The following is a 72,089-nucleotide window of genomic DNA, read 5'->3' on the forward strand; positions in this document are numbered from 1 at the left end:
TCGGCAAGCCCAAGAGGCTCAGTGGTTTAGACCACAGCGCCACCCGTGTCCCTTAGAAGGCAAGGTAGATGAACCTTTACTTTGATACAGCAAGGCTGGTCTAACAGTCCAATCCTAACCATGTCAACTCAGAAGTAACTCCTTCTACACTCAGTGGGGCTCACTCCCAGGTCAGTGGGTTTAGGATTACAGCATTTTGTTTTTATGTCTCTTGAGCCTATTGCCAAAATGTGGGATCGTGCAGGGGCAGATTTTGACATCTCGAATTCCAGAGGCATTCTGTACGACGCCAAAATCTGGCGTCCTCACCTCTCTCCTGTTGGACTCCATAGTTGAGGCACCTGCTGCGGCAACCCCAGAAGTTCTGCTCTGGGTGCGACCAAACTGGTTACACTCCCCAGATCCACCTTTGGATTATGACTTGGGACATAGGGTGGGGTTGGATAATCTGACGGTACCCATTTTTGCTGTGTGATTCCATGAGCAGCAAGCCAGTGTTAACTGCGAAGTTCTATTTTTGTCACTTGAAGGTTAAAGAAGTGTTCTTCAATTTTCAGTTAGGGTTCACAGCCCAAATATACTGCCTCCCCTCCCCTCACAAAATCAACAATAGCAAAATCCTCCATCCCAGTCTGTTTGACAAAAGAGGTTAGGTCAGGAGAGTTTATAGCATCACTTTTGCTTTCCTGTGTCTTGCATCTTCCTTGTATCTCTGCCATGTGCCTCATGGAAAAACAGGGGTTGACACTGTCAGCAAATTGACGCATGTTCTTGTATTTATATCTCCTTGCTTTCCTGCATCTGTTGTCTGTTATCTCGGGTGGAAGGGTCTTAACAAAATAATAAACGGCATTGCACACGTCCATGCTTTTGACAAAAGCATCTGATGTTCTTTTCTTCCCTTCCTTTTTTTAAAGATGATTTTCTTGCAGAAGCCGGTAAAGTGAAACAGAAATATTACCAAATTAAAAATGCTGTAATGCTCTAAAATGCTTATAGAAATGGGAAAGCTAACTGCATACAAAAGATGATAGACAAACCAAAAACTCAGACCAGAATGGCAATGTTTCGAAGAACTCATGGACAAACACTGTTCAAGAAAGAATATGTTGATATGCTTAGATTAAAGAAGTAAAGTAGAAAATATTAATTAGGGATGTCCTAATGAGATCAAAATTTAAAATTTAAAAATTGCCATGATAGTATCAAATCTATAAGATAAGGAAGTTGAGATGTTGTGGAGGGGGGGTCAAAGGGTGTGGTGGTGGGAAGATATGGGGGTGGGAAGGATTTATGTGTATGTAAATAGTAGCCTTATTTTTGTATGTCTTTGCACTGGTAGGGTGCATTTCTTTTTCTTTTTCTGTATTATTAAAATTTAATAAAAAATAAAAATGCTAAATAACATATTAATAGAAGTATGACAAATATTTAAAACCAAATAAATACTGAAATGAATAAATTTATTGGATAGAATGCTATCTACTGGGTCCTTTTGATTCTGCAAAAGGGTACAGGACAGGCATGGAAGAAATAGACAACTTTTAAACTTGACTGTTTTTTGACCCTGTGCTATGGCAGGGAGGGTGAGGGTCTGTAGCAGGGATGAGGAACATTTATCCTGCCTGACCACATTCTGTTCTGAGCAACCTTCCAGGGTCCATGTGCCTCGGGCTGGGGTGGAGGCAAAAGAGGGCAGAGCAATGAAAGCAAATAGGAACTTTGTGATAAAACTTAGTGATAAAGAGGGTTACAGATTCCTCTTTACCCTCCATCAAGGAAAACAAAAAGTATTATCAGAAATCAATGCCATGGAGGCAAAAATACTCCAGTAAGGTATATTGGAAATAAATGGGGAGATAGCAGACCTTCCAAGTGTCCCTATTTTCCAGGCAGTGCTTTAGGCAAGTCAATTGGAAAAATTGTGGTCTTTTGGCATTTTGCCAGAAAAAGCTCAACAACGTTAGGGGTGTCCTGGTAGTTACTTTTTGAAAGATGGCAACCCTAAATTATCTGACCGTAAGCCATTTGAAGGCAGCAACGTACAGGGAAGTCTTTTATGTTTAATGTTTGTATTTATGTTGAAAGCTGCCCAGAGTGGCTGGGACAACCGGCCAGACGGGTGGGGTATAAATAATAAAATTATTATTATTATTGAATAGGACATCCTTATTTTCATCAGAGAAATGTTGAAGGGTATGAGATACGCGGAATTCAACAATTATCTCATTGAAGCCTTATTTAGGTCCAGTGTAGGGGCTTGAATATGCTTAATAGTAACGGCAATATTCTGGACCTTCTAGGCCGCAACATTTAAGGGGTTAATTTTATATGAGAATATATTATGTCATACAATGGCTAGAGAAATGAAGCTGGGTTTTCTTTTGGGCTAGTCACCTGTCAGGGAACTGACATCTGGTGGAGGAATTCCACCGCCTGTTCCCGGACAAACCCAAACCACTAGCGAGATTCTGGGAGGAGCAATTTGGAACCACAGACAATGAAGAGGATTTTGTGGGGTTTTCTGTCTCCGAAGGGGAGGGAGAAGAGGTTTCAGAGGAAGAAGAATCAGACTGGGAGGCCCACCCCGAGGGAAGGGATCAGAGCGGGTGGGAAGCGGGTTTTGAATCCTCAGAGGATGGCGACAGCTCCTTCCGTGGGTTCCCCGCATCGTCAGCCGAAGAAAGGGACGAAGTTGGGTCAACAGGTCGGGCTGGGGGTGGAGGGGGTCCTGGGGGGGAGGTGGATGTCAGGGAACTGACATCGTAGCTAGAGGCGGAGGGAAGGCTCTCAAATGATGCTGGAGAAGGGCCCAGCAGGGAGAGAGGCAGCTCCGCAGATGGGGAAGCAAATCAGCGCAACACCAGGGATATAGAGGGGCTGATGGGGGAATCGGCGAGAGGGCTCCAGGATTCTTCACCGGACACCAGCGGGGAGAGCACGGATCCTCCGCTACCCACGCCCACCCTGCGCAGAAGACTTCCGCGCAGAGAGAGTAGGAGGAGACTGGGTGTCAAACAACTTTTATGATGGAAAAGATTTAAGAAACGCCCACTGACGGATTCTGCTAGCGACTGAGGCAGCCACAAATTGAAGGGCTGTCAAGACAGAAAGCTTTAACAAGGCAACATAACCAGGAGAGGCGGCAACTTACGCACGAGCAACCCCATACCCATTACATCACCCTTAAAACTGATGTGGGGGGGGGAGGGGAGGATTTTGTTTTGCCTTCTGTGATTTTGCAGGAAATAATTTGTTTTTGTATGACCATGGCATTATGTACATGCCCCTAGGTAGTACTGTAAACACAGCGGCATGGAAAGTGCTTTGAAGAGATGTGGGTGTAGGCAAGGAAACAGAAGTACCAGGCTGGCATCTGATTGGCCACGAGGAAAACAGGATGCTGGACTAGATTGGCCATTGATCCAGCAAGCCTCCTGTGATTATCCTATGACCAAACCAGAGCAAATGAAAAGCATTTGCGTTCATGTTAAACAAAACATCCCTTTCGTTTTGCACAGTTACCAGGGCTCTGGATGAAATTGTAATCGCAGAAGGGAAGCAAGGGATTAAATTCCGTTTTAGCTTTGCTGGCACTCAGTCATAGATCCTTTCTGTCCCACCCACGGTGGATTGTCTGAAAGAATGCACAGCAATTCTGCATTTAAATGGCAAGCATAAAATCTGTAGTTTTCCATACTTTACAATGTATTTCCCATAAATTACATAGTCATATTGATGTAAAGCATATATATTTGGTGTGCACTTCTTACGCACCAAAACCACATCGCAAAATGAGAAGAAGTGTGTGAGTTGTCTTGGGGTTTGCATTTTGATCCACAAACAAGTTCAGGAGTGTCAGATTAAGTAAGACTGCTGTAAAAAGCAGACTGATCAAATCTCTTCACCATACCTTAGTCTTCACTGGACAGTCCAGCCAGCATTGGTGGTTAGTGATGCGACCACTGAACTGTGCATGTATGAACTAACAACACAACACAGAGATGCAGCCTTAATAAAGGCAAAGGCAAAGGATAAGGATCCCTGGAAGGTTAAGGTGACTATGGGGTTGCAGCGCTCATCACGCTTTTCAGGCCGAGGGAGCCAGTGTTTGTCCACAGACAGCTTTCTGGGTCATGTGGCCAGCATGACTTAACCGCTTTTAGTGCAACGGAACACCATGATGGAAAGCAGAGCACACGGAAATGCTGTTTACCTTCCCACTGTAGCAGTACCTATTTATCTACTTGCGCCAGTGTGCTTTCGAACTGCTAGGTTGGCAGAAGCTGGGACAGAGCAATGGGAGCTCACTCCGTCACGGGGATTCAAACCGCCAACCTTCTGAACAGCAAGCCCAAGAGGGTCAGTGGTTTAGACCACAGCACCACCCAGGGTTATCACAGACCCCCTTATTACAGGGTTGGGCACCATGAAGTAACAGCAGAAAGACTTGAAGGTAGAGCTACAGCTGTGAAAGAGGAGCAGAGGAGGAAGCACACAGAGTGAGGAAGAGGCACCATGAAAATGAAGTTCTCCTCTTGGGGTATTGCTGCTCCCTTCAGTATTCAACAGAGTCCTTAACACATCTTATTTGCAGTGTTATTCACTCCCACCACAAACCCTTGGAGACTTCCTACTTGCTAAAACTCTTTCATTTCAGGGACATCATTTAAAGACAAAAGAAGTGAAGAGAAAAGCTTTCTTCTGAAGATGAACCAGAGACTACAGTGGTACCTAGGGTTACATACGCTTCAGGTTACAGACTCCGCTAACCCAGAAATAGTACCTCGGGTTAAGAACTTTGCTTCAGGATGAGAACAGAAATTGTGCTCTGGCGGCGCAGCAGCAGCAGGAGGCCCCATTAGCTAAAGTGGTGCTTCAGGTTAAGAACAGTTTCAGGTTAAGAATGGACCTCCGGAACAAATTAAGTACTTAACTCGAGGTACCACTGTATTTAAAAGGGCTTTTTGCTATGTGCCCCAACAGTCCCTTTGATAGGACTGATTCCATCAGAACTTTTCCCCATATTTGTGTCTGTGTTTATGTGACTTTTTAGAAGTCTCTGCCGAGCACATGGCTTTTCCATGCTGATATGTGTCATAGGAGAGATAGAAAATGGCACTATTTTCTCCTTTAGAAGCAATCATGGTGTAATTTCTTACTATGACAAGCTATACCTTTCAGTGGTGGTTTAGAGATAGTTATTCCATATATCGTATTTTCTTCTCCCAATACTGTTCATCTGCCATCTGGCAAAACATTGGAGGGGAGAGATAGCTGAGATTCAAAGGGGCTGCATGAGCAGAAATCACTTGTTGTGAAAGGCAGGGCCCCCAATTTTGGGCAGCCCTCTACCCCCTGAAGTCTCCTCTGCCTCCCCACTACTCCTGAGGGTTGCAATATCCTCAAAACAACCTGAGGTGTAGTGTTGTGTGAGGCTCTGGAGCGGGGAGAAATTCAGTGCCCTGCCTTAAAGAAGTGAAAGGGCTTTTATATATCCAGTGCTATCATTGGATCCAAGCGATTGGCAGTATAATACAGTAGACCTGCAACTGATGTGTGATTTATTACGCAATTGCAGCTTTGCAAAGGCAATAGGAAAATCAGCAAGCAAGCGAACAAACAAGCAAATGGAGAGCAAGCAGTTGGAAGGAGCTGTCTGAGATCTTGTGATCTCACCCCACAAGATCTCGCACGACTTTTTCCGAGAATCAGGTTTAGCAAAGCAGCACACTTTAAAAGCTCATGCTGTGATAGGCTTTTGCTGCAGTGGAAAGAGTTTTTAAGCCCCCACCCTCCCACCCAGCTTTCCAGACTTCCAGAGGCCTTGCGTGACCTTCCCAGAGTGTGGTAAGGTAGGGATATTGGGGGTGGGGTGGCGCTGTGGTCTAAACCACCCCCATTGTTCTGCCTGGACACTGAGGTCCAGTGCCGAGGGCATTCTGGCAGTTCCCTCAATGCAAAAAGCAAAGTTACAGGGAACCAGGCAGAGGGCCTTCTTGGTAGTGGCGCCCACCCCGTGGAATGCCCTTCCACCAGATGTCAAAGAAATAAACAACTATCTGACATTTAGAAGACATCTGAAGGCAGCCCTATTTAGGGAAGCTTTTAATATTTGATGAATTATTGTATTTTAATATTTTGCTGAAAGCCACCCAGAATAGTTGGGGAAACCCAGACAGATGGGCGGGGTATAAAAAAATTACTACTACTACTACTACTACTACTACTACTACTACTACTATTAACCACTGAGCCTCTTGCTCTTGCCAATCAGAAGGTTGGCGGTTCAAAGCTGTCTGTGGACAAACACTGGCTCCCTTGGCCTGAAAGCAAAATAAGCACTGCAACCCCATAGTCGCCTTTGACTGGACTTAACCATCCAGGGGTCCTTTACCTTTTTTTTTTAAGGTAGAGATAGTACTGTGGGACGGTTTCAGTGTCCTTGAGGACTTTGTGAGATTTTGCCTTTGCATGTGAAGCCATGGAACATTACCCCCATGTAAGTTGTGGGCCTGCTGTATATGAAATGGCTGTTATAAAGGTAAGATTTATTTATTATTGAATCCTCACAACAACCCTTTGAGGAAGGTTAAGCTGAGATAGTGAGCTGTGACTGACAAGCGAGTTATTTGGACACTGGGAGACAGAAATTTCTGTGGTTCTAACAAGCTGCTGTTTTCCCCATCCCTGAATTTCTCTCTCAGTTTCTTTTCTGTGCAATCTCTGCAATTTGAGGTCAGGTACTCTCTGTAATTTATTCTCTGCAAATTCTACTACACAGTAAGTGGTTGTTAAATAATAAAGGTAAAGGTACCCCTGCCCGAACGGGCCAGTCTTGACAGACTCTGGGGTTTGTGCGCCCATCTCACATCTATTGGCCGGGGGCCAGCGCTGTCCGGGGACACTTCCGGGTCACGTGGCCAGCGTGACAACGCTGCTCTGGCGAGCCAGAGCCGCACACGGAACGCCGTTTACCTTCCCGCTGGTAAGCGGTACCTATTTATCTACTTGCCCCCGGGGGTGCTTTCGAACTGCTAGGTGGGCAGGCGCTGGGACCGAGCAGCGGGAGCGCACCCCGCCGCGGGGATTCGAACCGCCGACCTATCGATCGGCAAGCCCTAGGCGTTGAGGCTTTAGCCCACAGCGCCACCCGCGTCCCTGTTAAATAATAGCCTCCCACAAAAAAAACCTGGCAAATGCAAAATGTGGAAATTTTGCCAAGAAGCAGCCTAAGGTACACATTAAGAATTCACATATAGTTAACTTACAGTACAATGATACACATGTCCACTCAGAAGTAAGGATGGCTGTTATCTGTCAAAGTTAATTTCTCATTTTTTGTTTTGTTTTTGCAATCTTAAGTCCAGTTCTTAATGTTTTCAATTAAGTTTGTTATTTTGTTAATGAAAAAAGTCTTCATGAAAATTCATCAGCATTTTAGTGTGAATTGTTCTTCATGCACACATCTTTTATGAAACTTCATCTAATATAAACATTTTTGCAAAGCAAAATGTAATGAATTTTTAGAATTTTGTTTTCACTCATATGCATTTATATGCACACTCTACTCTGGCCTGTACATTTTTCTACGCATTACTTGACTAGAGAACTGCACTGCAAAATTCAGATATGCAATTTGCAAAGAAATTGCAAATTTCAGTTCACTTATTGTTTTGGAAGGTGTGAATTAGGTGGGGTCAAGTATAAAGGCTAACTGAATTGAATTTCCCCCCTATCCCCACTCTTTGTGTTTTGTGGGGCTTACTCCCAGGTAAGTGAATACAGGATTGTAGTACTCTTGAAATAAATCTTGCTATGGATTTTGAACTGAGAACTGCATTGGGACATTTGGGAAATATAAATATTAGTGACTAACAAAAATGTGACTCACAAATTTATAATCAAGGTGCAGATCAGGCTTAACTTTATAACAGACTTTACAAAGACTGAACCCTTCAAGCATCTTAAATGATAACAGATGTGGACCACTCCTTTCAATGCAAAAACAACAACAACAAAACAGCCTGGTGACCCAGTCTTGAGACCTTTAGGACTCATAATAGAAGCCGCATCAACATATCAGATGGAGGTCACTACATCTTTCCAGTGAAATATATTCTCTGCTGAAACCAGTTCATGAATGACACAAGACATCATGATAAAAACAAACTGAGAAATTATTTAAGACTCCTGACCAGAACTTAGTTTTCTTTGTCACTTTCTGCCCAGAAATCTATTTCTCCTACCCAAGAAAAATGAGCAATACAACGCTTTTCCTTCAGTGAGTGAATATTATGGTGATATATAATGACACTGGGCTGTATTGATAGAAGGGGAGTTATAATGGAGGAAAATGGTACTCTTTCAGCCTGGAGCAAGTTTAATATCACCATTATTATTAAATAATGTTGGATATTTTCTTTTATGCAGTGCCTCCATTTCTTCTGTCCCAAGTCTCTCAGCTCAGAAATGGCTGGGCCATTAAACTGTGCCTGTCATCTCAATACTTCCAGGAACCTCACAAGCAGGACATGAATGCAGTGCTCCTCTGCTGTTTGTCCCAACATATGATATTCAAAGATAGGCCATTTCTAAACATGGATGCTCTAGTTACTCATCAAAGTGATATTTTTTACCTCCATTCTCTATGAACTTGTCTAGTTCCTTTTTCATCCAAGTCAGTGGCCATCCCTGTATCTGAAGGGATGAAGCCTGTCAAATTTCAGAACGATAGTTGCAATGGTTCTCCCAGAAGGAAAGACTTTACTATTTTGGGATAAGCACAAGAGGAATTGTAGGGGCAGGGTGGTAGAAAAAAAGAGTGGATTCTCAGGAAAGCCATTTCTGACCTGGGAGGAGAGGGGGTTGCGGGCAGAAATCTCTCCCACACCACACACGCAGGGCTGGCCCTTGCCCCCGCGTGATCAGGGAATCCCCGGGCGTGCCGGCAACCCGGCCCGCCAATCAGCGGACCGGGGAGGCGTGGCCTAGCCTATTTAAGACTAGGGACGCTCGGGGACCGCCCTCTTTTGCCCCTTTCCAGCCGAGCGGTTTTTTCCCATCCCACCCACCCCTTAGGTTTAGCTAGCTTTGACCTTGCTATGGACTTTGTTTGGTCGCCACAAGGGGCCTGGTAGGAATTTTTCCAAGTTGGCACACTTCGAGCCTTTTGGTTTTTTCACCTACCTCATAGCAAACGTCACAACTTATTCGGTGTTGGCGGTTAGGCATTGGCAGGGGTCAATTGTTAGGCAAATGATGGGGGGAAGGAAACGCCATCACCTTCCCCAAAAGAAAGGGTAGTCCGGTAGAGGACTCCGGGGGGCGTTGCCTTGTCCGAAACCTAGGGAGGTAAGGGCCCTCGGCAAGCCCCAGAGCGGTGACACCCGTGGGATCCTAGTTGGCGTACTTCAACAGGATCCCCACGGCTTGTGGACAACCCTCCCAGTCTCCATGCCGGGTAGTCGATAGGAGCCAATGCCTAAGGCCAATACCTTCCAATTCTGTAATCAATAAAGTTGTGGCCTTTTAATGCCCATTAACCTTAAATACTGTGTCCAGTGTCCTCATTTGACATGGGGGAGGGGACTTGCCACGCAAATGCCTACTCCCAGCAAAGCCCAAGTTATGCCCAATGATCATTGGTAGTAGTGAGGCTCCTGCTTTTTTTAAAAAAAAAAATATTATTCAATGTTTGGAATTGTTAGCATAAAGATTGGAAAGAAAACTGCCAATTTCATAATGCTATTATACAAATCTATGGTGAAACCACACTTGGAATACTGTGCACAGTTCTGGACAAATCATAAGAACATGAGATCAGGGTCAGGTCAATAGCTCATCTCGTCCAGGATCCTGTTCTCACAGTGGCCAACCAGATCAGGGAAGTTTTTTAGTGTGTGGTGTTGTTTTACTATTTGTTGTTGTTGTTGGGAGCTGCCCAGAGTGGCTGGGGCAACTAGATGGGTCTTATTATTATTAAATTTAATTTAATATTAAAAGTAGGAGATTCTAGCACAAGAGACCTCTCCCCTCCTGTGGTTTCCAGCAATTAGTTTTCAGAAGCGTTGCTGTGTCTCAATCTTCACCCCCAAAATGAATATACGCTTGATCAAAGAACAATGCTCCTTCGAGCTGGGATGTCCATCCTCAAGAGGGAAACAAGATGGAGCCATGTGGGCCTGGGGAGATGAGGATCTGGCTGGCAGGGCTGCTAGGAAGTCACAAGGATATAGCCAATGAGGTCTCAAGGCTGTGACAAGTTCTGGTTTCCTCCCTTGCAAAGATGCTGTGAGCACTTTAAAGCTCAGAGGAAGATGAGGGGGAAAGTTGGGAAATAATGGGAGAGGAAGGGAGGCAGAGCCAGAGCATTCCAGACCCACCATTTCCCAGAACCCGGAAAGCCTTAAAAGTAGAAGAGCAAAGAGCTCAGCAGTGGCGGAGGAAGGGTGTGTGTGGTCCTCCCTGGGTGTCATCAATGAGGAGGGGTGACAACATGACAAAAAATATGAGTTTATAAGTAAAAGACAAGAATAAGGGGAAAATTTCATAAAACCAAGGGCTAGGATTTGCTGAAATAAGTTTGGAAATTGGGATGTAGAAAGGGGAGGTATGGGGAAGTCGCTGAAGAAAGGTTTAAGAAAAAAGGATATGAAATTATGCATGTTTGTTTGTGTGTTTGTTTGTTAGTATTGTGTATTGTTTGTGTTTATAAAAACTGTGAAAAACTAATAAAAATTTTATAAAAAAGGGAAAAAAACAAAAAATATGAGTTTTAAAAAATAATTTTAAACAATTGGAGTCACGAAACTTTTTAGTTCAGTCAACAAATGTAACGAAACACGGCTGGCACTGGGCACCACACCATGGGGGACGGCACTCCCGCGGGGCCTGCAGCGTGCCCGAGCCACACATCTCTCCTGGGAGTGACGTGGTGGCTTGGGCACCTGAAGGCTCCGTGCTGCCTGAAACGGCAGCGTGGGACTTGTGTCTCCCACCAGCTCTCCCTCAGCTGCCCTATAGCTGAGGGGGAGGCGGCGAAGAGGCTCCACACAGCTTGCCCTGCCCCCGGCTGCAGGATGTGTGTGCCGTACCAGGCACCCGAGAGTTAGTTACACCGCAAGAGCTCGGAATCAGATGGCCCTAAGTGGCAACTGTAAGGGTGTGTGTGTGTGTGTGTGTGTGTGTGTGTGCTGTTGATGAATAAGGAAGTGGGGGGAAAGGGAGGGTGAAGATTTACTCAGGACAATGCCATTACAGTGGTACCTTGGGTTACAGACGCTTCAGGTTACAGACGCTTCAGGTTACAGACTCCGCTAACCCAGAAATAGTACCTCGGGTTAAGAACTTTGCTTCAGGATGAGAACAGAAATCGTGCAGCGGCGGGAGGCCCCATTAGCTAAAGTGGTGCTTCAGGTTAAGAACAGTTTCAGGTTAAGAACGGACCTCCGGAACGAATTAAGTTCTTAACCCGAGGTACCACTGTATTCCAAGAAGCTGCATTCTCAAGCCTCTCTCTGTCAACATTGAATAAAAAGCAGATGGTAAGGACTTTTCCTTGTCTTATCTGTTCCTGGCAACCTGCCATCTGATACCATTTCCTAAAAGGTAACATCAAAAGGCTGCCAGGCCTCCTTCACGCTACCCAAGAATACCCCTTTCATCATGGCTGGTCTCTCCTGCTACTTTTTTTTTTTTTTTAGCTATTAATATATTTATGTGCCTTCTCGCAATAAGAAACCAAGAAACCGATTTCCAGCTTTCTGAATAAAAATGACTTTCTAGCAACAATGGGACTCCTGGGAAATACAGTGGCCTCCTTCTGATTATGCTTGTGCTGAAAGAGCTCCAAACATATCCAGATTGTTATGATGATAAGATGATACGAAATGTACCAAAAATGCAAATATTTAAGTGGAATCGAGATCTTACCATGTCTGCTTAAATGCATCAGGCAGGGGATGAGGCAGTGACAGAGTGAATCAAAATATGCTGCAGCTTATGTTAGCACAAGACGTTAAATAGAACATGAAGTGCAGTTACATTTTTATTCCAAGAATTAGGAAGTCTTTATCGCCACTTCTCTTATTTTATTGCTCTGATGCCTGATAGCAGAGGGGTGGAGGAATTGGGAACGGGTGGCGGTGCATAGCTAAATATAACAGTCTGTCTGTGGATTGCATCAATGGGATGTGTCAATTCATATGTAAATGGAGATAATAAAAGGCACAGGTGAGCGAGTGTGTGAAACAGGCTAACAACCAGCTTGTCACAAGTTCCCGAAACCTCTAGAAGCTGCTGAGTATTCTTCTTCTAGAATACTCATCGCAAAGTATTGGAAGACACAAGATCTATCCACCTTGGAAGAATGGCAGATGAAAGTGATAGACTACATGGAACTGGCGGAAATGTCTGGCAGAATCCAAGACCGGGGAGAAGAGTTGGTGGAAGAAGATTGGAAGAAATTTAAAGACTATTTACAGAAATATTGTAAAATTAATGAATGTTAAAATGATGTTGGATTGAAATGAAACGGCTTTAGCAATAAGGTTAAAAAGAATATGTAAAAATGGATTGATAACTAGATGAAAATACGAAGTTATAATATGTTAAGATATAGAATTAAGATAAAAACAAAGAGGGAAGGGATTTTCTGAATTAACCATGGGAACTGGAATACAAAAAAGGGAGGTGTGAGGAGGTCAGGAAACAAGTAAATGAAATATAAGACATGAAAATATTGATTTGTTTTTAATTGTTGTTTTTTTTTACTTTTCATGTATTTTGTCTTTGTATTTTTGTATCTTTTTTCTTTTTTATTATTGTTATTTTTTATTTTTTATTCTGTAACTTTTTACTGTCTGTAAAATTTCAATAAATATCATTATATATAAAAAAAAGAAACCTCTAGAAGCTGCTGTTTTCCCACCCCATGGAAAGAGAGTAATTTTGGCAATATACCTAGAGGAAAAGACTGTATCACAAAATTTATTCACCAAGTGTCAACCACAGACATCTATTTAGTATTCTTACATTTTAGGAGTGCATCAGTCCAGGTCAAATTGTTGGCGTTGTTGGCATGCTTGGTTCTCTGCGGTGGTTGAAGGCAAGGAGGAGGGCTCTGTACTGCTTACCCAATCTTAAATGAATGCACTTATTATAATGTACGCATAGACACATAGCTAGTCAACATGATCTCAAGTCTCTCTGCACTTTTCTGGAGGAGAGTCTTCCTGGGCCCGCCAGCAGCTGCTTGTTCTGATCTAATGATGTTGCTTCTGCAAATATTACAAGATTTGGAAACCCCCCAAATGCAGTGATAATATAATGAATGGGATTGTGGTGCCTTTTTGTGATCAGGTGAAAATCATGGAGGTGCTGCTGGGTCCAGCCTTGATATTTGAGGAGTAGGCTAGGATAGAAACCAGAAGTAACCCAGCCAACTAGAAACCCAAAGTGGTGAGAAGGTTCTCCAGAACCGAGACTGCAGTGGCTTTCAAATCTGTGCTCTGGGGGAACCATAGACTTCCCCAAAAACTACAAGGGTTTTGTCAGAAGCTTTATTGAGAGGTAGTTTGCTTCCTCTGGCATAAACAACTGTCCACAGGGCAGTTGTTCTAGGGTTCATTTTCAATTTACATGAAGCTATGGTGAGGCCAAATCGAGAGTTTACCTCAGAATGCTTCCATGAATGATAGAACATTGGAAGGAGTCTTGTGTTGAGTCAGCTGTTTGGTACAACTAGCTTGGCATTGTGACTTGCAGTGGCTTATCAGGGTTTCTGAGAGGGTTCTCTCTCAGACCTACCTAGAGATTCCAGGACCTCCTGTATGCAAAACCAGATGCTCTAACACTGAGTAAAGGTAAAAAGTAAAGGACCCCATGATGGTTAAGTCCAGTCAAAGGCGACTATGGGCTTGCGGCACTCATCTCACTTTCAGGCTGAGGGAGCCGGCGTTTGTTCACAGACAGCTTTCCTGGTCATGTGGCCAACATGACTAAACTGCTTCTGGTGCAATGGGACACCATGACAGAAACCAAAGCACACAGAAATGCCATTTACCTTCTCGCTGCAGCAGTACCTATTTATCTACTTGAACTAGCATGCTTTTGAACAGCTAGGTTGGCAGGAGCTGGGACAGAGCAACAGGATCTCACCCCATCACGGGGATTCAAACCACTGACCTTTTGATTGGCAAGAGCAAGAGGCTCCGTGGTTTAGACCACAGCGCCACCTGTGTCCCTCGTGGGGATTCCAACCTCCGACCCTTCATCTATAATGCACAGGACTGAATGCTCACTGCATTTTCAATTACAGCAGAAACCCAGGGTGAAATGGTATGAAAAGGGTCTCCTGGAGGCCAGAAGTTTGCAAACCACTGCTAAAAAGAGAAGCACCCTCTGCCTCGGGCCACAGAACTCCCTTATTCCAACTATCAGTAGACACAGGAACTGTGAGTCAGGCTAGGTGGCTGGGGCTTCAAGATCAGTGAGTGTCAGAACATATTTACCTTTTGCCAGTCACTGTAGTTTAAGGGAAAATGTTATGAAAGCCCTGTCAAAGGCTGGTGGGCCTGGGACTTAGTAATGCTTGTCATTCAGTCCTTTTAGTGTTTCTAACATGACAATCAGAGGAAGAAATGCCTGAAAGATTTTGGGATAGAACACAAATTGAAGGTGTTTCTTTCTTTACCTTTTAATCTGAGGGCAGGAGAGACACAAAAGGACTTCAATTCCAGTTGGGGTGCATTCAATCCAGGAATATTTTCATGAAATCTAATAGTGTTAAATGCAAGATGTGACAGCTCAATTAATTTGTATTTGAATATAGTGGTGCCTTCACATTTACCTCGGGAAAGGGATACATGAATCAACTTAGGTTTTTCTCAGTTTCTCATTTTTCCCCAATCTTAAATTCAGTTCTCCACATTTCTGCATTTTATAAAAAAATCCCTCATAAAGACTTGTCAGCCATTTAGCAAATTTCTCCTAATAAACAAATGTTAGCATGCAATTTTGACTGATATATACATTTTTGCAAACAATTTCCCCCAGTATAATGCAATCTTTGTATGCCTTGCTCACTTAGATATATGTATTTATGCACACTTCCTCTTAATAAGTGCATTTTGGTTGGGTTGGAAAACTACATTGCAAAACTCTGAGTAGTACGAATGCCAAAGGATAGCTGTCTTTAGGCTTCACATATTCTGTGATAATCTTTACATTTTTTGTCTGATTTTGGAGCCTTGATGTTTCTTGAAGTCTTAGTCATGCCTTTGGTGATCTGTCCCTTTAGTCTGACCTGAATTGTTGCAAGCTATGAATAAAGCTTTCTTTCTTATGCACACCTAAGAGTCTGTCATTGCATTGGGAGGCAAGACAGGACTCTTTAAGTCCTACTGGACTTTCATTGGCAGCGAGGAAGTGAAGACAGAAGACACTTTTGAGCTCCAATTTGCATTTTAAAAGCCCCCACCATTTCCCTGCCATTGTTTCCAATGAGATGGAAATATTTTCATCAGCTTCTCCCTGATTCTGAGAATCTTGTTGCCTTTCTGCATTATTTATTGCATTTTATCCAAGATGTCTACTAGTTTTTGATGCCTTTTTTCTTTATATTTTGCCCCTAAGTCCTCTTCACTCCCCCTCTGAGTTCCATTTCCATTTTTTCCATTTTTCTTACTTCCATCTCCACTTTGTTTCTCTTGTCTGCTTGCCATAATTGCTTCTGTTGATTAAGCTCTGGTTAATCACTGGACACTTCAATCTGATAGGTGCTCCCCTTCCCTTACCCAATTTATTTTGGTTTGGTTTGCCTCATGGGTCTATTGGCATCTAGCCAACTCAATTGTGACACCAAATCGCTATGTCTTGTGCCTTAAAGTCACACTAATTTCCTTACAGTTTAATGTGAATATCTCTTGGCTTGACTTTTACCTGCTCCTGTTTGCTTTGTAGTATTTATTGTTGTTTTTCCCTTTCAAGTTCTTTTGCTTCAATTAAATCTAGTATCCAATCTGGTATCAGGTTTCAGGTCTGGAGACCAGAAGTACAGTAAGAGCAATTAATTATACAGTGGTACCTCAGGTTACAGACGATTCAGGTTACATACACTTCAGGTTACAGACTCCACTAACCCAGAAATAGTACCTTGGGTTAAGAACTTTGCTTCAGGATGAGAACAGAAATCGTGCTCCAGCGGCATGGCAGCAGCAGAAGGACCCATTAGCCAAAGTGGTGCTTCAGGTTAAGAACAGTTTCAGGTTAAGAACGGACCTCCGGAACGAATTACCGTAAGTACTTAACCCGAGGTACCACTGTATTCAGTTATTTACTCCATGATTTCCAAATATTTTTCTGTCCTGGATATTGATCCATTCCTTTTTCCTTCTACTGTTTGAATGAAAGAGGTCCAATCATTTCTAGTTATCCATTTTTGTCTTCACAAGTCCTTTGCTTTGAGTTCTTTTCCAGCCGATAAGTTTGGTGTCTGGCCCAGGGCTGGCGTCTAGCCCAGAAATTAAGTAGTAGTGTTGATTATTTCACTACTCCAGATTACATTCCTGCTTGAAAAGTTCTTAAGGACTGATCTGTATTCTTTGCTTCATAATACTTGTTCTTCAGAGTGAGAAATCTGTCTTTTAAAAGATTTTCTCTGGGAGCTCTGAGTTTCTGCTGTTTACTGCATGGCCAGCAGGACACCCCCCCCCCACTTGTTACTAGCTGTGTGTGATGCCCGATTATCGTCTTCCAAACTCCTCTATTCCGAACTTAAAAATGGAAAGCGTAATGCTGGTGGTCAACAAAAGAGGATTAAAGACTCTCTCAAGGCAAATCTAGTAGTATAAACACTAGTTTATAAATCTAGTAGTATAAACACTAACAATTGGGAAACACTTGCCTGTGAGCGCTCCAATTGGAGAACAGCCTTTACCAAAGGTGTCATGGGCTTTGAAGACACTTGAACTCAGGACACAAGGGAGAAACATACTAAGAGGAAGGCATGCTTGGCAAACCCTCACCGTGATCAACTCCCGCCTAGAAACCTATGTCCCCACTGTGGAAGGATGTGTAGATCCAGAACTGGCCTCTACAGTCACTTACAGGCTCATTGTTAAAACCGTGTTTATGGAAGACCATCTTACTTGGCTATGAGTGATTGCCAAAGGAGGAGGAGGAGGAGGAGGAGGAGGAGGAGGAGGAGGAGGAGGAGGAGGAGAAGAAGAAGAAGAAGAAGAAGAAGAAGAAGAAGAAGAAGAAGAAGAAGAAGAAGAAGAAGAAGAAGAAGAAGAAATGCCTAATAAAGGTTTGGCCTAATAAAGTAAGTTCCTAGATGTGGTGTTCTGGGAGAGGGGCGTGCATTGAATAGTACAAATCTGAATGGCATTATACCAAGTTAATACGCACACATGCTCATCATCAGCACATACAAACCAACATTATGAACCAGAAGACCACTCTCAGAAAAGCAAAGTTATTTTCTGAGAGATCTCTGGGAAAGCTCATGAGCATCAAGAAAATTCTTAACTGAGTCAAGGAGAGATCACACAGCCATATCCTGGGGCAGTGCCAGCAAATCCCCATTCCCTGTGTGGGGATGGAGCAGAGATTTGATTGGCCCACTATTCACAGCAGACCAATCTGACCTGACACTCTCAAACTTTCTTGTGGATTGGAACCCAACACCTAGTTGGATTATCCACTTCTCAGTATTATGCACTTTTGGTGTGCAAAAAGTGTGCAAAGAATATACATTTTTACAGATAAGATGCATACTTTACTAGTGATTGCATCGAAAAGGCTGTATTTTACATAAAGGTCCTGGGGGGGGGGATGCACACAAAATTTGTATATACAATGGATGCAATGGATGCAATGGACTCATGACTGAGTGCCAGTCATACCAAAGCAGTGCAAAATTTGCTGGTCAGCCTATTCCTATGTCCATGTCATTCCTGATTTAGCCATTTCCTCCTTTCTCTTTCTTTCTTGACTATTTTTTCATGATAGTCCAAACAGTGTTTTCAAACGTAGGATCTATTGATAGAGGTCAGACATCTCATTTTCTGGTTGGAAAACAAGGTCAGCTCCTTTGTCAAACTTGGCTCAAATGTATATACAAATCTAAGGCAGAGCAAGAGAAGATTTGCCTTTATTTATGGCAATACCCATGTCCTATAATGTTCTTCAGGTCTGATTTAATGCAAGTGCCATTTCCAACTTTGACTTCCCAGTTATTGGCCATCAATCAAGAAAATGGATGTGTACTGATCTGTTGTTTTCTCTCGTGAGGCCAGAGATTATATCGCTTTGCTTTGCAATAAATGAATAAATAGCTTGAGGCCTACAGAGAAAATGTTGTTCCAATTTTTTTATAGAACTTTTCTGCAACTCCATGGATCCATTGGTTATCATATTGGCCCACATACTGGTCCTTATTTCTTGCTGTATACATAAAAATGTAAGCTGTCGCCAAACAGCCCCCACTGGTGGATTTGTCATGCCATTTCAAAATCCAAGATTTGCATGTTGTCAGAGCACAGCTCCCACTGGAGGACTGATAACACATCAGAATCATGGATTTGCATGAAGCCATGACAGGAGAGGGGAACAAAAGAGAAGGCAGGTTGTAAAATGGTGGTTTTAAATGACAGGGGAGTTTTGAATAAAGCAGTAATGGAGGAACGCAGAGGAGCTGTGAGTACGTGGGCAATGTTGGAGGGTGGTGAAGGAGATGTTAGATGGTTGGGGAGCAACCCAAGCAAGGGCAGGAGACCCTGCTAATTATTATAGAAAAAATAATTTTTTGCTTTATGATTCTGGGGTCTGTACAGTGAAGAGTGAGTGTTAGAGCAAATAGCTATATAATAGGAAGGGTGTTGCAAGCTGAAACAGAATGCTTACAAGTTGTCATTCTGTCCCTTTATCATGGGAATTTTTTTTCACCAGAACTGCACCAATTTAGCGTTTACTCACTCTGAAACTCACCTACAGGTGGTACCTAACACCAAGAAAACTAGCGCTAATACGCTCAGGAACCTCACCAAAATGCTGGAGAGGGTGCACCTCCACAGGCACATACGTTCACATGTGGTGGGAGTGCCCCAAATCCAACTATTCTGGACAACAGCTATACGAGAAATATGTAAAATAACTAAGAAAGTATTAGGAATAACCCCAGAAATGGCCCTACTAAACATCTTCCAAAACAACAATGCCCACTTACATCACAAAGAACTCATAACCCACCTACTCTCAGCAGCCAGAAGCATCATAGCCAGACACTGGAGAGACCTGTCAGGAGTAAGCAGGGACCAATGGTACCAAACAGTATGGGAAACAGCCTTACTAGAAAAATTAACCAATAAACTAAAACTGACATGGGGATAAATAGAAGAAGACGCCTTCACCCCGGTATGGCTCCCCTTCATCACATACACAGCCCAACACGACAATAACAAAAATCCACCAACAGCATACAAATCAATATGACTAACCTGATCCAAAACACCCATCCACCCCACTCACACATGAAAACAATGATCACCACAGCCAATCACAAATGAACAACCACACCCTAGGCCAACCCCAACCTCTCTCACCACCAAAGGAACACAAGTGAATAGCAAAGAACCTGTACAAGTGATGCTGACACAAAACCCACATATATTAAGTAAAATAGAAACATCGCCTCCCGACCCCACCTCCTCTCACCTCTCCCCCTCCACCTCTCTCCCCCTTTTCTTCCTAATGCCTCAACAAACAAAACTGATCTGTAAAAAATGTTGCTTGAGAAAAGAGAGAGAGACATTGCACATACTTTTGTAGACCAAGAAAATCTTTAATAAAAAATACCACAAATATTTTCATTGCTCAAAAAATTCCTCCCCACTTTTCAGCTCTCCGTTCTCTCCTGCATATAGAATCATAGAATCATAGAATCATAGAATCATAGAATCATAGAGTTGGAAGAGACCACAAGGGCCATCAAGTCCAACCCCCTGCCAAGCAGGAAACACCATCAGAGCACTCCTGACATATGGTTGTCAAGCCTCTGCTTAAAGACCTCCAAAGTAGGAGACTCCACCACACTCCTTGGCAGCAAATTCCACTGTCACACAGCTCTTACTGTCAGGAAGTTCTTCCTAATGTTTAGGTGGAATCTTCTTTCTTGTAGTTTGGATCCATTGCTCCGTGTCCGCTTCTCCGGAGCAGCAGAAAACAACCTTTCTCCCTCCTCTATGTGACATCCTTTTATATATTTGAACATGGCTATCATATCACCCCTTAACCTCCTCTTCTCCAGGCTAAACATGCCCAGCTCCCTTAGCCGTTCCTCATAAGGCATCGTTTCCAGGCCCTTGACCATTTTGGTTGCCCTCCTCTGGACACGTTCCAGTTTGTCAGTGTCCTTCTTGAATTGTGGTGCCCAGAACTGGACACAGTACTCCAGGTGTGGTCTGACCAGAGCAGAATACAGTGGCACTATTACTTCCCTTGATCTAGATGCTATACTCCTATTGATGCAGCCCAGAATTGCATTGGCTTTTTTAGCTGCCGCGTCACACTGTTGGCTCATGTCAAGTTTGTGGTCAACCAAGACTCCTAGATCCTTTTCACATGTACTGCTCTCAAGCCAGGTGTCACCCATCTTGTATTTGTGCCTCTCATTTTTTTTGCCCAAGTGCAATACTTTACATTTCTCCCTGTTAAAATTCATCTTGTTTGTTTTGGCCCAGTTCTCTAATCTGTCAAGGTCGTTTTGAAGTGTGATCCTGTCCTCTGGGGTGTTAGCCACCCCTCCCAGTTTGGTGTCATCTGCAAATTTGATCAGGATGCCCTTGAGTCCATCATCCAAGTCGTTGATAAAGATGTTGAATAAGACCGGGCCCAAGACAGAACCCTGTGGCACCCCACTAGTCACTCTTCTCCAGGATGAAGAGGAACCATTGATGAGCACCCTTTGGGTTCGGTCAGTCAGCCAGTTACAAATCCACTGAGTGGTAGCATAGTCAAGACCGCATTTTACCAGCTTCTTTACAAGAATATCATGGGGCACCTTGTCAAATGCCTTGCTGAAATCAAGGTAGGCTACATCCACTGCGTTCCCTTCATCTACCAGGCTTGTAATTCTGTCAAAAAACGAGATCAGGTTAGTCTGACATGACTTATTTTTCAGAAATCCATGCTGACTATTGGTGATCACAGCATTCCTTTCTAGGTGCTCACAGACTGTTTGCTTAATGATCTGCTCCAGAATCTTCCCTGCTATTGATGTCAGACTGACTGGGCGGTAATTATTTGGGTCCTCTCTTTTCCCCTTTTTGAGAATAGGGACAACATTTGCCCTCCTCCAGTCTGCCGGGACTTCACCTGTTCTCCAGGAATTCTCAAAGATGACTGCCAGTGGTTCTGAGATCACATCTGCCAGTTCTTTTAATACTCTTGGATGCAGTTCATCTGGCCCTGGAGACTTGAATACATCTAAACTAGCCAAATATTCTTGTACTATTGTATGCAGCACTGTTCCCATTCTGCTGCTGCTCATCTTCCACCAAAATCTACATTATTCATCTCACTGCCTGCTGTGACAAAATGACACGACATACAAAGTTTGCCTATTTAATTACATGAAATGATATAAATTAGATTTGGTGGTTCTCATTCATTCTGCCTGCACAAGCATTCCTGCTTGCCAGATGCTCCCCCTCTGCCCGCCATGTGCTGTTGAAGGAGGGAGGGGAGTCAATTCTGGGGAGCATGGGGCATGCAGTGGAGGAGAAGGGAGAACCCCATTTTGTGCAAGCAAAAGTCCTTGCACAGGGTTTCTTCTGACAGGGCTGTTTAGATGAATCTGGCCTATTGTAATTCCATTATTCTGCTATGTTCATGTCAGTGCAAAGGAAATGCAATGCATATAGGCGGTGGGGGGGTGGGAGGAGCATAATCAATTACATATCATTTGTGGACTGAAATCAACAGCAGCAATGAATACCAGTCATATTCACTGGATTGATTTCTGTTTCAGACACCAGACGAATAAACAAATACTGGCAATTCCTGCTCCCATTTCCACCCCCTTTTTTTTGCTGAATTAACTTGCATCCCTATGATCAGCTCGATTCTTAAGACAGCTTTCTCTGCAGAATTGTCTGATGATCCCAGCCATATTTGGACCAGGTTTTGATTAACCCATTTTCTCAAGTTGTCTAGGAAACAAGCAAATGAAAGGAAATTTGGGAAGGGAGGCATCAATATCTGCTTGGTGGACTCAGTCTGGCTTTGTAGGTCAAAGAGAAGCTGTGCAGAGTGGTGTTATGAAGATAAGATGCCATGTCTCAATTATTGATGAAATACAGGTATGAAACCTCAAGGTTGCTTCTTCTGAGCTGCAACGCATTATTAGCATCAGCACCCTTTAAAATATACATACAGAATGCATATAGGAAACCTCTTTTTTCTTCCCATGGCAGATGCCTGCTGAGATTCTGCAATTTAAAGTTCCCAAGAAGCAAGTTGGATTCGGGAGGCAGATTTATAGCTCTCATCTCCCCCTGCCAATCCCTTGCCATATCTTCTTTATTATTCAATTAAAGCACTTTATACAAGGGCATTTGCGTGGTGAAAGGGGGAAGATGCAATCAGAGACATTTAACCACCACCTGATCTGCTTATGAATAAAGGATGACAAACTTTTGTTTACAAGCCTCATTAATTAAAGCGTACAACAAGCTGATATTAAAAAAGCTGCAATATTAAAAGAGATAGATACATAATACATATACAAATCCTTATGATTAAAAATGCAATAATGCCAAGACACTTTAGGGTTTGGGGGGGTTTTCTTTGTCTTGAAGTGACAAATGTATGCAAATATTGGAATAGATGTCCTCGCGTGCGTCTGTGTGCACGTACACACATACAATGATGGCAATTGTGGGTCAGAGTTATACAGTGGTGCCTCGCAAGATGAAATTAATCCGTTCCACGAGTCTCTTTGTCTAGTGGTTTTTTTGTCTTGCGAAGCAACCCTATTAGCGGCTTAGCGGATTAGCGCTATTAGCGGTTTAGCGGCTATTAAAGGCTTAGCGGATTAGCGGCTAAAAGGCTATTAGCGGCTTAGCCGCTTAGAAAAAGGGGGGGAGCAAAAAAAAATCGGAACACTCACAAGACGTTTTCGTCTTGCAAAGCAAGCCCATAGGGAAAATCATCTTGCGAAGCAGCTCAAAAACGAAAAACCCTTTCGTCTAGCGGGTTTTCCGTCTTGCAAGGCATTCGTCTTGCGGGGCACCACTGTATTTTAGGAGGAACTGCCTGCTTCCATCAGAGCCTGAAAGAAGGTCCTTCTGCCTGGAACATTTAGACCTTTGTCTGAATTCCAGGCCAAAATGCTGAATTTGCTAATGACAAATGAAGGCAAGTGAACTGCATGACAGCACACAGGGATTTTCAATGCCCTTCAAGACACAGCGCTCTCTAGGGGCTTCCAGCACATGCAAAGATCAGGATGTGATCTGAGCTTGCGAACCACCTTTCTCTTGTGATGCCCTCCAGAAAATCCAGTGCTGATCACATACCCAAACACTACTCCTCACAAAGGACATATTGGGTTGGGTGTGTCTTCATTTCTCCTCAACCTGGATGTTTCAGTGTGATGCAAATCTATTTAAATGTGGAAAAACTCAAGAGGGAGATGGTGTCTTCTGCTTTGTTCTAGGTTTGCAAAACATCTGAAGCCAGTTTTAATCTCTTGCTTTCCTTGGCATCAGGTGAAATCTTTTGCTTTGTCTCTCATGCTGTAAGGGACTGTGCTGAGGAGGGCTACAATGGAGAGGCATGGAGGGAGCTGCCTCCTCCCCCTGACCCTGAATGTCCCCAGGAGCAGGAGGACAGTATAGATTTAGAACAGTGGTTTGCAGAGGGGCATAGTTCAGAAGGGAAAAGCTGGGAAGGACTGGATTAAGAGCAGCTAGGAGAAGAAACACTGGAAGAGAGAGGGTTAATAGATTCACAGTTGTTGGATAGCATTCCCCTTCCCCCCTCCCCACAATCTAGGAGAGCTGAGAAAGTTGCCGAACAGAAAGCATAGTGACTACAAGCTCAGGTTACCAGATGTGGATTGGGGGTGTAACCTTAATTGGAAGCACCGCCATTCTTAGAGGGAGACGTTTGTTATCCCTCGCTGTGATTATTAAAGAATTGTAACTGGTAAGAAGACTCCATTCACTTTGTTCTGCTTATCTATTGCCCAGGGGTGGAGGAAACCAATTCCCTCAAGCCTGACACATGCTTACTTTCCCACTTTAAGGGGGGCATGTAGGTATTGTGTGTTTATGCTCAGAGTAAATGACCCCTGGATGGCAACTATAGGGTGCGGTGCTCATCTTGCTTCAGGCCGAGGGAACCGGTGTTTGTCCAGAGACAGCATTTCTGGGTCATGTGGCCAGCATGACTAAACCGCTAATCAAGGATCTGAAAACAAAGCCAGATGAGGAATGGTTGAAGGAGCTGGGTATGTTTAGCCTGGAGAAGAAGAGACTGAGAGAAGATATGGTAAAGGTAAAGGTACCCCTGACTGTTAGGTCCAGTCGCAAATGGCTCTGGGGTTGCGCGATCATCTCGCTCTATAGGCCAAGGGAGTTGGCGTTTGTCTGCAGACAGCTTCCAGGTCATGTGGCCAGCATGACTAAGCCGCTTCTGGCGAACCAGAGCAGCACACGGAAATGCTGTATACCTTCCTGCCAGAGCAGTACCCATTTATCTACTTGCACTTTGACATGCTTTCAAACTGTTAGGTGGGCAGGAGCTGGGACCGAGAAACGGGAGCTCACTCCGTCGCAGGGATTCAAACCACTGACCTTCTGATCGGCAAGCCCTAAGCTCTATGGTTTAGACCACAGCGCCACCTGTGTCCCTTCCGGAGATATGGTAGCCATCTTCAAATATCTCAAGGGCTGTCACATGGAAGTTAGACCGATCTTGCTTTCTCCTGCTCCGGAGGGTAGAACTCCAACTAAGTTACAAGAAAGGTGATTTCGACTAAACCTATGGAAAAAATTTTTGTAAGAGCTGTTGGGCAGTGGAATGGTCTCCCTTGGGAGGCAGTGGACTCTCCTTCATTGGAGGATTTTAAGCAGAGGTTGGATGGCCATCTGTCATGGATGCTTTAGCTGAGATTCCTGCATTGAGGGACCTCGGGGTCCCTTCCAACTCTACAATTCAAAGATTCTATGACTGGCAGCAATTTCCCAGGGTTTCAGACAGGATTATCTCTCAGCTGGGGATGGAACCTGGGACCTTTTGTATTCAAAGCAGGAGAGGAGAGATTGTTCTATTTGGCAAGCAGAAAGCTTACAACTGATGGAACCATCATAACACACGATGTTGAACTCCCTGGTCCTGAATGGGGTAAGTGTGCCCCTGAAGGACCAGGTGTGCAGCCTGGGAGTCATTTTGGACTCACAGCTGTCCATGGAAGCGCAGGTCAATTCTGTTTCCAGGGCAGCTGTCTACCAGCTCCATCTGGTACGCAGGCTGAGATCTTACCTGGACTCTCTCACCAGAGTGGTGCATGCTCTGGTTGTCTCCCACTTGGACTACTGCAATGTGCTCTACGTGGGGCTACCTTGGAAGGTGACCTGGAAACTGCAATTAATCCAGAATGTGGCAGCTAGACTGGTGACTGGGAGCAGCCACCGAGACCACATAACACCAGTCTTGAAAGACCTACATTGGCTCCCAGTACGTTTCTAAGCACAATTCAAAGTGTTGGTGCTGACCTTTAAAGCACTAAACAGCCTTGGTCCAGTATATCTGAAGGAGCGTCTCCACCCCCATCGTTCTACCCGGACACTGAGGTCCAGCGCCAAGGACCTTCTGGTAGTTCCCTCACTGCAAGAAGCCAAGTTACAGGGAACCAGGCAGAGGGCCTTCTCGGTAGTGGCACCCTCCCTGTGGAACACCCTCCCACCAGATGTCAAAGAGAACAACAACTACCAGACTTTTAGAAGACATCTGAAGGCAGCCCTGTTTAGGGAAGCTTTTAATGTTTGATGCATTACTGCATTTTAACATTTTGTTGGAAGCCACCTAGAGTGGCTGGGGAAGCCCAGCCAGATGGGCGGGGTATAAATAATAAATTATTATTAGTATTCCTCCCTATACTTTGGGGATCTGGCTGCTGACAAGAGTAAATCCAGCAAGAAACTTCTAAGGATTCATAGCATGTGAATCCTGCAAAATGAGGGTTAGAGAATTTTCATTGTTCACCTACTTTCCCCTCAAATACAATGCAATAAATTATTTGGATTTACTGTAGGGAATGGGCAATAAAAAGATCATCTAAGATATATAATGATTTTCTTTAAACTGCCAATAAAAATTAATTATATTGAAGGCAAAGTATTTAAAAGCCAGATTAAAAAAAAAAGAGCACTTTCATAAATTTAATGAGTCAGCCATTGATGTGATTAACACATTCCACCTCCAAGGCCTGAGGTTATTAAATGTATGTGCACAAGCAAGAAATGAGTTAATCACTGGGAATTATCTGGAAATCCTTCAAACGGTAGGTGTCATCAAGTGTCACAACAGTGCTGCTGTATATAGAAATTGAACCTCTTAATTTACAGGTGCGCTGGGTGGTTTTCCGTGAAGGAAGATGGTTTAAGGCCCATTTTCTACAAGCAGCCATACCAAGTGGTAAATTTGGGGTGTTAGCATCTAAAATGCATATGTAAGAGCCATAGAACTGTGTGATGTCATATGCCTGTGGCAGTTATGGCAGTTGATACAGTTATGCCAGTTATGCTTAACAGTTTGAGCAGCAGGTATTGTTCTGTTGTGCTGCTGTCTGCCTCAGAGTCAGTCTATAAAATTTAGTCTGTCTTAGAAGCAAAACTATGTAAGATGTTTTAGCAACTTAAGTATCACCTACCTGCATTGTTAGGAATGCACTGTTAGGGATTGTTAGGGTGGCACTGTGGGTTAAACCACAGAGCCTAGGACTTGCCAATCAGAAGGTCGGCGGTTTGAATCCCCGCGATGGGGTGAGCTCCCATTGTTTGGTCCCTGATCCTGCCAACCTAGCAGTTCGAAAGCACGTCAAAGTGCAAGTAGTTAAATAGGTACTGCTCTGGCGGGAAGGTAAACGGTGTTTCCATGTGCTGCTCTGGTTCGCCAGAAGCGGCTTAGTCATGCTGGCCACGTGACCCGGAAGCTGTACGCCGGCTCCCTCGGCCAGTAAAGCGAGATGAGTGCCGCAACCCCGGAGTCGGACACGACCACCTTATGGTCAGGGGTCCCTTTACCTTTTTTACCTGCATTGTATATTTAAACTGCAACTGCAAGTGCACTAAGCAAAAGTTCTTTGTTGCAGTGGTACCTTGGTTCTCAAACTTAATCAGTTCCGGAAGTCCGTTCCAAAACCAAAGCGTTACAAAACCAAGGTGTGCTTGCCCATAGAAAGTAATGCAAAATGGATTAATCCATTCCAGACTTTTAAAAACAACCCTTAAAACAGCAATTTAACATGAATTTTACTATCTAACAAGACCATTGATCCATAAAATGAAAGCAATAAACAATGTACTGCAGTCATGCAATCAATCAATCAATCAATCAATCAAGAAAACAATCAGTAGCTGAACTGGATTCCACAGAGTCACAAAAAAGAGCCGCAAAAACAGAAACACAAATTAAATAGCAAAAACAGACAGACCTCAATGTAACACTCAAATCAGAAGTGTGGCACTCAAATCTGAAGCAATCAAAAGGGAGTACGTTTGGCTTCTGAAAGAAGTTCGCAAACCAGAACACTAACTTCCGGGTTTGCTGTGTTTGGGTTCCAAGTTGTTTGAGAACCAAGGTACCACTGTATTTAAACTTCAAAAGAGAATGTCTTATGTAGTTTTTATGGGAGGGAAAGGAGAACTAATTAAAGGGTCAAACGACCCAGGACTGACTTCTGCATACTCTGCAAATGGGAACTAGAGTCCGGCTGAATCTACACATATATTAAAAATGCTGTGAAAATGCTTTTTTAAAAAAAGTTTTCAAATATATATGGAATTTGCCATTAGCTCATCTAGTGTCACATTTTTATAGTGCATTTGAAACACCCTTAAAATATTATATTTGCAGCTGTATAGCTGAGTCCTCTAATTCCACAATAAAATCTTGACTGTACCTCTTAAAACTTCAGGTACTTTCATTTTCACTTTTTACTTAATGTTGGACACTGTTTTATGCTGACATGCATATGCAGTTGTCTAAAATGTCATGTTAATAATCACTTTCTGTTACTTTTCACGCTTTTGTCTTATTGTACACCACCCTGATGTTTTGCAAGTATGTGTGTCTGTGTGTGCAAAAATATGTGTGTGCAGAACATAACATAAAAAGCATACCCTCCAACATTTCTCCCATGAAAATAGGGACATCCAGTGCTTTTTTGCTGGGGGGGGACATAATATTTAATAATAATAATAATAATAATAATAATAATAGGACAGGATCACACTTCAAAACGACCTTGACAGATTAGAGAACTGGGCCAAAACAAACAAGATGAATTTTAACAGGGAGAAATGTAAAGTATTGCACTTGGGCAAAAAAAATGAGAGGCACAAATACAAGATGGGGGACACCTGGCTTGAGAGCAGTACATGTGAAAAGGATCTAGGAGTCTTGGTTGACCACAAACTTGACATGAGCCAACAGTGTGACGCGGCAGCTAAAAAAGCCAATGCAATTCTGGGCTGCATCAATAGGAGTATAGCATCTAGATCAAGGGAAGTAATAGTGCCACTGTATTCTGCTCTGGTCAGACCACACCTGGAGTACTGTGTCCAGTTCTGGGCACCACAATTCAAGAAGGACACTGACAAACTGGAACGTGTCCAGAGGAGGGCAACCAAAATGGTCAAAGGCCTGGAAACGATGCCTTATGAGGAATGGCTAAGGGAGCTGGGCATGTTTAGCCTGGAGAAGAGGAGGTTAAGGGGTGATATGATAGCCATGTTCAAATATATAAAAGGATGTCACATAGAGGAGGGAGAAAGGTTGTTTTCTGCTGCTCCAGAGAAGCGGACACGGAGCAATGGATCCAAACTGCAAGAAAGAAGATTCCACCTAAACATTAGGAAGAACTTCCTGACAGTAAGAGCTGTTCGACAGTGGAATTTGCTGCCAAGGAGTGTGGTGGAGTCTCCTCCTTTGGAGGTCTTTAAGCAGAGGCTTGACAACCATATGTCAGGAGTGCTCTGATGGTGTTTCCTGCTTGGCAGGGGGTTGGACTTGATGGCCCTTGTGGTCTCTTCCAACTGTATGATTCTATGATTCTAATAATAATAATAATAATAATAATAATAATTTTATTATTTATACCCTGCCTGTCTGACTGGGTTGCCCCAGCCACTCTAGGTGGTTTCCAACATATATAAAAACATAAAACATTTTTAAAAAACTTATCTATATAGGGCTGCCTTCAGAAGTCTTCTAAAGGTTATATAGTTCCTTATCTCCTTAGCTCAGGGGCCACATAACTCCATACCCTCCAGCATTTCTCTGATGAAAAGAGGGCTGTCCTAAGGAAAAGCAAGAAATTCCGTGATCAAATCAGAAACTGAGACGTCTGCTGCAAAACCAGGACTCTTCCTGGAAAGTAGGAACACTTGGAGGGCCTGCTAAATCCAGGCAAATAGATATATTGAATGCTCTCCTGTCCATGCAGGCTTACAAGGTGAGATCTGCTACACCTGAGGAGAAGAGACCTTTTTTTGTAAGCCTCTGACCATTTTAAAACATTCATTGTGCTTTCTGGCAGAGGCTATGGGTCTCTGGCAAGCTTAAGACAAGCCTCTTGGCCACGACATCCCACCATCCGACAGCCCTGCTCTTTTTATGCCGACATGTGATTGTCAGTGTTTGGGGGGGGGAGGGTTCTGACCTCCCTTTGTCGCCTCAGCCTGGTCCTCGGACCCTTGTTGGCATAAAAGAGTCCACAAGAAAAGTATCCTTGCAGAGTACTTTCTGCTTTTATTCTTAAAATTCTTTCTGCAAAAGCAACTGATCAACACTACCAGCTTTCACTAACTAACCAACCCAACCCAAACTAACATTTCTCACTCTATATATACAACCCGGTGCAGACTCATGCTGACCCAGCTTTTTAAGCATTAAAGAAACAGCAGCCAATTTTTAGCCATGACAGTGATAACCCTGTGGCCTTAAACCGTTTGATTGGTGGGTTGTTACTTTTAATAGGTTAATGACATTACGGGCATTTGTGTATTCTAAACATCTGCGCACTTCATTACACCTCTGACATCATGTCGTTGTGGCCTAAAATACATCCGCTTGCAAATTACCGCTACCAGAGTTTCCAGATACATTTTCTTTCCAAGGATTTAAGCAGGCAGTGGCACAAATGCAATCAGACAATGCGGCGTCCAAGCGGGAACGCCAAACGCATGATGTGGCCTGTGTTTAAAACATATCTGAAAGCTGGAGGTCAGACAGTTCCAGGTGAATTCTCAAAGAGCCTTGAAATGAATTGGTAGAAAAAACAATGTCATCTTAATGAGTGGCTGAAATGGTGAAAATCAGCTCAATCGTTGGCTAATGAATCAGCAGCAAGGCATTGAAATGTATTTTGCTGAGAAATGTGTCTGGTGGGAAAACAAGCCTTTGTAAGTAAAAATGGAAGAAGCAGAAAAATAGCCCCGATTGGAATGTTATGATTTATTAGGCTGCTGCTCACAAACGTACATCTTTTTTTAAAAAATATGTTTTTATTAAAGATTTCTTAGTTTACAAAAATACGTGCATTGTCTCTTTTTTCAAGTTGCGTTTTCTACAGATCAGTTTCATTTGAATTCATTTCTTCTACGTACTCTGATTTAAGGGCTGTTTAACATGACAACTTTCATTTTGCCCCTTAATGTAAGGTGTATCTGTTTCTTGGGATGTAAATATGATGAGGGTGGGGTTTGGTGTAATGGCTGCTGAAGTCACAAAGAAACTAACGTCCATCGGTTCCTATTGCCACCTCTGTTTTCTTCTCAGATTTTTTTCCTGATGTTTCTGTCCACCCACTCTGGAAAATACTGGTGGGCAGGCTGATTTATAGGACATTGCCTGTTGTGGTAGTGCGTAGGAATCAGAGGCACTGTACAAGATGCCTGTGGCATGAAGAAACCATGATTTTGGTCCCCCTGTACATGTTTGCAGCTTCAGAGAACTGCTAAATCTACATTTAACATAGTTATGGTGCTGGAGGAGACTCTTGAGAGTCCCATGGACTGCAAGAAGATCAAACCTATCCATTCTGAAGGAAATCAGCCCTCAGTGCTCACTGGAAGGACAGGTCCTGAAGCTGAGGCTCCAATACTTTGGCCACCTCATGAGAAGAGAAGACTCCCTGGAAAAGACCCTGATGTTGGGAAAGATGGAGGGCACAAGGAGAAGGGGACGACAGAGGACGAGATGGTTGGATAGTGTCTTCGAAGCTACCAGCATGAGTTTGACCAAACTGTGGGAGGCAGTGGAAGACAGGAGTGCCTGGCGTGCTCTGGTCCATGGGGTCACAAAGAGTCAGACATGACTAAGCGACTAAACAAATGGCAATCAGGCAATCATATCCGTTTGCCAGACAGAACATTCTCCCCTGCGCACTGTTGCTTGCCCAATTCTCCAGACCCAAAGTAGGGAGCATGTAGGAGAGGAGAGGGTGAAAAAGGCCCATTGCACTAGTGGAAGTCTTGGGTGAGTTTCTGCAGTGTGGCTCATTTGAATCAGGCTCTATAGATTTATAATATTTGTACCTCACCCTCCTCTAAGGAGCTTAGTGCGTTTAGGGTGGGTGGGTGTCCCATATTACAGATGAGGTGGTGAAAAGACAGTTCTCAATTGAAGCTTTTGTTTAACTTTATAACCTTTTTCTTATGCGTAGGAAATGCCGTGCAGCTGCTTTCTTCCAAAAAAACACCACCACCAACAGCAGCTGTAGCATTCAGAGACTTCACAATATGCAACATTATTGGCTATGCAGATTTCCTCTTAGAGCCTCACAACTGCAGTTAATCTAATTTGTATTAAAGTGTATGATTCATTTTTCCCTAATAAATATCACCTGCATTAATATGATCCTTGGCATTTTATAATCTTACTCACCTTTTGCAAAGTGTGGTTTAATTAATAAGGGCTCCATATTTCTTCTCATTCATCCTGCCCTATTTGTCACCCCTTTGGTTTAGAGTATAATTGTCATAATTATTTACACCTTTAATTAGCTGTGAATCAGAAGCCCACATGGCTTCTCCTTTCCTTCTTCCTTTGCTAGATGGATTAACGTTCTGTACATGGATTTGATAGAGCAGAACAGCTGAGATCTATTGCATTTCTTCCTGACAGCTCTGGCCATTATCATTTGTAACATTAACACTTCACAGCTGATGGCAGGATTGATGGAAGTAGGCAGCTGTGGTAGCTTGCTATCTGGTTCCTAAGTGCTGGTGTGGAGGGCATAGCCTGTTGGGAACTGGATCTGTTCAATCTCACCTTGTTGCAGAGTGCAAACTCGCCAGAGGCTACTTGAGATTCCTTTCTTATCAATCCAATCCAGCCTCCATGTGGCCATTTTAAAAGGAAGCAGGAAGAGGCTGCCACTAGGCTTCTCGGCAGCTGATGTCCAATGTTACGCCAACTTCATGGAACCTGACTGGTCCCCACCCCCCCTTTCTGGGTCCTGCTGGGTCCCCAGATCTGTCATCAGCATGCAACACCCACAGGCAACTGATGGAGCCTGTTATTCTTCATTGTATTGCAGTTGAGAGGAAGCGACTGAGATTGTGAGTTGCCTGACATCACCTAATGAGTTCGGGGCAGATGCAAAATTATAGCAGGGGCTTTCTTGATCCAGATGTGGGGAACCATTGGCCTTCCAGATGCTGCTAAGCTAAAGTGAGGGTAGATTGGCAGACCTATAGTTCCTGTATTTTCCCAACAAAGAGCGCTTCATAGCGAGGCATTCCTGACCGAACCAGGGTTTAGATTTGTTGGAGTATAATGATCGCCACGTTGACTTTTTGGGGGTCAAATAGGGTTGAAGAAGTGAAATCAAATCCAAGCTACAGTTTCCATCAGCCCTAGCAAGCCATGGTTGGGAACAATGGGAGTTGTAGTTTAGCAGTATCTGGAGGGCTGTAGTTTCCCCACACAGGTATCTGGTATGTCACAAATAGTGAGAAGGCCAACTTTTCAACAGAGCACTCTTTATGGCATGCACTTCCCCTTGACATACTACTTTGGTACCAGCTGAAAACCCACCTATTTCGACAGGCCTGCCTACTTTGGCTAAAGACTGAACAGCTTGCTGTTCCAACCTGAATTATTATTATTATTTTGCTCCTAACACCTGTTGATTCTTCCTTATGCAGTGCAATGGATCGATGCCATTGTATTACACTGAATAAGGAAAAAAATTAAAAGCTGCAGCCTTAATCTAGGTTAGCACTGCCAAATTCTTTTTACTGGTTTTATCGCCTTTGTCGGGGGTGGGGAGAACAACACAATTAGGATAATTCATATTTCTGCCCAATCTTGATTCCCTGATGTTAAATGAAAACAACAAAACTTGAGAAGCCTACCTTCTTTCCCCCAAAGGCGACCTCTCTATTAAGATGCTGTGTTCACCTCAAAGCAATCTCACATTCTGCTGTCTACCACTACGGACATTAACCAAAAACCCATCACACAAGGAACCTTTCCAAACTTTATGCAGGAACCTGTGTTTAATGTTTTGCATGTGTGTCTGTGCACGTGCACACACACAATATTTCCAATACCTCTTGAAAAAGCGGGGGGGGGGGAGGGAGGGAATAAATTGCTGTGCCTGTTTGAGGTTCTTCCAGTTAATTGAATTTGTTGACAGCTCTTGAATGACACACAGTGCTAATAAATGGTGGTGAGACTCCATTGGAGGAGGAAGCTTAATAAAGGTGATCTATCTTAAGAGACATAGTAAGGAACAGTTTAAAAGATAAAAGGCTTCCAACAATGTGCACAGAGAATGGCGCTCCGTAGATACCGGGCAATGAGTGCTTGGAGGGGAACGGCTGTGGAAGCTTAATAGGGCAGTGTTCTGCCAGGAGGGTTTCATACCACATCTGTAATTTCTGTATTGAATTGGTGCTGCAGGAATCAGATGGCTGAAATGCAGCCTTCTTCTGGTCTCTTACCTTTTGGCCATATCAATAATTTCTCTATGTATTGCATTATATGGGTGTTGGGTTGAAATAAGCGACAGACGAATGGCAAGGTGTCATACGGGAGGCATCTCTCGAGCAAGTCTCGAGAAGTCCCTTTTATTGAATATTACAGCAATTGCCACGTGTGTGCTTGTTGCTGATTGGTTAACACAAGTACAAAGCAAAGGTTACATATAGGCATTAATCACCAATAGATTAAAGGCTGGGAAAGGGAGCACAGAACTAGACAGGCATGAAACCTCCTAATTAAATTATAACTAGTGATTGATATAGCAAGACTAAAACAATTACTAATAATTGATCATAACAGGAAAGAACATAACAATCACGTTCCATAGATGTGGTCAACTATGCATTAAGAACAGGTCAGAGTATAATGTTTTCATGAACTCAATATGAACTGAACATTCTAGGGTGATGAGGGAATGTCTTAGTATTGGAACGGTTTGTGCAGCATGTGCAGAAGAAAAGCTTAGAAGCAAGACTTCCCATCATGCCACAGTCACGTGCAGAGGCAAAGCTTCCCTTCATATGGGAGTTACACACATAAAACCAGGACACTGGGAAAGTATATCTGGGCATTATTGAAAGGTCTGTGAATTAGATTGAACCAATCTACTGGCCTAGTATGGTCCACCAGGACCACTCCAGAGTCCCAAAGCAGCACTGTGGCGTTTGCCCTCCTAGGTGTGTGACATCATACTGGGTTCATAAGGAAAGGGTTAACTAATTGTAAAATGACCAACCTATAGGAACCCAAGGGGAGGAGTTAGAGTTGTTAAGAAGTCAGTCTGGAGTTAGAGAAGAGAGAGGGAGGATAAGTCTGTGGTTTGGGCTAGTCTGATGTGAGAGAGTGAGAGAATCTGTTAAGAGGAGTCAGTCAAACAGTTGAGATAATCAGTCAGAAGGTATTAGGAAGGTATAGACCGGTAAAGAAACTAAGGTTAAGAAGAAAATTATCTGAGAAATCACAAACTTGTTAATGCTTATAAAATAAACTAGTTTATTTGGTTTAATGTTAACAACTGTCTAGACTCAATGTGTACCCGAGAGTAACGGGTTGGTGGCAGCGGGGAAACAAGTACAGTGGTGGCACAGGGATCAATAGACCGTCAAACGTCCATGGACCCTGTGTGATCGCCACAAGCACTCTTGCCAGACTTGCCACCTTCTAACTCAGGGGTGGCTAATCTGCAGCCCTCCAGATGTTAGGCTGCATCTCTCATCAACCCTGGGCATGGACCATGCTGGCTGGGGCTGACAGGAGTTGGAGTCCAAGAACATCTGGAGGACCACAGGAGAGCTACCCCAGTTCTTACTAAAGATACTAGGGCACGATCCTATGATGACGTACAGGTTTTTGTGGCTGGGTCCCAGCTTTGAGAGTCGTCTTCTCCGCAACCCACATGAACTAACAAGTTGTAAACAGCCTTCTGATTGAAAGCGTACTTGGATATTGGGTTTCCCTTGGGGCTTGAGGGAACATGGTAGAGTTGCTCGTGTACTAATGAATAATACAAGCACGGAGGAAAGTGCCTTAACCCGCAGCACACCTAACTCTTAATTCTTTTATTTGCATTTGATTGATCTGTGGGGAGGAACCCCCCCCCCATGTACACAGCATTTCTGGCAAAGGAGCTATAGATGGTTCCAATACCATCCCTATTCCTGGGATGCTTTCAGAACATGGCTAAATAAATAAGCAAATTCTGCCTTCCACAACTGTTGTCTGATGTCTTGTTACTTTACTTTGGTTTCTTTCATCTTCTGTGTGCTAATCCTCATGCTCCTCCACCTTTCACTACCCTGCAGTCCTGGGAATACTCATTGTTCATTCTTCTGAGGATTAGAGTGTGCTAGGAATCCTTAATGGATTATATTTGCTGAACAGAACACGATCATCTGCTTGTCAAGCTTGCATTGTCTTTCAAAGAGCTTTTTGATTGTAAAATCTCTATATGTTAGGAGAGCTGATGTGGTCCTCTGTGCAAAATCCTGGGGTTGGACCTCGGTTGCAGTTCCTCCCCTTTCCTTGACGCTCTGGGTGACTTTGAACAAATGAAACTGTTTCCCAATATCATTTTTCTATCTGTAAAATGAGAGTGTGGGGTCCAATGCATACTAATGTACAGTAGTGTGGTTGCTATAGCATAGCCAGCCACGTATTTCTCCAGCTCCCATGTTGTAATAACAATTAAAAACCAGGATCTCATTGGTACAGTAGTAACAAAAGCACAACCACAATTACTATAAAAATGAATGTTGGGCTTATATTTGCATACCACTCCAAGCCCAGTGCAATATTTATAATCACATCATGCTGTCATCATGTTGTATGTGTGTGTGTGCAATTCAATCTTCTGTTTTACAATTTAAAGTACACATTTTTACATCCTTAAGAAACCAGCGACTTCCCTTCTTTTCTTTCCACATTTTATTTTGCATATCATAAATCCCTGCATATTTTACAAAAACTATACCATTCAGTATTCCATTATTACATACATCAAAACTTATTTACACTGTTGAATTTATCTTAATGCTGCCAGCGTTTTCAGCTGTACACAGTTATTTCCCATATATTCAATAAACATTTTCCAATCTTCTCTAAACGTTCTTCTCTCTATGTTCTTCTTGTTCTCTTATTCCATATGTTAAGTCTGCAAGCTGTGCATATTCTGTCAATTTACGTTGTCATTCTTCTTTGCTCGTTTTTCATTTTGGGGCTAACGGGTCACAGTAATGGCATACATAAATAATCTTTTTTGACACCTGAGATTTTCAGCCTGAATTATCCCCAACAGAAAAGGACTCTGTTTTTTTTTGGAGGGGGGGAAGTACTTTTGAACATTTTTTTCACTTCATTATGTATCATTTCCCAATAGTCTTTTACCCTTTTACAAGTCCACCGCATATGAAAGAACATTCCCTCAACCTCTTCGCATCTCCAGCACTTATCTGATTCAGTCTTATGCATCTTAGCAAGCCTAAAAGGTAAAGGTAGAGGATCCCTGACAGTTAAGTCCAGTCACGAACGACTCTGGGGTTGTGGCGCTCATCTCGCTTTACTGGCCGAGGGAGCCGACGTTTGTCCGCAGATAGTTTCTGGGTGATGTGGCCAGCATGACTAAACCGCTTCTGGCAAAACCAGAGCAGCGCACGAAATCACCGTTTACCTTCCTGCTGCAGTGGTACCTATTTATCTACTAGCACTGCATGCTTTTGAACTGTTAGGTTGGCAGGAGCAGGGACAGAGCAATGGGAGCTCACCCCATCACAGGGATTCAAACCTCTAACTTTTATATTGGCAAGCCCAAGAGGGCCAGTGGTTTAGACCACAGCACACCCCCTAAGTACTTGCAGGTCACTCCAGAAGTAGGAAAAACAATGGGTTGTTTCTGAACATGGATGTGGAGACATGATCCCAACACTGAGCAGCAAGTGAAATGAAAAGAGCCCTGGGAAATAAAGTTATTGAGGGATGGACTGAAGAAACTTCTAATCAAAGGCCATAAGGGGGTGAATGCTGTTCCATTATGACCATATCTTCCAACTGCGGGAGTCCTTAGTTAACAATCTTCCAAGCTGCATTGTTGATGGAGTTATGAGCTCTGTCCTTGAAGTCAAACAGGAGACAATCTGATTGCTTTTCAAATGGAATACCTCACCTGCTGTTTATAGACGTGTTCTGCTCTCATTTGCCCTGTTACAGAACAAACAACCATTGATTTCTCCTGCATTGCTTCCTTATAGCAGCAGCATCCAAAGGATGTTGGATGCAGACAGGGAGTCTGCCTGGTTAGCTGAGGATCTATCTTTCTTTAAAATACAACAGCAGCATACGCACATGGAACGTGGAACTCTGTAGTTTATCTTTGTAATAGTTATTGATTTCTGACAATGAGCAAAAAAAATCCTCTTGACTTGAAGAGATTGCACAGCTGTGACTATGGAACTGCTAAGTGTGTGTGTGTGTGTGATTTAAGGATTATGATTAGTTTACATGTATTGAACCCTGAATACTAGGACAAGACAGGAGGAAAAACCCCAAAAGGGAAAAGAAGAGCAGAGTTTGGAAAATAGGTAAAATGGGTGTTAAGCTCACACAGACACAGGAAGAATGAGACTCTACATAAGAATGTAAGGTAAGCCTTCTGGATCAGGCAAAGAATGTCCACAGTGAGGAATTAACTCTTTTTTTGGGGGGGGGGGTCGTCAAAAGTGCACTTGCAAGTTAGGAAAAGGCATGTCCAACAGCCCTAAGTCTCTCAGCTACTTCTAGGTGTGCACCCAGTGAGGTAGTTGAAGTAAGAGAGAGGTCCCACCTGCAACCTCAGCTTATGTATCCCCCCACCTGAGTTACACACAAGCAGGTGAAGACTCCACTTGTGTATAACCTGTTTCTGCTCCTCCCGTTTCAATCCTCTTCTGATCCCGGAAGAGAAGTGGAGCAGGAGACATGGAGACAGGAGGAGGAAGTGTGGAAGCTCTTGATTCTACGCCAGCCGGACCTTTCTCTGCCTCTTCCTGCACCTGTTCTTCACCTTGCAGCTTCTCCTGTCTCTGATTCTCATCTCCTGCCTGCTACAGGCTTCCGCAGATCACCGATTCCTTCTTCCAAGCCAGTCTCCAGCCCCCTTCTCCTGATGCCCACTCCGCAGTGTCCTGCCAGTCTCTGTCACCAGGATCCTTTCCCCACCGTGGTCAACCAGTAAAGCCTGCAAGCAGGACATGAGCACATAAGCACTCTGCCCCCTTGCAGTTCCCAGTAACAGGCATGATGTTCTGAATTGTCAGCTTGTGAACTGTCAGTCGGACCTGTTATGTGTAGCCCTGCTATGTGGAAAGTAAGTTAAAAAGAGTGTCTCACTAAGTACCTGCCAGGAAAAGGACGCAGGTCTTTGTTTATGTGCATACTGTGAAATGCACCAGCTGAAGTCTTCTGTTCTAGCTGTCTTGCCCCCTACCAAAGAGTGGGAACTTATAGGGCCAGAGGAGAGTTCAGGAGGGGAGGGGAGCCAGCAGCTAACAAGTGGCAGCCAGACTGGAGCAGCAGCACCTTGGACAGCTCCAAACTGGCCATTTGCTCCAACAATAACCTTGTCAAGGAATTCTACTCAATATTGATCCTGAGTGGGTTCCAATGTATAGTTAGCAGAGTAAAAACTTAAACATGTTGCAGGATCTGTTACGATATAGAAGCAATGCGGCCGCGAGCTGCTAGCTTGGAAGCAAAACATAGATGGGAATGTTGGGACTGTTCCGTGGGAAAAGGAGGGACAGTCTATTCACAGTGCGAAGCACCGGAATTAGCTCAGAGTGTAATATGAGCTGTACAGGAAGTACAGGAGGAGTTAGTCTCTCGGCTGCTGGAGTTTGAAGAGAGCAGACGTGTTTTTCTGTAACGCTGCAAAGACAGAAATAAAGACATGTAAATACGTTTCTGTCTATCTCTTTCCCCTGCCTGGGGGGGGCAGGAAAGAGTGGTGTGTTCTTCTCACGCTGAGGAGGATCGCCGATCGTGACCTCTGCCTGGATCCTGCCGGAGAATGCAGACAGGGAGGTCAACCGGTGATTCAAGCCGGGTGCCTGGAAAGTGGCCAGTTTCTCCTGATAATGGCTTGAATCCCAACAGGATCCCCCCAAAACAGATCAGAGGCAATTAATATTTCATCCAGTAGAGCTTTACTGCTACTGAAGGCAAATGAACATAATGATCACAAATCCAATACATTCAGGACTGGCACTGTCCATAAGAAATCCAGTTGCAGCGGACTTAACTTAAACTTACAATAACTTATAATAAGTCTAAACCTTAACACTATATACAGAATACCACACCAGAAGGAGATAGAAAGTGAAATCCAGGCTCCTTCTGGCCTTAGTTTTATAGTCAGCCTGACTTTGACTAAAAGAGATAATGGAACCAGTTTAAGCCAGCTGTACTCAGCTTCTCTGAAGGAATAACCCAAACATTATGAACCTTCTGCTTGTTTCTTTCACACAGAGAAGCTTCCAGAACCCTCTTGAATTAAGTAGAATAGGAAAGATCTCTACACCTTCTTTGGAGGTCTTTAAGCAGAGGCTTGACAACCATATGTCAGGAGTGCTCTGATGGTGTTTCCTGCTTGGCAGGGGGTTGGACTCGATGGCCCTTGTGGTCTCTTCCAACTCTATGATTCTATGATTCTACATCAGTACACTTTCTCTACTAAGAAATGCAGACTGACAGGCCTAACTCTTGTAGCACCTCCTGGCTTAGCTATCTATCCCAGGTCCTGCCCCACCATTTGAGAAGTGTGAAAGGGACAGCGCTGGATGACTGGCCTGCCTGTTGTTGCTTCCAAGAGGTAGTATCAATGTTAAAGAACACTTCTTTTTTTAAAAAGCCATGAGCAACATGGCATATAGTTCAGCCCTCAGGATATATAGATGCAGCCCAAGACTGAGCAGTATGCACAGCTCTAGCTTCTGGGCTGAGGAGGAGATTCATCATGTACAGCAGCCATTTGAGCCCATGATACCCATATCCAGCTGGAGACACATGCTCACCCCTGTAACTAGAATGAACACATATCTCCCTCAAGGTCCAGGAAGTTGGCCCTAAAAGAGGACTTGAAGGTGTCAGGCTTCTGGGTCTGTGTATAGCTCTCCCATATGATGGACTGTGAAACTGCCATTGACAATGAAGGCCCTGGACTACCCCACCCCAAATAGGAAGGAGTTGTTCTACCTTTGATTGTTCCTGGGAAATGCCTCAAAAACAAATGCTGCACAGAATCGTTTTCCAGAAAAAGAAAATCACCATAACACGTGGGAAGTGAATATATCACCCAAATGTAAGAATGAAAGCAAACAGCAACAAAAGCTTGTACAAGAAATAACAGCACATGAAAGCAGTTGTAGACTTTTGTTTCCAAAGTTCTGTTGCTCTTTGCCAGAATAATTGATTTGCGCGTCTACTTAGGAGTATAGCAACCTTCCAGATGTGCCTCGAGAGATCCTTACATTAACTTCACTCGGCGTCTTAAAGAATAAAGAATATTACAGCATTTTCAATTACTTGCCTGGGGCTGTAAGCCAAATTCATTTCTTCCACAATAGAGCTACAGAGTGCAGCTGATGAAATAATGCATAATGAAGACTTATAGAGCTACAAGTTGTTTTACCAAAAAGGATACAGAACAGCATTGTGTAATTTTAGTTGAAGATTAATTGAATTTTCCCTCAGACAAATAACACGGTGAGACTAGCTGATTAATCAACTGAAGCTTAGGGGAAGGCTTTGCACACATGCTTGGCAGGGTCTGTTGGTAATCTCAATAAGGGCCAAACTTCACTTTAGGTGGGAGATCTGTGACTGGTTTTCTTGACATTTTGATTTTTTGTTTGTTTGTTACTTAAAGGCAGCTGTGTGGGTTGGGATAGCTACCCTGGGTAGCAGCAGTTATGCTGAGAAAATTCCTCCCTCCCTCCCTCTCTCCCTCCCTCCCTCCCTCCCTTCCTCCCATCTAAATTTGAATCACTTTTCCTTCTGTGTTGTTTGCTGTACCTATATTCTTCACACCCCAAGTGCAGGGGCCACCCCCCTGCCCAAACATACCAATTATAACTTTCAAGAACATTTTATGATAAGACGGTTCTCACATTATCCTCACAACAAAATTGTAAGATAGGTTGCACTTGAGAGATGGGGTTTTGTATGAGATTGCAAAGTTTCCTTCATAACAGAATGGGGATTTAAGATCACATCTGCCTAGGCCATCATACCAACATTTCTCTTTTCCACTTGCACAAATTAGGTGATCCGCACACCCCAGGAATGGGCAACCTGACCCAGTGGCGTAGCGTGGGTTGTCAGCACCCGGGGCAAGGCAAGTAATTTGCGCCCCCTAACCCGTGGATTTTAGCACTCGAGCGCGCCCCCCCCAGATGTTGCGCCTGGCCCCCCTGCACCCCCATGCTACGCCACTGGGGCTGGGGGCGAGCGAAGGAGCCAAGGACCCCCCCCAAAGGCTCAGAAGGAATTTGTTAAATTTATTATTTGCGAATCCCCCGTGGGCCGAGGCAGCCGAAGCCCCCTCCCCTCGGGTGCCTCCCCGCCCCCTCCTTTCCTTGGGCTGTAGGTGGAGCTCCAGATCCGGGCTTGGCGAGCGCCTCTCCTCCTCCCGGCCGGGTCCGGGGGCTTCCACCATGCTCCGTCCTGCCCCCCCCTGCGGCTGAGACTTGGGCTGAGAGCTGGAGCCAGCGGCGCCCCCTTCTGCCGGGAGACCCTTGCCCGCCCGCCAGCTTCCTCTCGGAGGGTTTTCCCTCGGAGCTCTCCTCCCTCCCAGTCGGCAGAAGCAGCCGCCACCTGTGGCTGGGCCGAGGGGATGGTGATGGCGGCGGGGTGCAGAGGCTGCCCGTGCCCGGCCAGGCGTCGGTGGCGGCGTTGGTGCTGCTGCAGCGGCTGCTCCTCCTGCGAGCAGTGAGTGGAGCACAGCCGCAGCGGCGACGGGGGGCGCGCGCGCTAGGGCGCAAGGCTGGTGGTGGCGGCGGGGAGCCCGGCGGAGGAAGGAACTTGTCCCTTCCCTCTGGACTCGCGCCCCCCCAGATGTTGCGCCCGGTGCGGCCGGCACCCCTGGCACCCCCCACGCTACGCCACTGACCTGACCCCCTCCTGATGCTTTAGACCACAGCTAACATCGGACCCAGCCAGCATGGCCAAGGGTCAGAGATTATGGGGGTCTCGTGCATCAATACCTGGAAGCGGAGCCGGCTCTACTATTAGGCGAAGTGAGGCAGGTGCCTATGTCAGCAAATGCTGAGGGGCCACCAGCAGTCTTCAAAAAATGGTGGAGAACAGTGTGGTGTGTATGCCATGAGTCCTGCCCCGTACTCTTAAAATATGTATTATTATGCAATACAGTCTCCACAGGGAAAAGAACATAACATTAAGTTTATGGTAATAATAATAATAATAATAATAATAATAATAATAATAATAATAATAATTAATAATAATTTATTGTTTATACCCTGCCCATCTGGCTGGGCCTCCCCAGCCACTCTGGGCGGCTTCCATAAAAACCAAAAATACAGTAAAATATCACACGTTAAAAACTTCCCTGAACAGGGCTGCCTTAACAGGGCTGGTATCATTTTACATGGTCTTAAAATATTGGCAGTCCATATGGGTTCTCCCAGACAGGTTTGTGCGGCTGGTAGGAGAGCTTTACTTTCTTTCCCCCTTACGTATGAAAAGAAGGGAGACCAGGTTTCATCAAATGTATTTTCCTTTATAAGCCCTTCTTCAACTCTTCTAAGCCCAGTTAGTTGTTCTGAACTAGCTATATCCCAAATATTATTGAACCATATCTCAAGAGGTAGCTCCACCTGGGATTTCCAGTGCCATCACTAAATGTGCCAGATTCCATATCTATCATCTATCATCTATATCTATCTATCTATCATCTATCTATCATCTATCTATCTATCATCTATCTATCTATCATCTATCTATCTATCTATCTATCATCTATCTATCTATCTATCTAATATCTATCTATCTATCTATCATCTATCTATCTATCTATCTATCTATCTATCTATCTAATATCTATCTATCTAATATCTATCTGTTTTACAATTTTGAATACTCATTTAAACACCCTTAAAACATCAGTGACGTCTTCTCTTTCCGTGGTTCATTTTGCATACCATAAATCCCTGCATATTTTACATAAACTAAACCATTCCGTATTCCCTTATTACATCCATCAAAACTTATTTACACTGTTGAATTTATCTTAATGCTGCCAGCGTTTTCAAGTGTACATAATTTCCCCCCATATATTCAGTAAACATTTTCCAATCTTCTCTAAACATATGTTCTTCTTGTTCTCTTATTCTATATGTTAAGTCTGCAAGATGCGCATATTCCATCAGCTTAAGTTGCCATTCTTCTTTAGTTGGGACCTTGCTCATTTTCAATTTTTGAGCTAACAAAACACAGGCCGCAGTAGTAGCTTACATAAATAACCCTCTTTGACACTTGGGAAGCACTAAACCCAGATTCTAATCCTACTATCCAGCATAGAGATTTAATTCTTTTTCTCCTGCCCTGTGCTCTTTAATTGTACTCCTTATACTCTGCTGTTCTGCAGTCACAGGTTGGAGGCAAAACCATAGAAACATAAGAAACTGCTTTATACTGAGTGAGACCACTGGTCTAACTAGCTCTCCAGGCCTTCAGGGATGAGTTTCTGCTAGCCTCACATTAGAGGTTGAATCTGAGACCTTCTGCACACAAAAGAAATACTCAGCCACAGAGCTACGGCTGTTACTTGCCAGAAGGCTTATCTTGACTGATGATCTGTTTTCACAAAGGATGCTGCTCCTGATCTACCTAACGTATCATCTGGATAGTTAGGTTTTGTGACATCCGTTTGCAGACATCCTTCTTCTCTTTCGGTGTTTTCCCTACTTATATTCATTCCTTCTGATGCTAATGTCAGAGGTACCACTTGTTTCTGTGGAAGTCAATAGGGGGGCTCCAGGAAGGGATGGGGCCTGCTGATGAGATCTCTTGGTGATGCATGCTCCTGGTCTCTTGAGCCAGCCATTTAATTGAATTCAAAATCAATTTTCAATTAGTGGTGGCTGGGCAACTCATATTAGCCAGTAAAGCAGTGGAGAAAGGAATTTTAATAATAAAAAAGAAAGGGGGAAGCATGCAAATCTGTAATTGCTTTCACCCAAATCAAATAAACAATAGCATCTTAATAACAGAGGCATGTGCTGAGTTAACGTAAAAAGAAGGGGAGCTGCTGGAGTGGCCTTTTGAATAGATATTAGCAAGCATGGTGGATGTGAATGCATTTCTAGACACTTCCACAATTAGTTTTGCACTTATTAAATGAGAGACACAGGCAGTTTGCTTTTAGTCCTTACCAAGTGCTACACTTAGACGCGGGTGGCGCTGTGGGCTAAAGCCTCAGCGCCTAGGGCTTGCCGATCGAAAGGTTGGCAGTTCGAATCCCCGCGGCGGGGTGCGCTCCCGCTGCTCGGTCCCAGCGCCTGCCAACCTAGCAGTTCGAAAGCACCCCCGGGTGCAAGTAGATAAATAGGTACCGCTTACCAGTGGGAAGGACAGATTGTGAAGCTGAGGCTCCAATACTTTGGCCACCTCATGAGAAGAGAGGACTCCCTGGAAAAGACCCTGATGTTGGGAAAGATGGAGGGCACAAGGAGAAGGGGACGACAGAGAATGAGATGGTTGGATGGTGTTCTTGAAGCTACTAGCATGAGTTTGATCAAACTGCGGGAGGCAGTGGAGGACAGAAGTGCCTGGCGTGCTCTGGTCCATGGGGTCACGAAGAGTCGGACACGACTAAACGACTAAACAACAACAACAACCAGTGGGAAGGTAAACGGCGTTCCGTGTGCTGCGCTGGCTCGCCAGATGCAGCTTTGTCACGCTGGCCACATGACCCGGAAGTGTCTCCGGACAGCGCTGGCCCCCGGCCTATAGATGTGAGATGGGCGCACAAACCCCAGAGTCTGTCAAGACTGGCCCGTTCGGGCAGGGGTACCTTTACCTTTAAGTGCTACATGCAATCATGTATGCTTCGCATATAGTCTACCAGTAGTGACCTTACACACTAGAATTTAAAGGACAAAGAAGCTTCCCATTAATTGATGCCTAGGGCATTGTCACTGTCATTCTCCACCAGCAGGTAGCAGTTGATCCTGGCCATCCCCCAGCAAATGTGCCAGAGCTGTGCTGCACGAGCCGGACCCTGTCTCTTTTACCAACAACAGTCACTTGCTGGTAAGGGCATGGGCTCTCTCTTCCTTCTCCGTCAGTGCACTGCAGTTGTAGCTTTTCACTGCTTTCTTCCAGCCAACCTCACAGGCTCCCATTGGGCACCTGAATACGTGCATCTGACCCATAGCGCTGTTATATTTCATCATAAAAAATGCATTGCATTGGCATTTCCGAGGAATCTCAAGGCTGGAGGCTTTCGCCGCTCGCCTTCTCTCTCCTGGATAACCCTTGATCTCCTTTGTTCCTCAATGCCTTCTTATTCCTTAAGAATGCCTGGAGCATGATATCCACACTCTGCTGTAAAGCTGCAGCTCGGTTTGAAGAGTTACATTTTTACATTCAAAGCCCGGGTGCCTGGCACTAATCCTATGTGGTTTCTTTCTTCCCCTGAAGCCCAGAGCATGGCCTATCCACTAGATCTTAACAGTTTGCCACCCCACAGACACAGGCATTGGGAAGCTTTCTTGCAGGTTGTGTTAACGTCTGTGGAGTCGGGTCATCTGCAAGGCCTCTGCAGCCTGGCACTCTCTCAGATCTATTGATGTCATCCATCTTTGTGCAGTCCTTTGAGACAGATGGCTGTCACAAAAATACAAGCGACTGATTTTCTTCAAAATCTATGTCCCCTTGGCCTGCTTGATCTGGGCAGCGGTCAAAATTTACAGCAAGGTTTCCATTTCCATAATGAACTCTTTTTTAAAAAAGAGGGCTAAAGTAATAGTCCAACTTCGGCTGGGGAGGGTGGGATATAAATATAAGTTTATTATTATTATTATTAAGTAATACAGTGGTTAAGGGACGTGGGTGGCGCTGTGGGTTAAACCACAGAGCCTAGGACTTGCTGATCAGAAGATCGGCAGTTCGAATCCCTGCGACGGGGTGAGCTCCCATTGCTCGGTCCCTGCTCCTGCCAACCTAGCAGTTCGAAAGCACATCAAAGTGCAAGTAGATAAATAGGTACCGCTCCTGCGGGAAGGTAAACAGTGTTTCTGTGTGCTGCTCTGGTTCACCAGAAGTGGCTTAGTCATGCTGGCCACATGACCTGGAAGCTGTATGCCGGCTCCCTCGGCCAATAAAGTGAGATGAGCACCACAACCCCAGAGCCTGTCACGACTGGACCTAATGGACAGGAGTCCTTAATACAGTGGTACCTTGGGTTACAGACGCTTCAGGTTACAGACTCTGCTAACCCAGAAGTAGTACCTCGGGTTAAGAATTTTGCTTCAGGATGAGAACAGAAATTGCGTGGCGGCAGCAGGAGTCCCCATTAGCTAAAGTGGTACCTCAGGTTAAGAACAGACCTCCAGAACGAATTAAGTTCTTACCCCTAGGTACCACTGTAGAGGGATGACCAGAGAAAAGGGACAGGGATGGGGAGAAGCAAGCAATCAGCATCACACATTTTACCATACTAGTGAGAAGTGTTTAGTGCAACGTTGTCTCCATACCCCTCACATGTCTAAAAACTTTGCAGTGAATTAATAGAAGCATTTCCCTTCCAGGGCAGCTGTCAGTCTCCTGCAGAGTTTGACATGTTCGCTCACGATTCAGCTAAAAATTATGCAAGATGGCAACATGTCAACAGGGATCCGGGTTTAGAACAACATCCCACTCAAATAGCTGACTTATCTGCCATCACCTACAGCCATAGGTAAGGATTAAAAGGACTAAAATCTTACAGCCCTAGATAAGACCTAAAGGACTAAAATATTGCACCACCTTCCTACAGATAGCAGGGTATAAAGTTCCCACAGACCTCCTCAGCAACCCTCCCTTCCTCAACTCTGACAATCCATTGATTTTCTTGTATTATGTGCTGGTTAGCAACAGGCATGGCTTCAGAGTCCTATAGATTGTTTTTGTTGTTATTTCGAGATTTTTTTTTAAAAAAAGAAAACTGTAAGTGATAGTTTTGAGAATTAAGTGCTATTTTAGTTTTTCTAAAATAGAAAAACTATCTGTCTTAAGCATATGCGGCACCAGTGTGCAAAGATCCACCTGGCACCCCCCCCGGTTGCCCAGTCCCTGGCGTGCAGGAGGGAGAAGCCGGCTGGCCGCCTCAGTGTCTCGCTGGCTCAGTCACCCCTGAACTAGTGGCACAGAGCCGTCTGCACCAGAAGAGCCTGCCATGGCGCTCCGACCGATGGGCAGGCTCTTCCCCTGACTTGACTCTCAGCCTGGTGCCCCTGAGAGCCCGGGTGCCCCACACCCCTAGCACCTATGGGTAAGACGGCCCTGGAAAGAAGGGTAGCATCAGAGGAGCGTGCTGCTGAGTAATCACACAGTTCAAAGATGGAGTTAACTCTTTATTAGCAAAAACACAATCTCCACAGATTTGGTCGAGTGCCAGGCCTAACAAGCAGAGCAGCTCATTCCCAGTGGTCTTCCTCCATGAAAATCAGTTGCCGAGACAGAAAGTCCCTGAATCCTCACAGCAGTCCAAGTCCCCTCCTCTCCAGGGTTTTTCCCCAAGCAATCAGAGTCCATACCTGCCTGAAGCCAACATCTCTTCCTCCCCTTTCATGCCTTTTCTGGTTCTGGGAGACAAGAGGGGAGGGGAGCTTGTCATAGTGGGGAGGGGGGGGAGAAGCCTGTGACTCTTTACCAGCCTGACTCATCTCTGCCTCTTGTCCTCCCTCCTCCAACTCTCCTGATTCAGCCTCTGATCCTGGACTGCTCTCTGTCACAGACTCTCCCAGCTCACTACGCCCTGTTACTTCTTCAGCTTCCACCTCCCATCTTTCCTGGCTATTGTTAGCCATGGTTATTGGGAGCTGGAGTCCGACAGTATCTGAAAGGTCATGGTTCCCACATCCATTTGGTTCTGTATATAGCAGGAGGGCTTCAACCTGCTCAATGGGAGTTCCAGCTCCTTACCCCAAACCTTTTCCAGGTGGGGAATCTCCAGAACGGACTCTGGGAGGGGGCCATCACTCAGGGCCCTTCCAGACTCTTTCTACCACTTTCATGTGAGTGCATTCCCTGTGATCTCTCCCCTCAAGGTGGCTCCTAGTGGCACTGGTCCATCTCTGGACAGCCCACTGCCTGCAACCTGCCCTGCTTCTCTCCCCATCCTGAGATAGATCCTCAGGTTGGGCTGATTCCGGTTTAGCTGCTCCTATACAACACCAGCCAGTTAACGCTGCCTTGTGCACAGGGTCAGATTTAGGTCTGATGAGGCCCTAAGCTACTGAAGGTAATGGGGCCCTCTATATGTTCAGCTGTCCTTTGTCAACAACAAATTGATGCTGTTTTTTGTGTTGAATAAATGCTATATGGTAATTTATGGACCTAATAGGTATCTAAAGCCATTTGCACATAACAAAATATGTATTTTATCAAAGTAATTGATATGGAAATGAGCAAACCAGTGATATTTTAGGGAGCAGGTGAGCAGGCGGGGCCCATTACTTACATCATAGGAGCCTACACAACACAAAACACTGTTGCTGCATGTAGGTTTTATTTTATTTGTTTTTTTATAATATATTTGGAAATGTACATCCAGTTCCACCCCACCTTTAATTTTTTGGGAGGCCTCCAAGAGAGTAAGGCCCTAAGCTATAGCTTGTTTAGCTTATACATAAATCCAGCACTGCATGTGCACCAGATTGCTCCATTTTGTCTCCTTAAGAAGAAGAAGAAGAAGAAGAGTTTGGATTTGATATACCGCCTTTCACTCCCTTTAAGGAGTCTCAAAGCGGCTAACATTCTCCTTTCCCTTCCTCCCCCCCCCCAACAAACACTCTGTAAGGTGAGTGAGGCTGAGAGACTTCAAAGAAGTGTGACTAGCCCAAGGTCACCCAGCAGCTGCATGTGGAGGTACGGAGACGCGAACCCGGTTCCCCAGATTACGAGACTACCGCTCTTAACCACTACACCACACTGGCTCTCAGCACCTGGCTGTCAGCACCTCTATCATGGCTGCCGATATGTTACTGCTGAATGTCTTCATCAGAGACCACTGAGACGTCCCTAGGAGCGTCTCAAGGGTGGGGCTTGCTGATGAAAACAGACCTTAGAGATACTGCTGTTTGTTTGTAGAGGAGGAATTTGCTCTTCACAGTTTAGGGGCAATGAGGGGTTGCTTGGCTGATGGCGGATCCACTGGCTGAAAGCTGTGAACAAGAACCCTTCGGCTCTCACCGATTGGCTTGCATGTCTGAATGGTCACTCCGAGCCAACAGAATCTCAGAATACAGGCTAAAGTCTGTAATCTGTGTGTGTTGTTAAAAAAAAATAATAATACACACCCTAGGGTTTCGTTTACAGAAGAAGGCATACATTTGTAAAATTAGCATAACAAAATGTACCATGTCTGGGAAATTTCTTTGCAAAAATATGGGTATTGGGCAAAATGGCACACAAAAATGCATGTTAGAAGAAATTTGCACTAAAATGTTGTTTTTTAAAGAAACATACACTGATGGAGAAATGTGTAGAATTGAATGAGATCTGAAAATCTGGGATAAATTGAAGTTGACAGATTCACAAAGCCTTACCCCCCCCATATATACATATGAGAAATTGGCTGCTGGTTATCTATGGCTAGATCTATGCGTGTAGCAGAATGGGCGGTATGAATTCTAAATGGGGGTGGGGTTTGAATTCTTAATGCTGTTTCTCATGAAAAGAAACTGGCTGCACTAGATAATAACTAATACCGTCTTCAGAAAGATTCTAGCACACTCCTTTGCTAACTGCATTGGTTTTTCATTTGTGTTGAGCTGTTAAGGTAGGGAGCCTTCAAATGTATGACTCCCCCCCCCCCGCACACACCACAGAGTCTGAAGTGGCGCAACCCATTCTATCATGTTAGCATTCTCCTTCCTCCTTCTGCTGCCTGTGTAGACCTGCCCTAGATCATCGCCCTTTTCAGGAAGTTTACGGACACTATCAATTAGTTGTGCTTTGACAAAGTGGCATAGATTTCCAATTTTGCTCCGCTCGTGGTCTGGAAAGATTGCTATTGTATTTTGTAGATATTAAATGAGTAGAAAAGAGTTCCTTCCTTTATGCAAGTTGCAAAGACAGTGATACTAAAAAACAACAGAAGGAGCTGGATCCAGCTATAGAGATTTAAAAGAAACTATTGAGTTACGAAGCTGTATGGATCTGATTTGCCCCTTGCATTATCTTTATTCTTTGCTGCTGCTCTGAGGATGTTGAACTTGTTTGCCTTGACGCTGTAAATCTTCAATAGTACGGAGGAATACTAGTCAATAAATACTTAACAACAGTATAAATTATGTACACTAGAATAAGTAAGTGTTACAGGGGGAAATGCAGAGACTAATGGGTTTTCCGGCAAAGAATGCCATAAAACCCCACATATACTCCGAATCTTTACAAGTGGAACAGCATTAGTGGTGATAAAACGGATGTTTGCGATTGTTCTTACAAATTTCTGGATGTTTATTGAAATGTTAAATAGCCTTATGTGTGAACAGCCACCGGCAACTGTAATTAAAATTTTCCCAAACATATATAATTTATGGCACACTTATTCTCTTTAATAAGTAAGAATTTAAAGGCTTAAGGAGCATTAGATGAATTGCACCAGAAGCCTTAATGGGCTTCTACATCTTACTCAGTACTTGAACTATCTTTAATGACTTTTTACTGTTGAGATGTCCTTAAAGTTTATTTACCAGCCATTTTTATGCTTAGAGGAAAGCCCACACGGAGACTGCGTCCTTTTCTTTCCGACGCATTCGCTCTGTTTGCTTTTGCTTCACAGTTTAAATGCAAAGGCACACATGTAAGCTGGGTTTTGTGCTGAGGAGGATTTCATGGGCGCCAGCACAAACATGCCCACACAATATTTATCTTCTAAACTCTTTATTTCTAAACAACTTAAATTACAAATTTTAAAAAATGCAAAAAAGGGAAAGAAAAGAAGTAACTGTATTAAGCTTAACCTAGTATAAGGCTAGAAAAAATAACAATAATACAAATATAATAAATGCTAGAGATATTAGAAATACTAAAAATATTAAAAACTACAACATATACTAAAAATACTGAGGATGGACTCTTAAAGTGGAGGAAATAAGACATAAGATTTTGTGTTACCCTCCATTTTATTCTTCCAGTAATTTATGAACAGAACCCATTTTTCAATCCTTTTTTTTATCCTATGCATTTTGTTTGACTCCAAGGTAGTATGCTAAGTTAGTGAGGTAAACAGTATTTCATATCGTGTTGCTGTCATTGCCATCGTCATATTTACTACTATGTCTTCAGCAGCAAGTCTCAGGGCAAGTTACAACAATTAAAAATTAAAAGCAGTTACAGTGGTACCTTGGGTTACATACACTTCAGGTTATATACACTTCAGGTTACAGACTCCGCTAACCCTGAAATAGTGCTTCAGGTTAAGAACTTTGCTTCAGGATGAGAACAGAAATCGTGCTCCTGCAGAGGGGCGGCAGCGGGAGGCCCCATTAGCTAAAGTGGTGCTTCAGGTTAAGAACAGTTTCGGGTTAAGTACGGACCTCCAGAACGAATTAAGTACTTAACTTGAGGTACCATTGTATAACATACTACAATCACAGGAATAGAGTAATTCATTCTGTGACAGAAGGAGACATTTAGGATTTCCAGTATTGCCCAATACAACCTTTTGCAATTATTAAGAGTCTTTTTCTATGCCTGTCTTTAAGTGACAAAACAGGTTTTAGACCATAAAACAGCATTTAACCTTGCCTTCCTGCCCAGCAGCTGGGGAAAATGACCTGGTGGCCTAAACTGGGCCCTCTGACAGGCCAGGAGGTCACAAGCCAATGGTTTCACCCCAATTTAGTGCTTTCAGTAAGCTGATATCAAAAATGTTACAAACTTCTTCCCAGTAAGTCTGTATGGTTTGACACAACAAAAAAGGATAAAATCTGATTTTGTTCTTATACCTCCAACATCTAGTCTGATGTGTTTTTCTTAATGCATGGTGTTATGTACTGAAGTTCTCACCCTGGGCCAGCAGGGGGATACTGTAGATAGTTATGCAAATGAAGGATTGAAAGTGACATTCAGTGATTGGATAGTTTTTAGAAAATGGCAACAGTTACATTGTTCTGGAGCTCTATATAAGCAGGCTGACTGAGCTCCTCAGTTCAGTTCTGTTCCAGCTTTCAAATAAAGAGCTGCTTTGGGAAGAATCGCTGTGTCATCTGATATGTTTGCCCACAACTTAACACATGGAGTCAAATTATTTATTCAGTTATGAAAGTATATACCTCCTTGTCTCATAAAATATCACTTTGGTGTACAATAACATGCAAAGAATAAAACATGAAAAATGATTTGAAATAGTTTGAAAGAATCATTAAAGTGTCTCACTAATCAAGAATATTTTAAGCAGCTGCATAGGCCTGTTCACATTTTTTTTAAAAAAAAGTCTTCAAGGGACATCTAAAGGTCAAAAGCAAGCATGCCTTCTGAATCTTTCTTGGAAGAATGTTTCCACAGCATCGGCCCAGTATACCTGAAGGAGATCTCCACCCCCATCGTTCAGTCCAGACACTGAGGTCCAGCTCTGAGGGCCTTCTGGTGGTTCCCTCTCTGTGAGAAGCAAGCTTGCAGGGAACAAGGCAGAGGGCCTTCTCGGTAGTGGTGCCCTCCTATCAGATGTCAAGGAAACAAACAACTGCAGTGGAACCTCTACCTGCAACCATAATCCATTCCGGAGGCCCGTCCAGAGGTCAAAATGGATCGCTGGGAGAGGCACCATTATGCGCAGGCGCGGCCGGCGATTGCCCGCTTCTGCACATGTGCAAACGGCGAATGGCGTTCAAACCCACCGGTTACTTCCGGGTTGGCTGCAGACATTGGTCAAAATGGCCGCAAGTGGAGGCGGACGTAAGAAGAGGTTTGAGTGTATGTGACTTTTAGAAGACATCTGAAGGCAGCCCTGTTTAGGGAAGTTTTTAATGTCTGATGTTTTGTTGTGTTTTTAATATTACGTTGGGAGCTGCCCAGAGTGGCTGGGGAATTATTATTATTATTATTATTATTATTATTATTATTATTATTATTATACTAAATCATGCCCGCCTGGTTGAAGCCTCTGTAATATTGTGGGCAGGGAGCAACTGTCAGTGTTCCTCTGTATGATATCAGTGGTATCAAATACCATTGGTAAATAATAATAATAATAATAATAATAATAATAATAATAATAATAATAATTTATTTATTTATATCCCACCCTCCCCAGCCGAAGCCGGGCTCAGAGTGGCTAACAACAATAAAAGTAACATAGCATTCTGAAATCAATTCATTCTAAAATCAATTCAAAATCAAATTAATGGCAACCATTGGGCTAGAGTTCTATGAGGATTACCAAAGGAGGGGGTCAGGCTGTGCCCTGGCCAAAGGCCTGGTGGAACTGCTCTGTCTTGCAGGCCCTGCGGAAAGATGTCAAGTCCTGCAGGGCACTAGTCTCTTGTGACAGAGCGTTTCTCCAGATCAGGGCCACAGCCGAAAAAGCCCTGGCTCTGGTTGAGGCCAGCCTAACCTCCCTGTGGCCCGGGACCTCCAAGATATTTTTATTTGAAGACTGTAAGGTCCTCCATGGGACATACCAGGAAACAAAAAAATTTCAAGTTTGTGCTTATTAAGGTGGAAGGTCTATTATTACACAACTTACGTAGTTGGCTGGCACTGAAGCTGCATTCCTTTCACCTGGCTGTGCAGAGAGCCGATTGGCTGGTCATTATAGTGAAGAGGAGCAAAGGTACGGGTATGCCACAGCAGAAATAGCATCACCTGCTCCTGGAAGGACAGTATATCTGTCTTGACCCTTTAATTATTTGGAGGGATTGATGGAGGACGTGAATTTGGAAACAATCATATACTGCTGCTAAGGTTTGCCAATATTGCCCATTATTGAGAAAAGACATTGATAGAAAAGGAAGTGTGGAAAATAATTTGTTCAGAAAATGTCTCCCTTTATTGTGTTCTGAAATGACCAATTTTGCAACAGCATAAGGCCAGATGCATTATTTACTGCCTATGTGGCAATCGGCACATATTCTCCCACATCTGTGCTTCAATAACTTTTCAAAATCAACAGTAATGAAACATAAATGTGCAGCAATAAATGGCCATTGGATATAGGGAGCATTTTTATACCCATCCCCTGCTCACAATGAGAGGGGTTTTTTGGGGTTTTTTGTTCTGAACTAAGAAGCGTTTCCTAATTCTCCAATCAAATTCTCCAATTACTTCCCATCAAAGTTAGTGTGCAAAAGGAAGGCAGCCTATCAATGTGCCAGGGAAATCCTGTGAGCTCTCATGGTTGTAAAGAGACTTATACTTCAAGGCTGAAAGGATATTCCCCCCCCCCATCTGCCACTCAGTGATTGAAAGATCTCACTGTTTTCTGTATGTGAATGGGTATCTTCGAATTGTCAATCTCACTTCAATATCTGTTAATGAATGAACACATGAACTGCTTAGATTAATGTATATGTTTAAGTCGGGATTGATGGGTTATTTTTATCAGTTAAGTTGACTCTCTCCTTCTTCTTCTTCTTCTTCTTCTTCTTCTTCTTCTTCTTCTTCTTCTTTATTAAATTTATACGCCGCTCTTCATCCTAAGATTTCAGGGTGGTTCACAAAATCAAAAATTGTGGTTATATTTGCAAAATAAAAATATTACAATAATTTATAAAAATGCACCAGTGTAGATACTGTACTTTTCCATCTATAAGATGCCCCCATGTATAAGATGATCCCTATTTTGGGGGACTGAAATTTCAGAAAATGGAGGGAAATGGCAAAACGTTCTTGAGCTTTTTGGGGAGGATTACCGAGGGTTGTTGAGCTTATTTTAGGGGGGATGCCGAAAATCGCTTACCCACACGAGTCAAAAAAGCTGCCTCCCATCTGTCCCCTCACTGGCAGAAGCTGCCAATCGCCTGCCCAATTGCCACAGCATCAGCCAATCAACACCACCCATTGACGCAGCAACCAATAACATGTACAGTAGCTGCTGACAGCCGTGGCAGCAGCCAATCAAATGTCTACCCTATGCACTACCCATGTATAAGACAACCCCCACTTTTTAGCATGATTTAAAAGGGGAAAAACCTAGTCTTATACACAGAAAAGTACGGTACTTTGTGTTTTGTAGTTTTAGCAATAGAAATTCGTGCCACACCAAGAGACTATTTGCTGCTGTGTGAGAAGCAGTGCTGGATCAAGCCCATTAGAGGGTCTAAGCACTGAAAGGATTATGGTGCTCCTCCATAAGTAAGACGGTAAGAAGTTAAGCAGTCAAAGGGGTAGTGTACAGATTCATTGCTGCTAGTATTGCAGAATGATTTTACCGGATAGATGAGGATTGTATTTAGCAGCAAGTACAAGTTCGGGACCCATCATCATTCTATTTATTTTGAAAGTGAGTTCATAAAATTCACTCCTCTACTCAGACGGGTAAGGTTCATGTATAGCCATTTCATTTTAGTACAACAGGAATTTTAAATTAAAATCCAACGAAAAAATGCTTAACCTGGGACAAGTTCCCTTTAAGTACAAGATTACTTAATCAACTCCCCAAGCTGATGAGACACTGTGTTATCAAGCACAAGAGCGAGATAACAAACAGTACATATAAGATAAGCTTGACATTAAGGTGTTTTGGGAAATTCCATCCCCACGTATAGTAGAGAAATTCCATCCCTACCACTCAGTATAAAGGGATTATTTTTTTTAAGAAATGAGGAAGGGATAAAGGGCAGATCTTCTTCTTCCCCACCCTGCAACCTTCCTAAAAGCCTCAGATTAGGGTAGGAATAGTGAGCTTGTGGTCCTCCAGCTGTGTTTGGACTCCCATCAGCCTCAGCCAGCATGCCAGATGACCAGGAATTATGGGATTTGGAGTCCAACAACATCTGGAGGACCACAGGTCCACCATTTTTGGATTAGGGGCATGCTGCCAAGCATAACTGGACGTAGGGATGGGAAACTTAGTCAGTTCCAGTTCTTCCAGATTCTAATTTTTACAACCTTAATTTCAGTTCCTCACAGTTCCACATCAATCAATTCCAAATTAGGCAATTTTGCCTAAAATACATATTTTTGCAAGGCTTTTCCCTTTTGTGTATGTTGCTTTCATCAATGTAGGCATTTTCATGCATGCTTATGTTTGGTAAACATAACTCGGCTTTCTTAGTTGGAGAACTACATTTCAAAATTTGGAGAAGTTTGTTTTGAAGGATGGGGGTTTATCAATTTGGAAAATGTGATTAAGTTGGTTCGCCTTTAAATGCCAATTGAATTTCGTCTCCATCCCTCATTGAACTAGATCAGGGATGTCTAACAGGTTGATTTGCTTTAGCCTAAGAGCAGCCGCCCCCGGCCCTAGCCCCTCTCCCTGCCCTCTATTTTTGCATGATTGCTGGAACGGAAGATGGAGATTTCGCTGTGATGCAGATTTTTTCCCATAGCGATCTTTTCCTCCCTTTACTCTAGTCTGACATTTCCCCCTTAATAATGGGGCTTTCCTTCCTAACAAAAGCTCAACTACTTTGGTCTGAACTCCCCAAAAAGCGTTAGATCACTGCCAGTTTTTTCCCCCTGTGAGTAGATCGCAGTCTCTTTGGAGTTGGACATCCCTGAACTAGATGAACCAATGGTCTGAGCCTGTTCAAAGTAGCTTCCCTTCCTTCCTTCCTTCCTTCCTTCCTTCCTTCCTTCCTGCCTGCCTGCCTGCCTGCCTTCCTGCCTTCCTCTCTCTCTCTCTCTCTCTCTCTCTCTCTCTTCTTTTCCATTTTTTTTCTGGGGAAATATATTAATAATAATAATAATAATAATAATAATAATAATAATAATAATTTATTTGTACCCCGCCCATCTGGCTGGGTTTCCCCAGCCACTCTGGGCGGCTTCCATAGAAACCAAAAAACACTAAAATATCATACATTAAAAACTTCCCTGAACAGGGCTGTATCCAATATGTATCCAATTCAGCGCTTGAAGCTAACCAGAATAATTATATGGCAAATAATTAATTTGGCAGTGTTGCATGCACGTTATTACCTGAGACAAATTACAAAGCTCGGTTCAGTTTGCATTTTATTCTAATGGGAGGTGAATAATGACTGTTAAAGTTCCCAAAGGTGTGAATTCACAAAGTCTCAAGGTAGCACTCTGCCCTGCCTCTTGCTTGCATGCTTCAGGATCAGTAATAACAATGATGGATATGCTTCTGAAGCAGTCATACAGCTTCACAGAAGTGCAGCAAATGTTGAATCACTGCAGAGAAAGAATACGAGTTTCCTTGGAAATGTCCATGCTTTCAAATGGATGTTCGCCAGGGAACAGATTGATCTAGCGTTGTCTAATTCTACATTTGAACCTGTCATTCCTTCTCTATCAGGTACCACTCAGCAGTGAATATTAAATGGCGAAAATATGGAAGAGTTCTTTCAAAGGGCAGAATACATTGATAATGTCATGTGTTAGAACCTATAAACCGTGCCAGTATAAATACTTGAAAGGCTGTCAGCTTCTGTGGATAAAATTTGATGTTTCCAGTCAATACATCTCTCTCTAAAAGTCGACCCTCCTGTTTCAGAAAGAATTATGATAGCTCAGCATCTCCCATCAAGCTTCTCTTTTCAGTCAAAGTGGATTTTGTGTGTGTCAAAGGTGGGTTTTCCTTTGCTTCTTCGAAGTCACGCTTGTGAACATGTATTGCTAAAATCGCTCCCAGGTTTCAGCGTTACATCCTTAAAATATTATGCAGCAATATTCTCTGGATATGCAAATTTCTGAGCTGAACATTGGAAGCTGCCTTAGACTGAATCTCCCCATTGGTCCATCTAGATCAGTGTTTTCTGCACTGACTGACAACACCTGTCCAGGATTTCAGATAGGCGGTATTCTCAGCCCAATCTGGAGATGCCAGGAATCAAATCTGGGAACTTCTGCAGGCAAAGTAGATACTCTACCACTGACCTACACTCCTTCCCCAAAGATACTTGCTTAAAGATATGTGCTTAATTAGAATTATAGAATTAAAGAGTTGGAAAGGACCACGAGGGTCATCTAGTCCAACCCCCTGCAATGCAGGAATCTTTTGCCCAATGTGGGGCTGGAACCCACAACCTTGAGATTAAATGTCTAATGCTCTACCAACTGAGCTACCTTGGCTGCTGGCTGTTTGGTACTTCCCATACCATGGAACGTGGGTGGTGCTGTGGTCTAAACCACTGAGCCTCTTGGGCATGCCGATCAGAAGGTCAGCGTTTCAAATCCCCGTGACAGAGTGAGCTCCCATTGTTCTGTCCCAGCTTCTGCCAACCTAGCAGTCCGAAAGCACACCAGTGCAAGTAGATAAATAGGCACCACTACAGCAGGAAGGTAAATGGCATTTCCATGCGCTCTGGTTTCCGTCACGGGTTCCATTGCGCCTGAAGCGGTTGAGTCATCCTTGTCACATGACTCGGAAAGCTGTCTGTGGACAAACGCTGGCTCCCTTGGCCTGAAAGTGAGATGAGCGCCGCAAACCCATAGTCACCTTTGACTGGACTTACCTGTCCAGGGTTCCTTTACTTCCCATACCCCTCTTTCTTGAGTAGGGGCTGGCGGACAAGGTGCCATCCGCGATTGCTAACTTCCCCCCAAAAAAGTTGTTAGAGTTTATTCAGAATTATATTTTAACAACATTCTTTGGAAATCATGGCAATGAGCTGGGGTGGGGGTGGGGAGAAGGTATATTCTGTTTAGTAACATATTCTATTTCACTATAAAAGAAAGCGAGTTGTTCCAAGCAACCTGGAGGTAGAACCACTTGCTAGAGGTAAAAGCCAAGTTGATGTAAAAGTCTGACTAGCTTTCTGGTGCCAAGCAAAGTTGTTCCAGGCACTCTAGATTGTTGGTGCTTTTGGGAATCAACTTACTCTGTGTTAAGATGCTGTTGCTGTTTTTTAAAAATGTATTTTGTTATCCTTATATACTCTAGCAAATGTGGAGGTGGGATTTCAAAGTTTGGGGAGGGGGGCAGTATGGAATTCCTCAAACAGTTTGGGATGGGGACTAGGAATGAGGAAGAAGAAGTCCGATTCAGTGGGCATTTAAAATTGGCATTTGTACTTTCCAAAACAATACAAAACCAAAACGCACCCATTCTTCGAAATTTGCACAACTCTGAATTTTGCAATGCACTTCTCCAGCAAAGTAGTGTGTAGAAAAATGCATACACTGGGGTAAAGTATTTGTGAAGTGCATATACTGGTGGCAACAGCATACAAAACCATTGGTAGAAGTATAGCACCTAACACTTTCCTGATAAACAGTAAAAGATTAACATTGGCACTAGCTATTTCTCTCCAGGAGACCATGTACCATTTCCCGACAGTAATGCTTATTTATTGGGGAAAGGTAGATTGAGGATGAGGAGTGAAAACTAATCAGATGCATTTCATGATGGTTTTCTGAGCTGCCTGAGCAGATTACTGTTGCAATTTTCAGCCCTGGCAACTCAACAATTCAGATGATAAGATTCATAGCAAAAATTATAACGAACTTGTTGTTGTTGTTGTTTAGTCGTTTAGTCGTGTCCGACTCTTCGTGACCCCATAGACCAGAGCACGCCAGGCACTCATGTCTTCCACTGCCTCCCGCAGTTTGGTCAGACTCATGTTTGTGGCTTCGAGAACACTGTCCAACCATCTCGTCCTCTGCCGTCCCCTTCTCCTTGTGCCCTCAATCTTTCCCAACATCAGGGTCTTTTCCAGGGAGTCTTCTTTTCTCATGAGGTGGCCAAAGTATTGGAGCCTCAGCTTCACGATCTGTCCTTCCAGTGAGCACTCAGGGCTGATTTCCTTAAGAATGGAGACGTTTGATCTTCTTGCAGTCCATGGGACTCTCAAGAGTCTCCTCCAGCACCATAATTCAAAAGCATCAATTCTTCAGCTATCAGCCTTCTTTATGGTCCAGCTCTCACTTCCATACATCACTACTGGGAAAACCATGGCTTTAACTATACGGACCTTTGTTGGCAAGGTGATGTCTCTGCTTATAACGAACTACATTTAGCTAAACACTCGTTTTAATTGGTTTAAACTTTGAGAGCTCTGCTTTGCGGCTGAGTCATGAAGATTGGAGCCTGTCTAACATAGTTGATTGTTCCTCTGACATAGTTGGTCTTAATATCACCTGAGCACTTCAGGATTCTTGACCATTTGTGATGTGTAGCAAGATGCTTCTCAGTAGCTGCATCTCTTGTTTATTCAGAGCTCCAATATGAAGGGACAAGCTCCATGGTGGCTCCTATGGCAAAAACCCCCACTATAGTTTCAATACTCCAGGTAAGACTGGAAGAAACCACTGTTTGAAACCCTCAAGAGATGCTGCCAGTCAATTCTGAATTCAATAGATGAATGGTCTGACTCAGTATAAGGCAGTTTTCTATGTTCATCTGTTCCCTTTGGGGATAGAAATTGTAGAAACAGTCAAAGAGTATGGATTCCAAGGTTGGTAGGATCCCTTTGCTGTTTTTTTATTGTTTTGTAGAAAGATAAATCTGTATGGTCCACTGAACTAGAAGTACAGGCAAGGTGTTGAATACACACCTTCCCCAGCAACCATCTTTTATGTGACTTCTACCCCATGTCCCACATAAAGTGAGGTTGTTAAAGACACTGTCTGGAAGCCTGGGAGTGGGCTTGCCTCTGGATTCTGAGATGACCTCCATATTTCTGTATCCTAAAATGGAGAAGATGGACACAAATTTATAGACATCCAGGGCAATGGGAGAAGAAATTGGCTAGTTGCACCTTTAAGGAAATGAATGCGAAGGAGACACTTAACCTACTGATTCCCATGTCAGATTTCACAGTGGGGAAGTATTTGACTCCTAAACCTATTCACAGTTGCATTTTATTTGATTCACCCACATGTCACACTTTCCTGATGTCCTTGAGAGTCCTTGAGTCTAATCCTTCAGGGATGATTGCACAGTGGCGACCCAATACATAAGGCACCCATCTTTATTATTGATTCACACACCCATACTTTCAGTTTATAAATTGGGTTCTTCAGGAGCAGTGGATACAATGTACAAGCTAAAGCAGTGACAATATTCTAGGCCCTTCTGTTCAGAATGTGTTTTGATGAATCACAGGAACATTCTTTTCATTACGAAGCAGTGTTTGTTGATGGTTTTATTGATGCTACTGCAATGGCGTTGTGGTCTAAACCACTGAGCCTCTTGGGCTTCGTGATCGGAAGGTCGGCGATTCGAAGCCCTATGATGGGGTGAGCTCCTGTTGCTCTGTCCCAGCTCCTGCCAACCTAGCAGTTCAAAAGCACACCAGTGCAAGTAGATAAATAAGTACTGCTGCAGCGGGAAGGTAAATGGTGTTTCCATGCGCTCTGGTTTCCGTCACGATGTTCCATTGCACCAGAAGGGGTTTAGTCATGCTGGCCACATGACCCGGAAAGCTGTCTGAGGACAAACGCCGGCTCCCTCGGCCTGAAAGTGAGATGAGCACTGCAACCCCATAGCTGCCTTTGACTGGACTTAACCGTCCAGGGGTCCTTTACCTTTACCTTTTACTATTTTTTAAGGATAGTTGTAAGTTTCTTGTTCTAGCCAAAAGACATGGCACACTTTTTTTATGCAATATAGTATTAATAAAAACAATGCAAAACATGCATCCACAATATAAAAAAATCCATAATATTAAAAAAAGACTTTACCAAGTTCCTGAGCATTAAAACACAGTTTCCCTTGTGCATCTCTGGAAGCTTCAAGTCTAATATTATTTTGCCTTTTAAAAATCCATTTCCATGATGTTTAACCAGAGACACCATCCCTCTTGATTTCAGATTAAACCTCCAAATCACCGCGATAATTTTTAGTGATTTTATCTAATTATATTTTCCTGCTTTTTCGCAGCCAGTTCATAAAGGGTCACTCTGCATGTTACAAAGATATAATTGTCACTCAAAAGCTAATGAGTGATGTCTTCCAGCTGAGGGTGACCACAATTACCAAGTGTCTGAATATGGACCTTGCTGTAAAGGCCATCCGCACTGTGGGCCTCCTTAAGGATGCAAGTCTGGTGGTCTCTAATGAAATATCATTCTTTTTTGTGTTTCAAACATTTCTTTTCTTTTCTTCTTGCATGCCTGTTTCCCAAGCAAAGCTGCAAATACCCAATCAGGCACCTGCTGAAATTATTGATTCCCCTCCTCCCTTTTCTCTTTGAAGTCTGCCTTGCTAGGATGCCTTCCTTGGCGATGGAGTGCCGAGGAATTATTATTAAGTGGAAGCATGGCATTCTTATTTTACAAGCTTAGCAATATCTTGTAAAATTCTGGCTTCATTTCTTTGGCAGTAAATCAGTGATGAGGCCTGTTTAATATGATTCCCAAAAATCCCCCTTCAAACATCAGCAAGTGGGATTTTATGATTTTTGGTGGAGTTGCGGGGGGGGGGGAGGGTTGATCTAATGAGACTTGTAATAACCAGCCCCTATAAATAAGGATTTGAAAAATTTTAGCAGTACCAGTGGGAAGATGCTGTTTGGTATTCACAACTGAAAGGGTGTGTGTGTGTGTGTGTGTGTGTGTGTGTGTGAAAATAGAGAGAAATGTCTACTACCTACCCCTATATCACTGTAATTAGGTGTCATGCAGATCTACTGGAATTTCATAACTTGATCTTCACACACTGATTCCAAGGTTATCGCTAATGGGAAGTCTATTCTAAACACAGTAATATGCCTTCTGCTCAAACCAAAGGAATACCAAACCCCACCCTTTCTGGCCTTAATTTATCGACTGGATGGGCACCAGGAACAAGTTTTTTTACCTGCGCATTTACCACAGGCTCTTAGCAAGATTTGAACTTCAGCACACTTCCAGGATTAAGTGACACACTAGATTCGTCAGGTACTTGATGCTTACAATGTGCCCATTCTCTTTGGAGATGTTCTTATACTGAAGAAAATCTGGTTATAGTTCCTTATAGATCGAAGCTACTTGAAGATATTGGGCTGTTCTCCAGCTATGTCACACTCAAATTAAGAGTAGATCGTTGGAATCAGTAGAGTTACATTAACCATGCCCAAGTCCATCACTTTCAATGTGTCTACTCAGAATATGACTTATCTGAGACACAACAGGTATGTTAGAGAATTCTAGCAGAAATAGGAATCGCTAGTGTTCACTTATTAATTGCATGCGCATAATGGGAAAAAACCCAGCAAATACAATAAATAATCTGTTTATTTGCTTTCAGTCAGGAAAAGATACATGTTTTTTCTCTCCACTTGAATTGTTTCCTTTGCCTTGAAATGAAGTGGTTGGAATAATGTAATAACAACACCACGTACGTAATTCATGGGATTAATTACGTAAAGAATGTAAGTCACACGATTTTGCCATAGTAGAGAGCAAGATGAATAGCATAGTTTGGGTGAAGATGAACGGAAGGAGAATGGAAACAGTGCTGCATGCAACGAATAAAGGGCAGAACGGAAAACAATTCCTTCTTGCATCACAAGATGCAATCCATTAATAATATTGTGCAGCTTCTACATCTGTTGAAATCACATTTTAGTGTAGGCAACATAAACCAGGTTCTCTGGACACTACTGGATTCTCTTATTGGATTTTCCTATTGCCTGATTGCTTTGTTTTCTTTGATTAGTGTGAACAGGGGAGAATAGTCATGGGTTGTGTGCATGTGTCTTTGATTGTTTTCTTCTGATACATAATCTGCCATGGGGGTATTATTATTATTTTATTTATCCATTTATTTTCTTTCCCACCCTTCACTATAAGGTCCCAGGGCAACCTTCAATAATATAAAAATACAATATTGAAATCAATGAAAACTATTTACGATCAGAAGAATAGGATGGAACCTAAAAACATACCTCAGGTGGCCAAGGCCAGAAAGTAGAATATGGCATAGCATGAGCCTTTTATACAAATTATACATATAACATATGTATATGTACATATACATATAACATTCCAATTCAGCATCCCCCACATCTTGCATATATCTGGCAAAGTTATTTCAAGTCAGAACCACCAAACCCTTTTAAAACAAATTCCTCCTTTGTCCCAGTTCATGGTCCTCCCTTGCTTTTCAAAAGCATCTGTTCAAGCAGGTGGGTTTATTTTTTGCATTCATCCTCTGTAGGGCTTCTGCCTTGGCCAGTTGGATAATTAAAGACTTGTATTTATTTGAAAGGGGAAAGAAAGCAGCAGCCCCCTGTAATATTAATCATCGTGCGAGGCGGCCAGTCATGATTTGTAGCAAGTCCCTTAGTCTGGACAGATGATTAATACATTTGTTTTCCTTTCTGTGTAGAAAGGCCAGGGCGTTTTTAATACTTTGGAGTGAAACTAATTATTAGTAAGCTGTGTTTAATCTCTCTTATTTGACCAGGCATTGTCTTTCACAAATTAAGGGCTTGGAAAATTGATTGCCCATATAGCCTTTTGGAGAGCTGGCTAAAGCACCTTGACTGATCTGATATCCTTTATTGCCTAAGACCTTCCTTGAGGACTCTATCTCAGCATTTCAGTAACAGGTTATGTATTGGTATGCTTGAACATCATAGCTGCCACTCACAAGGTACTTGGACACACCACTAATTATACACACCAAACTCTGATACTTGGTATGTTAAATACTCATTCATCTTTAGGCTCCTTGTTGCTTGACATCATGATCAGCTCATCGGCAACCGCTATTCGCTTTGCTGGTCGTAGAGGTGGGTGGGGAGAGCATCTTTTCAGCATGTCATAGCTTATACAGTGGTACCTCGGGTTAAGTACTTAATTCGTTCCTGAGGCTCGTTCTTAACTTGAACCTGTTCTTAACTTGAAGCACCACTTTAGCTAATGGGGTCTCCTGCTGCTGCCACACTGCCGAAGTACGATTTCTGTTCTCATCCTGAAGCAAAGTTCTTAACCCGAGGTACTATTTCTGGGTTAGCGGAGTCTGTAACCTGAAGCGTAGGTAACCTGAAGCTTATGTAACCCGAGGTACCACTGTACTGGTAGCTCTCCTTTCAGGAGAGCAAATGGTCCTGTGTTCAGTCCCCAGCATCTCCATAAAGATCTGGGAGAGGCCCTGGAATGCAGCTGGCAGTCAGTGGAGACAATATTCCCCCCCCCAATAATTTTTATTAAGTTTTCCAAATAACTTAAACACGATACAGCTTAACAGTATTATCCTCCTTTCAGTCTATATCTTATCCAAATTAACTTCCCTCCACCCCTCTTCTGGCTTCTCTACATTGCTCTTACTTAAGCGTGATTACTATATATACATTCTATAAGAAGAAGAAGAAGAGTTTGGATTTGATATCCCGCCTTTCACTCCCTTTTAGGAGTCTCAAAGCGGCTAACATTCTTGTTTCCCTTCCTCCCCCACAACAAACACTCTGTGAGGTGAGTGGGGCTGAGAGACTTCAAAGAAGTGTGACTGGCCCAAGGTCACCCAGCAGCTGCATGTGGAGGAGCGGGGACGCGAACCCGGTTCCCCAGATTACGTGACTACCGCTCTTAACCACTACACCACACTGGCTCTCTCTATAAATGTCTATAGTTCCTGAATAAATGTTTGTATTATACTTTAGACATACCTTCCTTATTATATTACAGCATTACCTCTTGTGGTCTAACCAAATGTTTACAATAAATATTATGAGTTTTATTTCAGTCCTGTGAGTGTCTTTATTTATGTACAGTTTTCTCTAAGTATACCATAAATTTGGACCATTCTTTTTGGAATTTCTCATCGTCTTCCAGTTAGCCTTGCTATTTCCGCATACTCCAATACTTTCTGTTGCCATTCTTCAATTGTTGGAATATCCTGTTGTTTCCATCTCTGTGCAAGGAGCAGTCTTCTGCTGTTGTGGCATACAGGAAGAATTTCTGATCTTCCTTTTTAATGTCCTCTCCAACCATTCCTAGCAAAAATGCCTCCGGTTTTTTTTAATAAAAGGTGTACCTAAATATCTTTTTTAACTCATTATACACACTATCCCAAAAAGTCTTCACCTTGTCACACAACCACCACATGTGGAGAAAATTTCCCTCTTTTACAGTGCATTTCCGACAGTTCTTATTTTTCATTATGTACATCTTTGCTAGTTTGGTGGGTGTTAAGTACCAGTGGAGACAATATTGAGTTACCGTATTTTTTGCTCTATAGGACGCAGAAGACCATAGGATGCACCTTGTTTTAGAGGGGGAGAACAAGAAGAAAAAATCTCCCCCTCTCTGCTCAGCACCCCTTCAGGGAAGTGGCAGGAGAAACGGAGCCCCTTCCATTTCTCCTCCCGCTTGGCTGAAGGGGCGCTGCGCAGCTCTCCCTCTCTGTTGAAGCCGGCAGTCTTGCTCTCCCGGCTTCAGCAAAAGGAACCCGAAGCCTTCAGAGTGCAGCGTGAGTTCCCACTGCGCTCCAAAGGCTTCAGGCGGCTATCCCTGAAGCCTGGAGAGCAAGAGGGGTCAGTGCGCACTGACTCCTCTCACTCTCCAGGCTTCAGCGAAAGTAACGCGAAGCCTCAGGAGCGCGGAGGGAGCGCTCCCTCTGCGCTTCGGAGGCTTCGCGTTGCTATCGCTGAAGCCAAGGAGCCTGCATTCGCTCCATAGGACGCACACACACATTTCCCCTTAATTTTTGGAGGGGAAAAGTGCGTCCTATAGAGCGAAAAATACGGTAGATGCACCAGTGCTGTGACTCAGTATAAAGCAGCCTCCTAAAGTATGTTCTGATGTTACTTTTTTCTCTCCGCAAGAATGCTCTTTGAATGTTATATTGGAAGCAAATACTCAGGAAACGAGCTGAATTCCATAGGCATTCCAAATTGCCTCTGGAAACCCCTCCAGCTGCCTGTCAGAGAGAGCCATAGGAAGCTGTCCAGTGAGAGCTAGGCACTGAGCTTGGTGCTCAGAGCCAGGAGATCAGAATCAGGTAAGGAGCCAAGAGTCACGGCCAGGAAAGGCTTTCATTGCCAAGGATGGTCACAGCCTAGAGAAGAAGTTAAGAACCCTTCCTCTTGCGGAGAACCACAGCTATCATGAGCGGATAATATTCAGATAAAAGGTGAAAACATTAGAACAGGGCTCAGCAAACCTTTTTCATCAGGGGGCCGGTCCACTGTCCCTCAGACCTTGTGGGGGGCCGGACTATATTTTGAAAAATATAAATACCCTGCAAGTCGGTCCCACAGCTGCCTCCAGACCTGGAGAAGGAACACACTCTGCATGCGCTCAGGAGCGCGTCCCGGCGCCGTCTACTCACCAGCATTGTAGACAAGCAGCAGCCGCTCCATCAGCCCGTCCCCAAGGAGCTCCCAAGCAGTGTGCACCATGCGCTGCAACCTGTTATCCGAGGCCAGGTCGGCGTGGCAGGCCGCGAACGTGGAGTACAGGACAGGCAGCATGCAGCTCGCCCTCCAGCTGCTCCAGTGCGGCCGCCGAGCGCACAAGCAGCAGCAGCGCCGAGCTGGGCTCCAGACACAGGGCCAGCAGGCACACCAAGCTCCAGCTGAAGCCCCGCAATGCGCCCGTCACGATGCCTATGACGCGGCCCAGACCTATTGCCCGCCAACTGGCCTATCTGTCCATGGCTGCGCCAGGTTTACCTGAGCACGTGGGCAGCGAGGCTTCGGATTGGCTGCAGGAACTTCCTGCAGCCAATCCGAAGCCACGCCAGCGTCGCCACCCACCCAGAAGCCGTGCCAGCGTCATGGAAGTCAGCCCCTGCACAGCGGGGTGTCTGCAGTGCATGGGGACTGACCAAGCGGGTGGCAGGGTCCGCGGGCCTGATTTATGAGCCTGGGGGGCCGCATCCGGCCCCTGGAACGTAGTTTGCCAACCCCTGCATTAGAAGATAAGTAAAGATGATGTCTCTTAGCCCCATTTATGGTTGAAGATGGGGTGGAGTCTTTAAATATATGCTTATTTGTAGGATTCCTATACATTGGTACCTCGGGTTACATTCACTTCAGGTTACATATGCTTCAGGTTACAGACTCTGCTAACCCAGAAATAGTACCTCGGGTTAAGAACTTTGCTTCAGGATGAGAACAGAAATTGTGCTCCGGCAGTTCGGCGGCAGCGGGAGGCCCCATTAGCTAAAGTGGTGCTTCAGGTTAAGAACAGTTTCAGGTTAAGCATGGACCTCTGGAACGAATTAAGTACTTAACCCGAGGTACCACTGTCTTATGCTGGCCTTACTAATTTTTAATGAGTGCTGTGCTAAAACCTGCCGACCAATTTCTTAAAAGTTTTTTCTTTTCTTCCCAGTGACACATCTCTAGTTTTCTACATCTTTTCAGGGTGTTTATGATTTTCTTTAGGATCTGAGCAGGTATGGGGTTGTTTGCCATATCTGTGTGAGGTGGCCGAGGGTGATGGGTGTGCTTTTCCTTCCATCAAACATCTCCCCAGTATCCTACAACATCCCCAGCTGTCCTGATCTTATGAGAAAGCATGGGGAAGACATCTTGTGGCTTTCAGAAAGTGTGAACACCTAGGGAGGCTACAGAATGCCAAGCATGAGAAAAAATGATATGTAGAATAAAAATGGCACCAGAAAAAAACCCTCAGCCTCCTTCAAATGTAAGGTCATCAGAATAAAACACTCACGTCCTACCCATGAGAATTCAACCAATATTTTCTCTCTCCCTTAATGCTAATTTTCTTTTCTCATTAATTAATAAAGAATGGTAGGGAGGAAAACATAGTGGTTTTTTTGGCACAGCACTAGTTTTAATTATTTTGGGGGGATTATTAGGGATAAGCTAAAATGTCTCGAAAAAGAATTGTCTGATAAATATTTGAACATGTGCTTTTTCAAGCTCCTCATAAGAATATAATAAGAGCTCTACTGGATTAGCCAAAGGCCTAGCTAGCCCTGTACTCTGTTTCACAATGGCCAGCCAGATTCCCCCAAGTGAAGCACTCCTGAACCAGCCCTCACCTGAAGAATAATCGGTGAATCGGCCTCCTCAGTTTCACCATCCATAGGTGTCTTGCTTATTTTAAAAGATTGTATCCCGCTTTCCAATTTTCAAAGCAGCTTACAACGAAAGAGATACAAAATATACAAAATTTAAAACCTAAATTAAGCCTCAGGAATTTAAAACTAAAAAAATGTAAATGAAGAACTTCAGAACAATGTAAAACATCAGACACAAATGCCTTCTGAAATAAAATGGTTTTATTTTTATTTTTTTATAATCTTTTTTATTCAGTTTTACACTACACATTTAAATTCAAACATTAGACATAATCATCAGTGAAAAAAATATAGTCCAGTCCCCACAAGGCAGTGCTGAAAAAGTTTGCTGACCCCTGATATAGACTGACTCCACTGCTTTTAGGAAAGGGGTTGGATTTCAGAATTAATTAGTTAATTATAGTTCTATAAGACTGCAAGAAATTATCCATGTTGAGCTTGAAGAAGGAGACAGGCAACGTGAAAAATAGAGGTAAATAAGGAGGGAGAGAAACTAATGCACGAGTTGTGTTTATTTTCTTGCTTATTGGTTACAGTTTATGCATCCAGACCACACTGTTGCCCTGAAATAGTTCATTTCCCTCGGCTTAACCTTATAAAACAAGCATTGAACAAGCTATTGAAATGTTGCTGTTCTTAAAAAAAGAAGAAGTGCTTTAAAACCAAATTGACCAACAGGGGAAGAAGCCAAACATGAACTATCTGCAGTCGGGAATTCCTGCCAGCAAGAAAACACCAATTCTCTCTTGTAAACAGAGTTACCACTTTAAATGGGCTACAGTAGTCCTGCTGTTTGTCCATTAATTAGGAGCTCGGTATTGTGCTGATGCTTTTACTGGGCAATTGTTCCAAATCAGCAGGGGTGGAATTCACTAACCTACTCATTAAAGTTCATTCGGCAGTGTTTGCAAAGGGGAGAAGTTTCATGGGGATATTTGAGTTGCTTCATGCTTTTCTTTCCAACGAGAACAAATAAGAAGGGTGGAAACAGTGGATAAAAAAAATGTAGCCTCAATCGGCAGCTCAGATTAAAGCACAAAGGGATCCAGGTCAAATGCTCTGGTTTCTGGCACTTCTGAATCCTAATCTAAAAATCTGGAGAGCCTTTCAGAAATCTGCCACAATTTGACAGGTCTTTTTACAAATGGCATTTTAAATGAACCAGCGCTGTGTGTTGTTCGGCTATCTGTTGGAACCATTTTGTGTCACCCTCTTTGGATTTCCATTATATCTTCACCTCTTTTCTTTTTGCACCAGAAGCTCCATATTTTCTTGATGCTTTGACACTTAGATACTAAAACACTCATACACCAATTCTAATTGTATGCTAAATATTAAACTCAGTGGTAGAGAAATGTGCCTTGTATCCAGGTGTTCCTATGGAGCACAATTCAAAGTGTTGGTGCTGACCTTTAAAGCCCTAAACGTCCTTGGCCCAGTATACCTGAAGGAGCATCTCCATCCCCATTGTTGTTCCTGGACACTGAGGTCCAGCGCTGAGGGCCTTCTGGTGGTTCCTTCACTGCGAGAAGTGAGGTTACAGGGAACCAGGCAGAGGGCCTTCTCGGTAGCCATGCACGCTTTGTGGGATGCCCTCTTAGCAGACACTGAGATCCAGCGCCGAGGGCCTTCTGGCAGTTCCCTCACCACAAGAAGTGAGGCTACAGGGAACCAGATAGAGGGCCTTCTTGGTAGTGGTGGTCGCCCTGTGGAACGTCCTCCCATCAGATGTCAAGGAAATAAGCAGCTATCCTATTTTAAAAATACATCTGAAGGCAGCCCTGTTTAGGGAAGTTTTTAATATCTAATGCTGTATTTAGTTACAGATAGGTAGCCGTGTTGGTCTGCCATAGTCAAAATAAAAAAATTCCTTCCAGTAGCACCTTAAAGACCAACTGATTAGTTCTTGGTATGAGCTTTCGTGTGCATGTATCTGAAGAAGTGTGCATGCACACGAAAGCTCATACCAAGAACTACCGTATTTTTCGCCCCATAAGAC

At 43.6% G+C, this 72,089-nt stretch overlaps 1 long non-coding RNA gene across 1 annotated transcript; it reads right to left on the reverse strand.

Moving 5' to 3' along the window:
* Window positions 1–209: 209 nt before the first annotated feature.
* LOC309526723 lies at window positions 210–14,780 on the reverse strand. Its single transcript, XR_014216881.1, has 4 exons — window positions 14,696–14,780; window positions 13,036–13,141; window positions 3,526–3,637; window positions 210–925 (listed from the first exon to the last, which is right to left on the reverse strand). It is a non-coding gene; the product is annotated as an uncharacterized lncRNA (long non-coding RNA).
* Window positions 14,781–72,089: the final 57,309 nt, after the last annotated feature.

The sequence above is a fragment of the Podarcis vaucheri genome (genome assembly GCF_965113315.1).
Source record: "Podarcis vaucheri genome assembly, chromosome: 2".
NCBI lineage: Eukaryota > Metazoa > Chordata > Lepidosauria > Squamata > Lacertidae > Podarcis > Podarcis vaucheri.